Genomic DNA, 72,089 nt, shown 5'->3' with positions numbered 1-72,089 from the left:
GAGACTCTATCCTTATGGAAGATCATATAAGGCACTTTGATAGATAGAGCTTGAAGTTCTGACACTCTCCTAGCAGAAGTGATGGCTACCAAAAAGGCAGTCTTCCAGGATAGGTATTGTAACTCAACTGTAGCTCCAGGTTCAAAAGGGGAAGAGACTAGAGCCTGTAGAACCAGAGTAAGGTCCCACAAAGGTGCTGGATCTTTCACTGGAGGATGTAGCAGAAAGGTACCCTTAAGAAAAGTCTTGCAGAGTTTAGAAGACTCTAATGAAATCATAGGTAGGTACTAGGCTATCTGGCCAAAGGCATTTATAAGCCTAGCTGGAATGTGTTGGCTTTTGCCACCCCCTTAGATTAGTTCTGTGCCTCTGTCCAGCAGAGCCACTGAATTGATCCCTGGAGTAAACTTTCTGTTTCCCATCCACTCACCAAGGTTTTTCTTGAAGAGGGTTAGTGAGGAGCTCTGCCTAATGTAGATTGGAATCTTGTTCCAAAGCATGGGAAGTCTCTGGGACAGGAATCTATCCCTCCAGCACATCCTATTTATTGTTGTGTTGAGGTTTAGATCCCTGGACCGTGTGGCTCGAGGGGATATGGTTTTCTTTAGGTGGAGCATGTAAATCAATTCTGGGTTGGACATTGCCTTGTATGTCAGGCAGAGATCACCTCTGAGTAGGCGGTATGCAATCGAGTACAGCTGGAGTTTCTTCAGTTGAGCTGCATAGGGAATCTGCTTTAGGTCAGTGATCCTCTTGGTGAGGTACTTCTGTAGTATTTCCAGATGTTGCAGGTGTCATGTAAGGTACATCTCAAGTGGGGCATTGTACTCTATGATGGATCTGATGAGTGATGCGTAGAGGGGCCCAATGACCTCTTTCGATCTGGATGCAAACCCTTTTGTGATTAGGTGGGCCACATAGAAGGATTTTCTAACCACTTTGGAAATGTGATTATCAAAGGAGAGGTTACTATCTACTTGGGTTCCCAGATCCCTTATTACGTCTTCCGTATTTAGGAGGCTACCACCTATGTGGTAGTTTGTGGGTACTTTGTTTTTTCCAAAGGGGATGACTATGCACTTTTTGGCATTTAGCTTGAGCCATGGTTTTGACACCAGGTATCTGTCTCAGTGAGACCCTTTTGGAGGATGTCTGTGTCAGCCGGAGAGTCAATTATAGCCCCTAGTTTGCAGTCGGCTGCGGACTTGGTCAGCCATAGTCCTCCTGTGCTTGCCTGTACCTCTGAAGTATGTGCCAAACAGGAGGGGTCCTAGGACTGAGCCCTGGGGAATGCCACTGGTAACCGGTTTAGAGTCAGACCTAGCTCCCGCAACTCTTACCATGTGGGTTTTGTCAATGAGCAGTTGGCAACCCATCTCATGATGTAGGGGTTTATGTTCAGGCTGGTGAGCTTGTCTATAATACCTGAGTGGGGAATGGTGTCGTAGGCCTTTGCAAGGTTTAGGTAGGCTGTGTGGACCACCTTTCCCTTGTCTATAGCCTTGGTAACTGTCTCAAAGAAGTCCACCAGGTTTAGGAGGCATGATCTGACCTTAACAAAGCCGAACTGGGTAGGGTCCAGTGTTTGGAGGTTCCCAATGTCTCTGTTAATGATCCATGATGATGCACTCCATAGCTTTGCAGACCAAGCTAGTCAGGCTTATAGGGTGATAGTTCCCACGGTCCATTGTGGATTCACCTTTGTGGAGCAGAATAACCGTTGCTGTCCACCACTCTGTGTGCATGTAGCCTGTGGAGAGGCTGAGTTTAAACAGTGTGTTTAGGTGAGGTGTTAGTTCATCTTTGAGCTCGTGTAGGGTGCAGCCTGGGACACTGTCTAGTCCCATTGATATTGTGTTTTTGGCTTTGGAGAGGGCTGTTTTAACCTGAGTGTCTGTGATTTCAGGGGCACTACATTCTTCTGGTATAGTTATAGACCCTTTTGGAGGTGAAGTTTGCACTGAACCTGTCTTCCAGTATGTTGGCTATATCAGTCGGTTCAGTGTATTTTATGCCATTCTGCACTAACTCCGAGCAGATCTGAGAATTGCAACTTAGTTTCTTGACATAGCTAAAGAATGCCTTTTGATTATCTTTGAAGTCCATGGCAATTTTTCTTTCGAAGCTAGCCTTGGATGATTTTATGAGGAATGTAGTTTCTTGCTGATACTGATCAGGGATGTCTTCCCTTCTTGGGATTTTACTCTTTTCTGTACTAGTTTCCTCCTTCTATTGTATAGCTTTTTTATGGCAGGGGTCCACCAGACTGGTTTCCTTTTCTTGGAGGAGTGAATCTTGGTTTTGTTTGGGATAGCATGATCCATGCATTCTTGTAGGTGCCCGTAGAGTGCATTAGTAAAGGATTTTGCAGCTTGGACAATGTTATCCTTTAGCATGGGGGTTTTGAAACTTCCCACCTTGGTCTTAAGTAACATGAAGTTTGATTTTGAAAGGTTTTTCACTGTGGTTTCTTTGACCGGGGGTGGTGGCAGAATGTGGATATCCAGAGTGATTAATTTATGTTCAGATCTAACCAGTGAGGGGTGGACCTCCGGTGTGGAACACCGATCGCCCACGTTGGCGATGACCAGGTCCAATATGTTGTCACCTCTGGTGGGGGGTGTTGACCAGCTGATCCAGGGCATTTGAGTTTATAAATTCTAGGAAATGTTGGCCAAGGGAGTTTGTATTTGAGTAGTTCTCCCAATTAATATTTGGGTAATTGAAATCACCCAATATCAGGGTGTTTGGGGGGACCTTTATGTTTCCCAGTGTTTCCAGGAATGCGGAGTGGCGGTCCTGGGACATGGTGGGTGATGTGTAGCAAGCTATAATTTGAATAGCAGTTTTGCCCATTGTTAGTTGCACGTGGATGATCTCTGAAGCATCATGCTGTGCTACTAACCTGGAGATGTGGGTATCCTTGATGAATATGGATACTCCCCCGCCTTTTGTATTTTGGTCCAGGTTTTGTGGCTGAAATGTATGGTATGAGTTGTAGCCTGGTAGTGCTGGGGTGCACTCTGGAGCCTTAAACTAGGTTTCTGTTACTGCACATATATCAATTTTCTCCATACTGACAAGTGCCTCAAGTGTGTGCATTTTGAAGTTTAGACTTCTGGCATTGAGTAGCATTACCCTCAGTTTTTTGTTACTTGTGCTATTTACGGCGGTGGGTTTGTCTTTTGTGCCTTGCCTAAAAAGGCACTATGGGGGTGGCAAGAGCCTTGGCCAGTACTCAAAAGCCTAAGGGTGACAGGTGCAAGCCATCTCTAGAGAAGCAGCGTGGCTTGTCGAGCATGTCATCCCAGGCTGACAGACACTGGATCCCCTTTGAATGACACCAGAAGCTTAGCCAATTGTTGAAATTGATAATTTTTTCTCTATACCATGGTATTATTCTTGGTGAGGGCAGGATGCTACTCAGGGTCAGGGTCATACCGGCCTGGGCTACGTGATCACAGAGCTCCTCCATATCTCTTTTCATGTAGTCCAGGGAGGTACAGCTCAGGTCATTCACACCAACATGGACAATAACAGAGTCATATTTGTACTTGTTCTGAAGTGACCTGAGTGCTTGTGTTATGTGGTGGATCCTGGCACCCGACAGGCAGCTAACAGTAACCTTCTCCTTGTTCAGCCTAGTGAGTGGGACGTCAGTGTGCCTGACTATAGAGTTACCTATTACTAGTGTGTTGGGTATGTTTTTTTGTCTTAGGGTTGTGATTGTGTGGCACACTGGTTTTTGTGAAGTATGTGTTTCATGGTTTGTGTTGGTGGGTGGAGGTTGCTTGGATGTCTGCTTTGGAGGTCTCTGTTGCTTTTGCAGATTTTTATTTAGAGCCTCCAAATATGTTTTCATGCATTTATGTGTGTTTTTTGCTGGTGCTGGTTTCATAGGTCTATGTGAGACTGGTAGTGTGATGCAAGTGATTTCTTTCTCCTCTTGACTGCCTGGTCCAGTCTTGGGTTGAGAGAGCTTAGCCCCCAGTTTGGCTGTATAATTGCATCTGTCGCATGTATTAGTGTTTGGTGGAAGGAGGAGAGGGTTGTCTGTGTACATGAGGCAATTGTAACATTGCCTCAAAATACAGACACATTGTCACCAATATGGAAATTAGAAATAGCGGCAAGTTGTACTTTTATACTGGATGAAATGGCATCCTGCTGGAAAAGATCTACTAAAAAAATCTAGAACAGCAGAAGATGGAGCTGTAAAGGGGTCTAAGGCCCATTGTGAGGCCCAGATAGAAAAAGCTTCCATTTACTATGGTAAACACTTCTGCTGGATGACTTGTGAGCCACAACCAAAATCTCCTTAACGGAGGAAAATAAACCAGGAGTCCTGACAATCATGGGAACTGGAGCAGCCAGACCGTGAGCTGCAGACTGACCAGATCTGGATGAGGTATCCCAGATGGATGTGAAATAAGATCCAGAACTGGATCCAGAGTCCAAGGTGGAACTATTGTTTGAGACCATAGGGATGGGAACCAGACTTGGCGAGGCCAGAATGGTGCAATGAGGATGACAGTGCTCCGCAGTCTGCAAGCTTTCTGAAGAAACTTGGAGATCAAGGGCAGGGTAGGATAGGCATAGAGTAGGCTTGGTGGCCAAGCATGAGCCAGAGCATCTCTGGGGGCTTCCCCCTGAGGGGGTTCAGAGAGAAAAACTCACTGCACTTTGCGCTGGAAGGAGATGCAAAGAGATTGCACTAAGGATGATCCCACCCAAGGAAGATCCACTCTGCCACTTAAGGGTTCAGAGACCACTCATAAGGCAGAAGGATAAACCTGCTGAGCCTGTCGTGAGAATACTCGACCGACCCAGAATGTGAGTTGCTACCAGAAAATGACCAATGGAGATCGCCCACTCCCACACTCTCCTGGCTTTGCAATACAGGGGGTAGGATTTGGTTCCCCTGTTTGTTGATGCACCAGACTACTAACATATTGTCTGTCTGAATGGCAATCATCCCTAGAGGAAGATGGGCCTGAAGGGCTTGCAATGCTAGAAGCACCACCCTCATCTCCAGAATGTTGATATGCAAACTAATCTTGGGTAGGAACCATGTGCCTTGGACCATCCATCCTGAACAATGCCCTCCCAACCAAGCTGGGAGGCGTCCATATTCACCATGGCTTTGGGCTAGGGTGGAAAAAAAGGATGGACCCTTTGTAAGGTATTGAGACTGAATCTACCACTGAAGGGAGTCCCTGCACATCCAAGATATTCTGACAGGGTAAGACAAGGGTTGATCCAGAAGAGACCACTGGACGTCCAGGGTTCATTAAAGAATCCGCATGTGAAGGCATGCTAAGGGCAATAATTGGATCATAGCTGCCCTAGACCCTGAGGACTGCTTCCACCGTTGGAACCTCTGCATGAAGAACCTGTAACATATGCAGCTTTAGAATGTGTATTCTCTCCAGAGTGAGAAAATCCTGCATTTGTATCGTATCCAACCTGGCTCCGATGAAGTCCAGGCTCTGAACCGGAGTCAGTGCTGATTTGAAAAGATTGATGGTAATGCCTAGATAGTTGACTAAAAGCAGAAAAGAGTCCCAGGCATGGCATAGTAGATGCCTGGTCGGGACAACAAAGAGCCAATCCTCCAGGTATGGGAAAACCTGGATACCCTGAAGCCTCAGATGAGCCACTACTACTGACATCACATTGGTAAACACCCAGGGGGCAGTGGTGGGACCAAAGGGGAGAGCTTTGAACTAAAAATGACTGGCTCCTAGCCGGAAGTGGAGGAACCTCCGGGAGCATCTGTCCATTTTGATATGGTAGTAAGTGTCTTGGAGTTCGATCGAGCACATCCAGTCATTTGTCTGCAGACAGGGCAGGATAGAAAGGAGAGTGACCATCTGAAATTTCATCTTGATAACTATCAGGTTCAGGCTGGAAGGATCCAGGATGGGTCTTAGGTCCCCAGTCTTCTTTGGCACAGAAAAGAACCTGGAATGGAACCCCAATCCAGAATGGTCTTAGGAGACCCTTTGGATGACTCTCTTTCTTAGCAACGTTTCTATTTCCAAGGCTGCTGCCTCTTTTTGAGTGGGTGGGACATGTGGGATGTGTCTGGGAAGAAGGGGTGGCTGGGCAAAGGGAATGGAATAGCCTCTGGATATGATTTGCAGCACCCAGCGATCATTTGTAACAGACGCCCATGCTGCTGGGTGCAGCAAAAGATGACCCCCAACTGCCTCCAGAGAGGAGCAGTCAGGCAATCCTTTAGGGCTGCTACCTAGGTCTGTCTGAGAAAGGTTCTCAAGACCCAGTATTTTTTGGGCCCCCTCTCCCTCTGGGCTGGCACCGATTGTAACCCCCTCTGCCTCTGGGGGACGAGTTATCCTGAGTGTCCCGGGAAAATGCCTGAGATTTCCAGAACCACATCTTCTTCATCCCGTGCTGATTTCTGGAGCAGGATCTTTGAGGGGTGGGGGGGAGACAGGAGTCTTCCCGTCCTTCTCATTCTGGACCACTGCCTCCTTCAATGACTTCCCAAAGAGGGAGGTACCATCATATGGAGTGTTGGAAAACTGACACAGCCAGAGCCAGGAATGATGCCTAATGGTGATTCCTGAACTGGCCACCCTAGCAGCTCTCTCCATAGCATGGGAGAGAAGGCACATGGACATATTGTAGATAGCCTTCAGATTGGCCATGCAGGTGGAGAACGTTTTCTTGTCCTCAGCCGACATGGACTCCAAGGTTGATTCAGTGACCTCCTTTACCAGGTCACACTGCAATCAAGTCAGGTGTGCCATGTAGTTCAGCACCCTAACAGTAAAGATTGCTGAAGCATACACCTGCTTCCCGAAATGGTCCAGTGTACATGATTCTTGGTCAGGCGGGTGGACCATAGAGCTCTCCTGCATGAGCTCTTTCTTGGTGGCCGCTGCCACAACCATAGCATCCACTGGGCACCCTTTAAACCAATGCATTCTATCCGATGGAGGGCTAAGGACTTTGTAGGGTCACTTCACGATGGGCTCCACCATGTCTAGTTCCTTCCACACCCGAGATGTTATAAGATTTACCAAGGGATCTATGGGAGGAGACACCCAGGAAGTAGATGGGCCCATGCCAAATGCCTCCAGAAACATTGCTTCATCCAGGGTTGGCTTTTGGGCAGACCCCTCCCCCCTTCTCACGAAGGATTTCCATGATGTCTCCAAATGAGACATCCTCGGGGGGGGGGTCAGGGGGAACCTTCCCCTTCCTCCAAATCAGTGTCTGAAATGAGGGACTCTGACAGAGAGTCCAAATGCCTTCCTCTTGCATGTTCATTTGTGTGGAGCCTCCTCAGTGGGACTCTGTGGAGAGGACCCGTCCAACTTCCTTCTGCTCTCCAAGTGGAGCTTACCGAGGCAAAACTGGCACAGGCTGTCCCTGAGAGGACAAAATGGTTGGGACTATACCCAATCCAGAGGGGGTCAGGGCTGAGTCCAAGGAGGAGATGGTCAAGGGTCTTGAAGGAATCAAGAGGACCCTCTCCACCACATTGAATGCAGAAAGGAAATGAACCTCCTTGGCAAATCCCAATGGAGCTGTAGCCCTCTGATCTGACAGGGGAGTCAGAGCCGAGATACCGTGGGAGATACTGTGCTCTGACCTGCTCGGAGCCAACATCACCCCCTTGGATCTGACCCCGAGACAACTACAGCTCCGAGAGCTAGGGTCTGATTTGGTTGGATCTGGCCCACTCAAAGCAACAGCTGGCATCGAGGAAAAGAAAACTACCACTGGTGCCGACCCCTCGACTCTGAGGGACCTGGGATCCAAAGGCTCTGAAACCACTGGTCGGATCAGAGAAGGAGCTATTGGAGATAAAAAAGGTTGTGAGGCACCCCTTCTGGAGGGAGAGGGTGCTGACAAGACCCCCATGCAGATTTGGGTGCAGATAAACTTTCGCATCATCTTTTCCATCTCTGCTTTGCTAAGATTCCGGGTGGAGCGGGATGAAGACACCACAGAAACAGGCCTAAATACACACTGGGGGTGATAGATGACCTTACCCTAATGACCTCCGGCTTTGGGGAAAATCTTGGGGAGCGGAGGTGGGGGAACTAGGCCTGGAAACAGAAGCCATTTTCGGTGGAGGACCGGGTGGCATAGAGCGGTCAGGAGACCGCTTACAAGGTCTATATTTCCTGGCCTTCTCCACTTCCACAAACCTCTTGGTGGAAGTTTGAGTCCCTGAGGCCTGGGAAGGGGAAGACCCTGCAGCCGCTGCGTTAAAAGTGGGAATGGCCATTACCAACGCAGGCAAAAGGCCCTTGACAATTAGTTTGTTCCTCCTGTCCTGAAGTGCTCTAGGGTTAAACCCAGCGCAGATAGGACTGGAGGTATCAAGATGTGCGTCTCCCAGGCATGCCACGCACAGAGTATGACCATCAGCCAGAGAGAGCTTATGGCCACACTCTGAACAACGTCTGAAACCAGGTTTGGGAGACAGGTCCAAACACTCACTCGCACTAGAAAGGAAAGGAAGAAGAAGGAAAGTTTTTTTCTTTTTTTAAACCGATGACTGTCGCTCGGGGAGGATAGGTAAAAAGGAAGGAGAAGGTAAGATTATAGTAAAGAAATCACAATTACAAACCCTCAAAAAATTTGAAAATGAATTGCCTCACTGCTAAGGGCACTGATCACGCTGCTTGCTATATCAGTGGCAAACGAGAGCTGAAGGGAGGAAGGAAACAGGGGGCATTATGGGTAGAGGGGAGGAGCTGAGAGCTCAGATCAAAGATGCTAGCTATGCGGTCCTGTCAGATCGGAAGCCAGAAGGTTGAAGACCAAATGAAGTAAACCACTTCAGATTATGTGTCAAAACAGACCATTTTCAAATGGTTGTCTAACATGACTACTATTATCTTTTGTAATACTCACCATAACAAAACTACTCCAGGCAAAGTCAAGGTCCACTTTAATAAGCCCTTGGCTTCATCTATGGCTTTCTGGAAAGGGCTGAATTCTAAAAGTATTTTAAAAGCTGCTACTTGCATCCTCTATACATACTTTTGCAAAGCACTATAAGCTTGATTCCTTCTCTAGGTTTAATTCAGGCTTTGCAAGGACCATTCTTCAGGGGTTGCTGGACTCTTCTCCTTCCACCTCTCAATTACAGTAAGCTAGGGTAATCTACCCACCTAGGTGAGGCTACTGTAGCACTGACCAATATGATGATCATAGTGCAACTGTGTAAGTAAACTTACCATAACAGAAGATGTTTGAATGATCACTTCTGCAGTAGCCACTCCCTTCCTCAACTCCCCTTGTTTTTATGCCAGGGTGTGGACATTTATTTTTTGTTGTTCCTTCCACTGACCATTCAGGATTCAGCCTCCCTCTCTCTCCATTCATAGGAAAGCTCTGAAGGGTTTGGTGCCCAAACCTGTATTTTAGTCAGCTCAGCTCAAGCTGCCTAATGGTTTAGGTGCATGGAAGGTGTCCTGAAGCTTTGAAAACTGGCCTACTGTTATATCCTTAGCAGGATACAACCCATATAGCAAAGGCTACTCCAGAAGTGATTATTCAAACATGTACCATTATGGAAAGTTTATTTACGCAATTGTAATTTAAAGGACTGTGGTGAAATTGTGTTAGTTGAATGCTGCTGAGGCTCTTTTGTTGTGATTCTTGGAGGATTTCAAGTGGCGGTTTCACAACCTCAGCATATATTCATCTAGTGGAGGTATGAGTGACTTTATATGATGCTTACTGACCATGTGTGTTGGTGAGAGAGTGGCCTTCAGCTTATAAACATAATTACTCTTCTCACAAATCATATCATGTTGATCTGGTAGGGACTGGTTTTCAATGAGTATTAGGCAGTTCCTACAATGTCTGAGAACACAAGTGCAATAAAACTGATAATATAAGACATGGGGTAGAATGTACTTCTGTGTTTATCAGGAGTGTCAAATTATCGACAATAGGAAAGTACAGTTGTGAACACTTATCATAAATGTAGATGTTCGAGTGTATTCACTGTTGCAGTCATCACACTTGGGTTATTTGCCTGCATGTAGCCCTCAGTTGGCCTGAATACCAGTGTCTTGGGATTTCTGCATCGGTTGCTGTCACCTCTTCCATGACGTCAGGTCATCAGGGGTATAAAACATGCAGCCGATGCCATTACATCAGTTTTTCTTACCCCAGGTGTCAGCAGCCCCCAAAATAGGAAGCTATTACTTGGTGTGGAACACCTCCAGTAAAAAGTAAATACCCCTGCCATAAAAGATGGCCATAAAGAGGATAGGTAGAAAGGATATAGAAAGCCAGGGGGCTGGTGGGAAGGAAACTAGGACTGCAACAGTGAATACACTCGAACATCTACATTTATATTAAGCGTACACAACTGTACTATGTTCTTCGTGTTTCACTGTTGCAGTCATCACACTTGGGTTGATTTCCAAAGCTGAGGAAGGGTGGAGGCAGTCAAGAAGTGTTAGGGCTGGCTAGCAGGCCTTGTAAGACTGCTGTAGCAAATCCAGCTCTGGGTTTTGAAAAAATAAGTAAGTGGCAATGCTTGGTGAAGGTGTGTACAGAACTCCAGGTTGCAGCTTCCAGGACATCCCTGATAGGGACTCCACTGAGAAATGCTGTGGAGGTTGAAGTAGCTCTACTGGAATGAGTTCTGATCTCTAGAGGGGTATGTTTTCCATGGTGCTTGTAGCAGAAATAGATGCAGTGTGCATTTGGCAATGGTTTGCTTTGAAATGGCCTTGTCCTCTGCCCCTGTAGCAAACCTGACTAGCAGCTGGACAGATTTTAATCCTGTCAAGGTAGAACCTGAGCTGTCTGTGCACATACAAAGAGTGCAGGATCCTTTCCCCTTTATTCTGAGGATTAGGGAAAAAGGTTGGCAAATGGATGGATTGGTTTAAAGCCACACTGGATACCACCCTGGGTATAAAGGATGGGTTAGTCCTGAGGGAAACCCTGTCAGCATGAAAAATAATGAAGGGCTCCACCACCATTAGTGCCTGTAACTCAGACAGTCTTCTTACTGAAATAATAGCTAGAAGTAAGGCTGTTTTCCAAGAGAGGAATTTTAACTCTGCTGAAGCAGCAGGTTCAAATTGGGGAAGTGTGAGCTTCTCCAGTACAAAGTTAAGGTCCCAGGTCGGGGTGGGAGCTCCCCTAGGGGGCCTTAAATTGTTAGCTCCTCTCAGAAACTGTTCAATGAGAGGGTGAGAAGAGAGAGGAACAGTATTATAATGAGCTGAGATGGCAGAGGCATCAATCTTAATGGATGAGAAGGATGGGCCTCTGTGGAGCAGCTCTGCTAGGTAATCAGGGATTTGAGGTATGTTTGGCACAGCTGTGTCCTTTCCTTGAGACTGACTCCAAGAACAATATTTTTTCACTTTTCAGCATAGGATTTCCTAGTACTAGGCCTTCTGGGCTCAAGGATGAAGTCCAGCACCTGTTTGCTGAGGGATGCTGGTGGTGCATTTAGGGAATAAGCCAGGCTGCAAGGTTTAGGGTTTGCAGCTGTGGATGCAAAATCTGTCCCTCCTGCTGAGACTGCAGTGAAGGTGTGTGATGTAGGTGCCAGGTTGGCACTGCTGTCAGACTGTGTAGGAGTGGGTACCAGTGTTGGCGTGGCCAGTCTGGTGCAATAAGGATTGCCCTTGGCCTGTCCTGTTTGATCTTGAGTAGTACTTTTGACAGGAGGGGCAGAGGAGGAAATGCATAAATTGAGAGGTTTTCCCATGTAAAGGATAGGGTGTCCATCTTCCAGGCTCTGTTGTGAGGGTTCCTAGTGTAAAATTTGCTCAATTGGTGGTTTTGGGGGAGGCAAAAAGGTTCACCTCTGGGTTGAAAGTTTGAATGAGTTGGGTTACAGTTTCCACTTGTGATGATCCAGTAAATTTCTGCTGAAGTCTTATGCCAGTGAATTTTGTTTGCCTGGCAGGAATTGAGCTTGTAGGTGCATATGGATGCTCAAGGCTGTGTTCCACAGAGCCATGGCTAACCTGCAGAGTGGGTAAGGATGAGTTCTACCCTGCTTGTTTATCCACCACATAACTGTAGTGTTGTCTGTCTTCATCAGGAGCTGTCCTAAAAGACTGTCAGAGCATTCTGGGCTCCATTTGCCTTGAATGCATTTGCCTGCCATGTGAGCCCCCCATGCATAGTCTAATGCATCTGTTGTCAGGATTTGGGCAGTGAGGGTTTGAGTGAAAGGAAGTCCCTTGTTGTGGTTGCATGCTTCTGCCCACCAAAGGAACTCTGCCCTTAGACAAGGTATGATAGGAATCACTGTTTCTAGGTCCAGAGAATGTTGACACCAGAGTCTTTTTAAGTACCACTGAAGTTTCCTCATATGCAGTCTTGCATATGGAATTAGCAGAATTCATGAGGCCATGAATCCAAGGGCTTGCAGTATTTTCCTTGCAGATAGCTGGGTTTTGTTGGCCAATAGTTTGAAATAGTTTGTCAAATGGACCTGCTTTTCTGGAGTGAGGAATGCCATCTGGGAAGTTGTGTTCAAGCTTGCTCCCAGGAATACAATTTGTTGGCTGGGCACCGGTTGTGATTTCTTTGGTGCATCCCAGTGAAGTTAGAAGTCCTTTTACAATTACCAGCTGCTGAAGCAGCAATTCCTGACTGTCCACCTGAATCAGGCAATCGTCCAAGTATGGGTACATTTGAATATTTCTCCACCTGCAGTATGCAATGGCTGGAGCCAGGCATTTTGTGGATACTCTGGGCGCATTATATAAGCCAAAGGGAAGTGCAGCCCTGAAACGTAGATATTTCCTGCAAGACTCCCTTATGGGGATATGCAGATAAGCTTCTTTTAAGTCTAGGGTGACTAACCAGGCATCCTTGGCTAGCATAGTTAGAAGCTGTTGCAGTGTAAGCATTTTCAATTTTGGGACCCCCCAGAAAGGTGTGGAGAATTGATAGATCCAGGATAGGGAGCCAAGAGCCCTCTTTTCTGGGCACCAGGAACAGTCTGGAGTAGAAAGCCTGTCCCCTTTGTTCTACTGGAACAGGTTGAATAGCCCTGATATGGGGAGGGGAAGGGAAGGTTCTTGCTTTTGAGCCTCTGCCCACTGGTTTGGTGGAAGGTCTGGTAACCCACTTGGAGTTGGCAGTGAGTGTAAGCAGAATCTGTATCCCTGGGATACAATGTTTAGAACCCATCGGTCCTGAGTAATGGACATCCTTTTTTTGTAAGAAGGGTGAGTTTTCCTCCAAGGGGATCAAGTACTTGGGTATGGCTGGGAAGGATAATTGGACAGTCATTATGAACTTTTTCTATATGGGGGTGGCTTACCACTCCCTGGTTTTGAGGTGGAAACACTCCATTGTTTAGATCTCTGCATACCCTGATACTGTAGTCTTGGTTGTCTTTTTCCCCTGGGTTTGGACTGAGAAGGCCTGAGAGGGACTGGACCAGTTTTTTGAAGGCCAATGCCTACTGAATCTAAGTGGCTGCACCTGTAAGAAATCTTTGACAGTTTGCATAGATTTAGCTTTTTATTCCATCTTTTTAAGAACTTCTTCTGCTTTTCTGCCAAACAAATGCTCCTGATTTACTGGAGCATCTAGTAATTTTGCTTTGACATGATCAGGCAAGGCTTGTTGCTTTAGCCAAGCATGCCTTCTCAGTACAGACCCAGTGACAGCAGCCCTGCAAGATGCTTCTAAGGCATCAAAGCCACACTGCAAAGTATGTTTACTAACTTGGTTTGCAGAATGCATTAACTCTTGTAAATCTTTATTTTCTGCACAATCTGGAAGTAACACCATTTTTTGTTTAATTAATTCCATAATATGTTGCTGGTATTTCAACATGTGAAACTGGTAATTCAAAGCCCTGATGTCAAGTGCTGCAGAGGTATATACCTTCTTACCCCATCTGTCTAAAGCTCTAGAATCCCTGTCTGAAGGCGTAGGATTTTTGGCTGTAATAGCCTTAATGCCTTTAGGTCCCAGGGAAAAGGTCTCTGGATCTGCAGTAGGATACTTAAAGAGAAATTTGTGAGAGTCTGGTACTCTGTAGTACCGGTAAGGTTTTCTAGGAGCTGGTGGTAAGGTGTCAGGAGTAAGACTGGACTCCAAGAAGGCATCATCTACAATATCCAGGACAGGGGGTATAGCTACAGGCCTGTGTTGAGGCAAATCTAAAAATTCCCAGAGTCTCTTTTTGGACTGAAGGTAGTCCTGGCATTCTCAGGGGAAATGCTCTCTTAAGGTATGCAAGGTTTCACCAAAAGAAAAATCCTCTGGAGGGGAGTCAGAGGGAATGGATTCCTCTGCATCTGAGTCCTCATAGGTAGATAAGGGTATGTCCTGGTAACCAGAAGGATCAGAATCATCAGACTCCTGATCTGTAGAATCAGAATGAAATTAAATTCTTTGTCTTTTGGAAGGGGAAGGCTGGCTTCCCCTAATTAGAGTAATAAGATCTTCAGTCATTCTAAGCATTTGTTTTTGTGGCCTGAGAGTTTGATCATGTGCTTTGAACGTCGGTTTTCTAGGTGTAGTGCGAACTCTGGGCCTGAGAAACTCGGTAGTTTTAGTTGGAAATGAAGTTGTCGGTTTAATATGAATATCGGTAGGTTGCAGTGGCGGCTGGTGACTTCAAATTAAAGGGGGGCTGCAGGAGACAGCTGAATGGGTGGGGCCAGTGGGAAGAGATGTGGCCAACTAGAAAGGGGTGGAGCTATGCTCAAAAACACAACTGGAAATTTAATTAAATACGCTGCCCTGTGTGCCAAACCATCACTACGAGAGTCCAATCAAGACAAAATGAAGTGTAGAAGAAAAAATATTTCAATGCATTGGCTACATGACAGCTTACTTAATATCTAGATGGAAAGAAAAAGGTTGTGAGGCATGAAAAATAAATTACTTTTTAAATACATTACTGGAATACTAGTCAAAATCAAGTATAAATAAAAACAAGCTTCTCCTTGCACTGCAGTTGTAATTATAACTTATATTCAGCTTTATGAAAGTGCCAAGTAACATGCTGAAAATAGAAATCTCTGTGATACCCCCACTTGTAAAAATGTTTCTTATCCAAAAAAGACCTGCTGCCTGACAACTATCTACCTGTTTCAAGGGGAAAACATGATCAAAGTAAAAAATGAACAGCAAACAAGAAACAAGCTCAAGATAAATTGCTTAAAGGATTACTACGCAGGTTATGGAGCACACATGATAGATTGGCATTTTGTTTAGTTTACGAGTAAAGCCTGCAAAGTTGACTGCAAATCTCCAACAAATGTAATGAGCTTTTGAAAATACTGTAATCCTGTCCTTTATTACAAATATTGTCATATGCATTTCAATACCTAAGGCTTGTACATTATCTAGTTATGTAAATATTCTCTGCATGGCAACAACAAAAAGGCTTTCGGTGTTGGTAATTATTTAACACTATGCTTATTAAAGGTTACTTGCAACTTACAATCTCAGACAAGCTTACCCGATGGTCATTAAAACATTGCCACTTAAACACAAAGCAACAGGGCACTGCGGCAGCATGCATTTTCTGAATAAGAAGAAGCATAAATCAACAGTATAAAAATATGACAGAAAACCAAAACTTTCTGCAAAATCAAGGACAGACGAAAAGCCACTGTCGTACTTGTGTCTACCTTGGATGGGGGAATACTCTGCACACTTACACTGCCATAACTACTCCTTGCCTTGCTTGGACATATCCAGAGTCACTACATGGGGGAGTGGGGTGCAACAAGTATGTCACAATTTGAAATGTCTCTGGCTGATGGTGATGGCTCTGACACTCATACCTCTCAACCTCAGAGCAATAAATCCGGACAAAGCCATACATAGAAGTGGGACACAGGCCCAAAAATAAGGACAATTTTTAAATATTGCCTTATAAACTTAGAAAGCTAATAGAATAGTAGTAAGTCTTCCATTAGTATGAAATTTCTGAAGGGTATGAAATCTGAAACTCAAATGTCTGCCATAATTTTCTAACTTCAATCTTTAATGATTTGCCACTAATTTGGCAGAAAGCCACAATTTTATGAAAAACAAAACAAAAATGTGATGCAAAAATATAAAATTGCCACACAATACAGCTTGGAACCTGTCAAAGAAGAAACACCTTTTTAATATTAGTACTGCTAACTTGAGCAGCTGACAAAATAAGAGCATCTACGTGCATTTCTGAAATAAAAGTAATCTATAACTCTGATCATTACAGTTATTTATAATTGTAAACCCTCCACGTTTTCTTCTAAAATTGCCATTTTGCGGAGGAATTATTAGGGGGAGAGCAACATTTTGAGCCAAAATTGGGGACAGTTGAGAGGTTTGGATATTCCTACTTCTATAAAGCAATTTATTTGCATGTATCTCTCAGTCTCTTAATGCAGGAAATCTGGACAAGGCCAAATAAATATATTGGGGGAACATACAAACAGTACTAAAATTGCTCTTGTATAAACTTAAGACAGTTGATAGAATAACAGGTCTTGCTTTAGCATGCACTTTTCTGAAGGTTATAATGTCTGAAACTCAATGTCTGTCATTATTTAGTGATTTCATTCCTAAATGATTTGCCAGAAAACCACAAATTTTATGAGGAACAAACCAAAAATAAGAAGCAAAAATATATTCATTCTGCAAAAATCTGAGCAATTGAGAGGTATAGTTCAGCCAGGGCTGTCTGAGTTTGCTGCCCTTCCCCCCTCACAAAATGATGGTCGAATGGAGCCTCCCCCCTGCAGCCATTCCAATGTCCCATTCCTTGGTTATTTCGCCCCATTTACTATAAACACTGTAATGTGCATATTGGTTTACTTCTGCGATGATTTGGATTTCATTTGAAAGTTTTATTTTGCATTTTACAGCACAGACCCTAATAGATATCTGCTAAACAAAGCAATGCAGTCTGACAATGAAAATAGACTTAGCATTAAAACTTCTCTGCCCTTAAAACTCACATTCATTGAAACCCACATTCAAAGAAAATACATTTTGCCAGTGGCAGATAAAGATTAACTTTGGGCTGTTTTCAAATCACAGACCCCTTGAACACGAAACATACACATGCTCTTTGATACACCTTCCTGACTATATTAAATTATATTCCTTGTCCAATACAGTACAGTTGTTAGAGGGCATTTTAAATGTATTGTTTTGAACATTTTTCCAGTAAACAATGAAACAAAATGCATGCACCAATAATGACAAAACTGCCCAATTCAGAACATTTCCATCATAAAAGTCTATTCAAACTTACATTTCCATCATAAAATTCTACTCAGATTTCTGCAGTCCACCAGTATCAGTAAATATGCACAATCTCTGAAGATAAAAGTCATCTAAATTCCACATTAAAGAAATCTGTAACTAATGAAGAGGTTGCTGCTAGCAAACAACTTTATATGTCATTGTTTCATTTACAAATAAAGTGGCTGTTGCCCTTGAGGAATAAATTGCCCATGTTGCATTAAAAAAATGATAAGCTTGTAATATCGCAGTAGGGAATGGATGGCAAACTGACAGGTTCATAGTTCCTAGGTACCTTCGCCAAAAAGGACTGCAGCATTCACCTCATTTACAACACAGTACAGTATCAGCAATGCATCTATACCTATTGTGGGAGTAGAACCCACAGCCTTCTGCATCAAAAGCAAGTACACTACCTGTTGTGCTATTAACAATGCAAATATTTTTTTGTTTGTTTTCTTTCTATGGTGGGGGGACTGTTTTTAATTTTTATTCTTTTCCTTTTATTTTTCTACAGGTGGGGGGGGGCTGCAGTCCTATAGCACAAGCCACTTCTGGTAGGTCGGAATACACCCTCAGAAGCCGAAGCCTGAACAGTGGCTCCAGAGCCATCCAAAGTAGAGACATCCGCAGGTTCCATAGTCGAAGAAGCATCTCGCGGCATACCGGACTCCGAATGGGTCTCAGCAGAGACCTGCGAATCTATAGAAGTGGGCATCAGGGGCAGCAAAGGTGCCTCACTGAGTACTGGCAGACTGGAGACTAGTTTAGCGGAAGTGTTGTCGGCAGTTTTTGACCTATGCGGTCTGTCTCTGTCTTTGTCTTTGCGCTTTTTTGGAAGATCGGTAGTTGGATGGCTTACCGAAGCCATTTCAGAATACAGAAATGAAAATGAAAGAATTTAGTTACAAAATTATCCCTATGACAAATGGTTTGGGTGTTAAACAAGGCACAAAACTGACAGCGAGGGATGTCTTGGTCTGGGCCTAAACAGGTGATGCAGTAAGAATTTAGCGACAAAGCCCGATGATGAATGGTTCGGACGTTAAGGCACAAAACCGACAGCGAGGGACGTCGTGGTCTAGGCCTAAACAGGTGATGCCATAAGAATGAAAATCTCTGTGAGGTATTTGCTTTCCATAGGCAAGACAATTGTTAATTTTTTCTGACATCGGTTAGAGCAAGAAAAAAGAATCCCCAACAGGGTACTTAGCTTTGGAAGACTTCAGGTCTGAAACTCGAAAAAATGAAAATTTCAGGTAGTGGCCGACCGGCACTTGCGAACTGCTTCTGCTTTGGGCTCCTTCTCGGCAAGAAAGACTGCTATAATGTGTCGGCTGCATGCTTTATACCCCTGACGACCTGATGTCATAGAAGAGGCAACAGCAACCGATGCAGAAATCCCAAGACTCTGGTATTTGGGTCAACTGAGGGCTACCTGCAGGCAGATAACCCAAGTGTGATGATTGCAACAGTGAAACACAAAGAACATCAATATATTGAACCAACTTAGCCAGTAGGTAGAAAAGATATGTTGGCTAGGTAAGTCATGCTGCAGAAGAGATGTAGTAGGTGAGGCAAAGATGCACTAACACTGATGCAACAGTTGCTTAAACCTACAGCTACAGAAATTAAGTTAAACCTACAGAAATTAAGTTGTGAAAACTTTTTCAGATTATATAAGAATGTAATCTGATCTTGATAAATGTGCAAAAGCAACCTTTAAAGCAGGAAAACTGCAGCACCAAGAAAACATAAGTTTGGGACAAGAGTGTGATATAAAAGAACTTGAACAAGAGGGAGTGTATAAGTATTTGGGAATTGATGAAGAATCAACAATAAAACATGAACAAATGCAAATAAAACTTAGCAATGAGTACTTTAGAAGACTTAAATTAATCCTGAAAATAGCACTGGCATCTAGGAACAAAATCCAAACTATAAACCAGTTTGCTCTTCCTGTCCTAACTTACAGTTCTGGAGTGACTGACAGGCCCCAAAACGTGTTGGATAGATTTGATAGGAAAACAAGAAGGATGCTTCATTCTCACCAAATGATTTATAAAAATCAGTGCATACCAAGATTATATATTCTCTGTTCCAAAGGAGGGATGGGCCTCCTTGAAATTGATTACATGTACAGATCTGCAATCATGGGACTCCACACATCTCCTGAATTCACAAGACCCAAATGTAGTGAAAGTTTTGAAACATGAGGGGAATAAATCTAAGATGACTTCCCTGCTTAATCTAGCAGAAGCATATCGGCATCAAGCAGGAATGGAAATCAAACCACAAGTGGATAAAAATCAGGCAGAAACTGAATGTGCCAAAAAAACAAAAGAAAGAATATAAGGTGAAGGACCAGATGAGTAGCCAAGAAATGTGGAAAAAGCATAAATATTGTTGCAAATATAGAAAACATCTGGAAGAACCTCATGTTGACCAGGAACAAATGCAGAAATGGTTAAGGAGAGGAGAATTCATACCAAGAAATGACAGTTTAATATTTGTGGCACAAGATAGTGGGCTATGCACATCTGGTTTACAAAGTCCATTGAACATGTGGGAGAAACAGACAAATGTAGGTTTTGTAAAACAGTTGCACACCTTGTTGCTGGTTGTGACATACTAATGGCAGGTGGACTGTATACTGAAAGGCATAACAACATGGCAAGACTGCTGCACTGGAGACTGTGCAAACATTATGGTACTGAATTGGCTGAGAAACACTGGCAACATGAGCCACAAAGCATCATAGAAAATGATGAAATTTATATAATATGGGATCATCCATAACCAACAGTTGAAAAGATAGATGCTAGAAAACAGGATATAATGGTCCAAGAAAAGAAGACAAAAGTAGCACTGATCAATGAAATCACCACACCCAGTGACTATGGTGTCTGCGTACAGAAAGTCATAAAATATTAGGATTTGCAAGCAGAAATGAGAGCAATGTGGAAGAAAGATACCCAGACAGTTCCAATAGTAGTAGGAGCAACAGATCTTATAAAAAAAAGAATCTACAATTGTATATAGATATGTTACCAATCCATGTAACCCTGTATGAATTGCAGAAGGAGAAGGAGAGGTTGACTCGGATGTCACAAAACACATACTTCAAAAAGCTAATGGACTTGGGTGACACACAATGGCTGGCAAAATTTATCAGATTCAGTTGCCAAACACTTGGATGAAGCCAAATATGGCTAGTGTCTAAGTAACCTGTATACAAAGCAAAATATAGTAATAGATGTTGATGCTGAATATGACCTGATCTTGGAACAACAAGGAGCTAGTATAACAATTTCAGTAACTGACCTGTGGGCAACATCTTTTTTTTTTGATAAACAAACAGCAGCAGAGCACAATGCAGTGTAGCCAAGCTGGGACCAATAATGAGTTCCTATGAATAAACAGTAGCAGCAAGTAACTCCGCTTTCAGGAATATTCAGATAATGGACTAATACGTTTTGGGGTTGGCTCCTAACATCTCCCAGATTTTCCTCCAATCAGCTCCACTAGAGCCTCCCAACTTTGTCAGCAATGGTCTAAACAATTGATCTATTGAATGTAATGTATTAGGACAAGAACAGTTGTCCATCTACATACTTGACCAAATAAACTACTTTCAACACGGGGTCTTTATTCCTCCCACTGAAAGGGGAATCAGAGACAGAGAGAGAGAGAGACACACACAGTCTCTCCTAGATCTGCTAGCTAAAGTGATTTTATCTGAACTAATCCTTTACATACAAATATTTCAAGCACAGGCATTAATGCCCTTCTAGCCTGACAATATACCAAAACACTTGCTTCCATAATAAGTGTCCAGGCGGTTCTTAAAAATATCGAAACTAGTACTTGCTTTAATGTAATTTGGTAGTCTGTTCCATGCATCAGCTACCCTGTTTGAGAACCAATTAGTACACTTTTCATTCCTACAGAATCTTCTACATAGGTTGTCTGATAATTCTCTAGTACTTTTTGATAACCTCAAACATTCCCAGAGGTAGTTGTCTCTAAATGCCCAATATACCTGAATAAGATCTCCCCTTAGATATCTGTAAGAGACACTGTACAAGTTCAGATATTTTTGTCTTTCATAATAACTTAAGTTTTCACATCCATGGATGCCCTTGGTATATTTACACTGTACTATTTCCAGTTTACTCATGTTTGACTTCTTACAGGGTTTCCATATTGTTATTCCATACTTAAGTTTGGGTCTAATGTAACTGTGATGCCCCACCACTGGCCCAGTAATCAAGGAGCCTCAATCCTCACCACTGGGAACAGTGGGGGACATACACACTGGGAGGATGACAAGTACACACACAGTAAAGTGCAATTATCCTTAAGAGCACACAGAGACCACGGTCAGTCTGGGGCTGGTTCTTCCCTCTTTCTCCAGATCCCCAATAAGACACCCCACAGGCACAGCTATAGAGTTGAAATCTCAGCTGAATGGCCAAGCCAAGACCTCCAGCACCCTCTCTGTCCAACCAGTGCTTCATGTCTCTGCCCAAGTAGCTGACACACACACTTTGAGGTTTGATTTACACACACACACCCTGGAAAAGGCTGGCACAGGTTTACTATCTACGCCCTCTTCTGCCCAGACTATAAGATAGTTTTCACTGTCACCAGCCACTACTTATCAGCTACTTTAAGGCTCTTAGCAAAGGGTGTCCAATCTTAATGTGTAATGTTGCTATTAATCCAAATAGTAGTTTAACCAAGAGCAAGGCTATTAGGAATGGCCTGCACAGTGTCACCAAATAGATATGCAAGTGCGCTAAGAGCTTAAATATCTCTAGACAGACCAGCCACAATTGAAAGGTTTAAATATATTTAATAATAAATAATAAAAGAACAAGAAAATACTCAGTAAACAATCACAGTTACGTCAGAGTTCCAAATCACAGGAAATATTTAAAACAACATTGCAGGACAGTCTCAAATAAATAAAGAAGACATCTAAGCTATGCTTCACTATATTCCTAACTGCATCTAAGAGACATTACTGTACCCTATACTTACTCATTCATATCAAGGCAAGACAGATGTGGTGAGTGGGTTTTTCAGCTGATGTTGTCAGGTCAAAGACAAAATACAAAATGCACAGTCTCTCTCTTAGAGAGTTCTTAAATTAACATCCCAAATATTACTTCTGGGATACTTGCAGCATGACATCCCTTCTTGTCATCTGACTATCCCAGGTGAAAACCCCCATTGCTAGAAACTGCCAGCATTTAGCATCTCCCTGTGAAAAATACATAGCCCTTAGATCTTTTGGCAAATGGTGGAAGTCATAAAATAATTTACATTCCTCAACATTTTAAAAACAATACAAAAAACTTCTAGTTCTAGACATTATGTCTGCTACTGCACTGAAACTGAAAGATAACATCTCTTTTCTTTATGGCCCAGCCATAAAGTAACTCAGCCTCAACCATTCTTCTGAGGTTTCAGTCTCCCCTGTTAAAATACATACATTCAAACAGTTACAATAGTGTATAAAAATATCTTTTCAGCACATGTCTATACAATATGACATACAGTTCTAATACACTGGCAACACAGGCATGTGAATCATGTTGCTATTCACAAATGACACGCAACCACTTACAAAATTCCAGACAGCTGTGCTGGCAGCATCTCCCTCTGTCACACCCCTATATAAATCATATTAACATTTATGAGTGACATATAATTATTTACAAAATTCCAGATAGCAAGGCTGGCAATATTTCCTTCTGTGACAATAATTAACAAACAATGACTTCTTCATTTTTGATTCCCTAGACTTTATAAATCTTTTTATACAACCTATAGTTTTATAACTATCATTAACCAGTTGGTTGATATGATTTGAAAAAACTCACAGCTGGTCTACATACCCAGGTCCTTAAATGAGTCTACAGTTTCAATCACTGTGTGCTGCATTAAATATATACATTTCATTTTATGTCTCCCAAATCTCATATGATTAGTTTTTGATGTATTTATCAGCATATTATTCTCCTGTGCCCAAATGATCAATTTAGTCAAATTCCCTTGCAGACATGCCTTATCTCCAACACATGTAATCAGTTTACCCAATTTCAGGTCACCTGCATATAGACTGTAAAACACCTCAGATGAAAAAGTTAGGTCTGGAAGATACAATCTAAACAAGTAAGGGCCTAGGACTGTGGGACAACCTGACTGTAACCAAAGATTTCACTTGCCCAGTTGCTATATGATACTTGCCATGTCCTATTTGTAAGCCATGCAACTATCCATATTATCAAGAGTACATCAATACCTAGTTTTACTAATTTATTGATCAGTGTTTTGTGTATGACCCTGTGAAATGCTGAAGTTAAATCTATATAAATTACATCACAACACAATTTTTCATTCATAGCTATTATATTGCTATAGAACATCATGTTACAAGTGATAACAGATCTATTTTCAACATACGCATGCTGATATATGGTCTCAAATTCTAGGCTATCCAATACTGACAATAACTTATCTAATATTGCCTTAAGGGTCTATAGGATTCCCTTAAAGACAGGCTTAATAAGTGCATGTCTCCAATCTTGAGGAATCTCCCCATATTTATATGAACTAGTGAATAATAGATATAATGGTACTGTAAGTTCTTGCTGAAGTGTTCTAAGGTCATTGTTACTAATTCCGTATCCTCACTGTGCTATGTTTTGAACCAGTTTGCGTAGTTCTTTTTCAATATAATCTAATTTGATTCCACTATTTGGGGTTACCTGGATGTCAGTAGGACAACTTATCACCCCTTTTGTGGAGCCAAACTGTTTTGCATAAGATTTTGCAAATATATCTATAATCTGTTGTGTCCGAGAATACATTTTAGAATCTGCACATTTGTATGTCTTTAATCCTTCGACATTTTATGTATCTATAAAAAGGTTTCCTATTATGCTCAGTATCTTTATATAAATGGTCTTCAAACTTTTCTTGATCTTGTCTCACACTATGCTTAATCTGTTTGTCCAGCTTGTATATTTCAGTTTTCAAAGTTGTAGTTCGACCTGTGTTCCACTTCTTATATTTTAGTCTCTCACTTTAATCAGATATCTTGTTCTTATGGAAATATATCCCCCTGATGTTGTATGCAAAGATCCTGATGTTAAACATTTTTTGTACTCAAACAATTTCTCTTAAACTTTCCACATTTCCATCTGCAGTTTTTCCACTGAGTACCTCATTCCAGTTAGTTTTACATAGTGACTGTTCCATATAATCTATAATTAATCTTCTGTGCATTGGTTTAGCAGCAAATTAACCTTTATAACCCCATGATCACTGCACATCAACGGTGGTTAAAACCTTTGTACTCTGTTTCTTGTTAGTCCTGTCACCCTCTGGATCACAGGTGCAATCCCAGACTTCACTCGAGCCCTCTAAATTACCTCTGTTCTCAGCCATAAGTATATCACAGCTAGAACGGATATAAAAAGTGTACACACCCCTGTTAAAATGCCAGGTTTTTGTGATATAAAAAAATGAAACCACAATAAATCATTTCAAAACTTTTCCCACCTTTAATGTGACCTATATCCTGTACAATTCAATTGAAAAACAAATCTGTCAGGGGAAAACATATAAAAAATAAAAAACATACAATAAACTGGTTGCATAAGTGTGCACACCCTTAAACTAATACTTTGTTGAAGCACTTCTTGCTTTAATTACAACATTCAGTCTTCTTGGGTACACACCTGCCATCAATTAGAGAGACTCTGATTAACCCCAAATAAAGTTCAGCTGTCCTACTACGATTTTCCTGATATTTACTCAGTTGCCTGCTACAGCAAAAGCCATGGTTCATAGAGATCTTACAAAGCATCAATGGGATCTCATTGTTGAAAGATATCAGTGAGGAGAAGGGAACAAAAATATGTCCACAGCATTGGATATTCCATAGAAAACAGCTTTAACAATTGGCTTAATGTCTGGTGTCATTCAAAGGGGATCCAGTGTCTGTCTGCCTGGGATGACATGCACCTGTCACCCCTGGGATTCCGGATATTGGCTAAGGCTCTTGCCACCCCCATAGTGCCTTTTTTAGGCAAGGCTCAAATTCTAAACCTACCACCCTAGAAAACAAAAATGGGAAGAAATTGAGGGTAATGCTGCTCAATGCCAGAAGTCTAAATCTCAAAATGCACGCTCAGTATGGAGAACATCGATGTCTGTGCTGTAACTGAAACCTGGTTCAAGGCTCCTGAGAGCACCCCACTATTAGGGACCACTCCACAAAAGGAGGGGTGTATCCATATTCATAAAGGATACTCACACCTCCAGGTTGGTGAAACCATCCAGGTGCAACTAACAATAGGCAAAACTGCTCTACAAATTGTAGCATGCTACAGGCCACCCTCTCAAACTCAGGAACCCCACACAGCCTTCCTGAAGACACTGGAGGGTATAAATGTATCTCCAAACACCATCATATTGGGTGACTTCAACTACCGAATATAGACTGGGAACATTACTCAAGCCCTAACTTTCTAGTTCCTGGAGTTCATAAATTCAAATGCCATGGAACAGCTAGTCACTGTTCCCACGAGAGGAGAAAATATACTAGATCTCATTGTCACAAACATGGGGACAAAATGCTCCACACCGGAAGTATATCCCTCATTGGTGAGATCTGATCATAAACTAATCTCACTGGAAATCCACATCCCGCCCCCCACCCAAACAAAAAAGACCATAGTGAAGAACTTCTCTAAAGCAAACTTCACACTACTCAAGACTGGTGTGGTATCCTTCAAGGCCCCTGAGTCAGAGGAAACCACAATACAAATGCCTTCTATGAACACCTCCAGGACTGCATGGATCAGGCAATCCCAAATAAAACCAAGACTCTTTCCACAAAGGGCAAACGTCCAGTCTGGTGGACCCCAGCCATTAACAAACTTTACAATAAGAGGAGAAAGCTATTACATGATAGAACAAAATCCATAAAAGGGAAGTCACCCTGATCATTATTAGTAAAAAATACGAGCACTCATAAAATCAACTAAGGCCAATTTTGAGAGAAAAATTGCCATGGATTCAAAGGACAATCATAAGGCCTTTTTCAGCTATGTTAGGAACCTGGGTGGAAACTCACAGATATGCTCAGAATTAGTCCAAAATGATACAAAAATCACTGAACCCACAGACATTGCCAACATACTGGCAGACAGGTTCAGTGCAAACCCCTAAAGGAGAGATAACTATCCCAGCCGAGTGTAGCCTCCCGGACATCTCAAATAAAAACACAGCATCAATGGGACCGGATGGTGTAATGAGGAATTAAACCCGCACATAAGGCAGCTGTTTAATCTCAGCCTTACCACAGGATAACAAGTCTAGTCTGCAAAGCTATGGAGAGGATCATAATGGAGCTCATAAACAAAGATATAGGGGACTTGCAGACATTGGACCCGACCCAGTTTGGCTTTGTCAAGGGAAGATCATGCCTTTGAACAAATAGTCACCAAGGCCATTGATGAGGGAAAGGCAGTCCATACAGCCTACCTTGACCTTGCATTGTAGAAAAACTTACCAGCTTAAATGTAAACCCATATGTCACAAGATGGGTTGCAAACTGGCTTAAGGACAGAACCCACAGGGTTAGAGTTGCTGGCGCTGTGTCAGACTCCATGCCGGTCACAAGTGGTGTCCCACAGGGCTCGGTCCTTGGCCCCTATTGTTTGGCATCTACTTCAGAAGTACAGGCCAACATGGGAGGACTTTTGACAAAGTTTGCAGATGACTGCAAACTGCCATAGTGGAAAGTGCATCGGACACTGATATCCTTCAGAAGGGACTCACGGAAACAGATAGCTGGTGCCAGAGCCATGGCCTGAAGTTAAACGCCAAAAATGTATAGTCATACCCTTCAAAACAAGGTAACCTCAAGCTACCATATAGGTGGCAATCCACTAAGCACAGAAGAGGTTATCAGGACCTGGGGACCCAGGTTGACAGTGGCCTTTCTTTTGACACTCACATTGCTAAAGTGGTTAGAAAGACCTTCTACATTGCCCACCTGATCATGAAGGGATTCACATCCAGATCTAGTGAGGTCATTGTTCTCTTCACTTATCAGACCAATGATGATGTATCTCACCCGACATCTGCAGCAATTGGAGAGACCCCAAAGTTCCTCACCAAAAGGATAAAGGGACTCAAAATCTGTCATATGCTGCCAGATTGAAGAAACTCCAGCTCTATTCAGTCGCATACCGCCTGCTCAGAGGTGACATGTGCCTGACATACAAGGCCATGTCCAACCCGAATTAATGGACATGCTCCACCTCAAAATCAAATCCACCAAAACCACTAGAGCAAGCGACTTAAACCTTAGACTCCCTATGCTGTGGAATAAAATCCGGTCCATGTGAGGCAGAGCACCTCGCTGACTCTGTTCAAGAGAAATCTAGACCTGTGGATGGGAGATCGGAATCATCTCTGGGTCACTGCTGGACAGAGGCACAACAAACTAATGGGCACAGTATTTTTCGGCAGATAGCCTAGTATAAACCTATGAACCTATGAACCTATGAACACAGTGAAGACAGTCATCAAAAAGTGAAAAAAATATGGGACAACAGTGACGTTGCAAATAACTGGAAGTCCCTCCAAAATTGATGAAAAGACGAGACGAAAACTGGTCAGGGAGGCTGCCAAGAGACTTACAGCAACATAGAAGGAGCTGCAGGAATTTCTGGCAAGTACTGGTTGTGTGCTACATGTGACAATAATCTCCCGTATTCTCCATATGTCTGGCTTATGGGGTAAGGTTGCAAGATGGAAGCGTTTTCTTATACAGAAATACATCCAGTCTGGGTGAAAATTTGCATAACAATACATCAAGTCTCCCAAAAGCACGTGGGAAAATGTGTTGTGGTCTGATGAGACCAAGGCTGAACATTTTGGCCACAATTGTAGCAACCAGATGGGTAACTGTTTCTAGTTCTGTACTACAGAATCTCCATTTGTCTGTATCTCCCACATTTTCTATAGAGTTTGTGAACCAACTTGTATGTGGGTCTATTGTTTTCAGAGAACATTAGCCTTTTATCTTTTGGTTTAAAGTCATCTCTCCTTTCCCATTTCTAGTGGTATAGAGTGATGAAGCCATCTACAGCCCAGGCAGGGCAACACAGCAGCACAACAGTAAGATTAATATCTTACAAGTTATCTTCTAGTTTACTGGTTTGGGTGTGGAGTTTGCATGTCCTCCCAGTGTTTTTGTAAGTTTCCTCCAGTTACTCAGATTCTTTCTATATCTTAAAGAGATGTGGTAGATAGATTATTGACTTACTGACTCTATGTTTTCAGTGTGTGTGTGTGTGTGTGTGTGTGAGAGATGTAGAAGGCTGCTCCAACAATCTTTTCATGTTCCCTACTTGCTTAGTAAACTCCCTAAATACTGACGGCTGTTCATTGGGTCATTATAGGAGTTGGATGCGACTCAATAGCATTCAATAGCTGGGCGGATGATCCAAGTGACCTGGGTTAGATTAATGGCTTGGATGTCTGACAGAGCTAACAGGAAAGATGGGTATGCCCCTGCAGGGGAAGAAGGTTAGAGTGCAGCCAGCTGGGTACTGCCACAATCCCTTGAAGGAGGGGTGGCAGTGCAAATGCACAGTCTGAGGTATGGACATTAGGCTCACCAAGCCACATCTTGGTGGTGGTAGTCTTCAACATTTGCATTTGTATTGTGAGGGACTGTGGGCCTTCACAGTAACTCAGATTGTATAACCCCATGTACGAGGGTGGGATTAAACCATTACTAAAGCTCCCATTGCCAGGATGCTAGTGAGGCCAGAAAGCACCCTTACGGCTGCCTGAATGATGTTCCCCCTCTGTAGAACTCTTACCACAGCAATGAGAAGAAACTCTAGTGAAGAGAAATACATTGTCTGTGTCCATTGGAGGGGGGCTTGACTGCTGGCAGACATGGAGTCAAAAAGCACAAAAAAATTCACCATTCATGCATGAAATCCTGATCAACATGTAGATGTTCCAGGAGTTCTCTACAATTACAGGCATTTTACTTTTCTTTCTCTCTCTCTTTTTTTTTCCAATTTTATTTTAACCAGGTAAACCTACTGGACATAAAAGTCCCTTTTCAGGGATGTTGGGAGCACAGTCTGGTTAAGATTCATACAACCGGCAAATTGAGATGAAAGGCATCAAACTCTGCACTTGTAACTAGATGAAGTACCTTGCTTCTTCCAATCACAATCTGTATATTCTTTCAGTCTTTCCTTCCTTTTTAGTACTTTTGTTTCCTGTTTTTGTACTCTTCTGGGTTGACTTCCACACCCATTCCTTTATATAAAGCTTGTGCTAGTTTGAACAAGGATGTCATCTTGAAATTATTTTTTCCATAATTTAGAACTTTCTTTATGTTTAAGACAAACACAAGAATCAAGTCTCAGCCACTGATAAAGGTAACCGCCTAATCTTCGGCATAAAAATTGGCAGGAACACCACAGCTTCACGCAGTAAAAGTATTTATTTGTAAAAATGGACCAGATAAGCGCTTTCAGGTTGTAAAGCCAACGCTTCTTCAGATCATGAAGCTGTGGTGTTCCTGCCAATTTTTATGCCTTGAACTTTCCTTATGTTTGTATCTGATGATACCAACAAATGTGTAAGCCCACAATTGCAGATCTGTATATACATACAGACAATTTCAAGGAGGCATGTCTCCCTCAGACTAAGGGATATACAGTCTTGCCACATACTATTTTTTATATATCATTTGATATGCATGAAGCATTTATCTTGTTTCCTATCCAAATGATTCAGCACGTTTTAGAGACCATCATTCATACCAAAGCTGTAGGTTACAACAAGGAAGGAGAGGTAATGTATAAAGTGAACTTTATTCCTACAAGTTAAGGTAGTTTTTAGTTTTCTAAAATATTCCTTACTAAGATTTGTTCTCTCTTGCTTAACTGGCCTTTGATATATTCCCAGTTACTTCTATTTTTTATAACACATTCATTGGTTATATCACAGCAGTTTCTCGCCTTTATTTTTTTTAATTTCTCCAAATGTTTTGGGCTTCTAATACCATGACAGGAATGGACCCCATTCTTGAGTCAAGTCATGCTTCAGTCTTTTGCCAAGAGTGTTCTTCCCAACACACACACTATGTACCCAAAATATTCTCCAGCAGTTCATATGGAGTTACATGTATTAGTGTCATATTTAAGTATGCTGGAAAATTCTTTTTTTTTTTTTTTTAATTATCCCTGCTGTTCCTACTACTACTGGAACTGTATGGACTTCTGTATAGCACATTTTACTAGTTTCTGCTTTCATATTCTGGTAATTAATGACTTAGTGTCTCTCAGTACATGGGACACTATAATTGTTTGGTGTAGCCAGTTCAAGGATTAATGATTCATGAGTTCATAGGAGATTATTAGGCTAACAGCTTAAGAGCCCTTACAACCCTAGCTAATATAACCCGATTTTATCCAATATATGGCCCCTAGGGGCAACAGGATGGCAAGGATTTGTGCCTATCCCTTCAGTATCTTAAAGACTGAAGTTCCTCATCCATTGATCCAAACTACATTTGAAAAGGGCCAGGGAAAGGCTCTGCTTAACGTGAATAGGAAGCCTGTTCCAAAGAAGGGGCAATCTTTGAAAAAAACATATGTCTCTCCAGTGTATTTTGTTTGAGTTGCTAAGTTTAGATCCCTAATTAGGGTGACCCTCATGCTGTTTGATTTGCAGATGTGTAGCAGCTCCATCAGGGCTGGATCTGTGAGTGCCTTGTAGGTCAGGCATAGGCAACCCCTTAATAGTTGGTAGGACATTTTGTTAGGAACCTCTGAGGTTGCTACAGCTGCTGTAATTGCCTAGTCAAGTACATGCCAAATGGTGCATTGTACTCCATTACTGGTCTAATGAGGGCCAAGTATAGCAGGACTATAATTTCCTTATATTTGGATGCCATACCTTTACTTACAAGTTGTGACACATACAAGGACTTCCTCACCACTGTGGACACATAGATAATAACCTGAACCTTGATTGCTGTGTACCTAGATCTGTCACCTGTGAGTCTAATCTTAGGTGTGTGCTACTGATGTATTTTGCAGGTGTATTTGTCTTCCCAAAGGGTATGATAATGCATTTTTTGCATTGAGTTTTAGACCATGGTTCTGACACCAATCATTTGAATGATCTAGACCCTCCTGAAGGATATCTGCATCACAGGGAGATTCACTGATTGCCTCTAGCTTGCAGCCACTGGCAAACTTTGTCATCCAGAGGCCTTCCACATTAGCCTTGACTTCAGAGAAGTATATTCTAAACAGAAATGGTCCCAGCACCGAGCCCTATGGCACACAATTGGTAGATGTCCTCTTGCTGGATCTGGATTCATCCACTTTAACAAAGTGTCCTATCCATGAGCCAACTGGCTATCCATGAGCCCTTTTTTGCTTTGACTACTCTCTATCTCTTTTTTCTTCTACCTTCTTAACTGTTGATATTTGATGGTCCTATCTGATCAGTTGTTCTTTTTCAGTAATGCTTTTTGGTTCATGTTTCCAATGCTCGCAACTACTTTTACATTGCAGTATTTGCACAATCTCCAATGCAACGGTCTTGCCACATAATTGTGCCCTTAGGCATACAGACTTGTAATCAGCAATGAAATGTACAACTGTTCCCAGTTCTGTACTGCAGAACCTGTCTCTCTGCATCTCCCACTTTTTCTATAGACTTTGTAAACCAATATGTTTGTAGCTCACTACAGTGAGCCAAAATTATTAGCCTTTCATCTACTGGTTTAACTTCACCTCTCCTTAACCTGTCATTTGTCAAATCTTGACCAATATGTGGTTTCTCTCTCTTTTTTTTTAATTTCTCCAAGTATTTTGGGTTTCTAATAACATAACGGGAATGGATCCCACTCCTAAGTCAAAGTACGATTTAAAGTTAATGACATTAGTATTGTTTCAGTCTTTGATGTCAGCCAGAAGTGCTCTTCACAGCACCTGCAATGTGCTCAGTAATGACTCCTCCTGCAAATTCATACAGAGTTACATGTATTGGTGACATATAGTCTTTTTTATAAGACCTGTTACTCCTACTACTATTGAAACCATCTGGGTATCTTTCTTCCACACTGCTCTCAGTTCTGCCTGCAAATCCTGATATTTTATGACTTTGTCACTCTCTGTACGCAAGACACTGTAGTCAATGGGTGTAACGATTTCAATGATCAATGCTACTTTTGTCTTCTTTTCATGGGCCACTATATCTGGTTTTCTTACATCTATCTTTTGAACTGTTGGTAATGGGTAGTCCCATGCGATGTAGATTTCATCATTTTCTAAGATGACTTGTGGCTCATGTTTACAATGTTTTTCAGCTACTTCAGTACAATAATGTTTACACAATCCCCAGTGCAACAGCCTTGCCACATTATTATGCCTTTCAGTATATACTCATTCTGCCATTAGTATATCACAACTTGCAACAAGGTGTGTGACTGTTTCCAATTCTGTTTTACAAAACCTACATTTGTCTGTTTTGCACAGATGTTCAATGGCTCTGTAAACCAATGTGTATGTAGCCCACTATGTTGGGCTGCCAATATTAACCTTTCATCTTTCAGTTTGAATCCGCTTCTCCTTAACCATTCCTGCATTTGATCCTGATCAACATGAGATTCTTCCAGGAGTTTTCTATACTTGCAACTGTTTTTATGCATTTTCCACATTTCTTGCCTTCTCATCTGATCCTTCACCTTATGTTCTTTCTTTTGTTTATTTGGCACAATCAGTTGCTGCCTGATTTTTATCTACTTTTGGTTTGATTTCCATTCCTGCATGATGCTGATATGTTTCTTCTAGTCTAAGCAGAGAAATAGAAGTTATGTCTTACCATAATGTTCCATCTGTGTTGTACAGCTTCATTCATTCATTACTGTTAGGACTTCGGTTCTGTCCTCGGAACCAACATGGCCATTACCAAGCTCACGCCAGCCAAAAACTCTCAGCTAAGTCCTACCCACAATGCCCCTCTCAAGTCTCTTCAGATCGAGTTTGCCTGCCTTTATACTATTAAGGAGGTTAATAATAATAACAGAAGGAGGCTATGTCTGAGCAGATACCCTAAGTAATAAGGTAATCCAAAGTCCACCAGGAGTCTAGGCAGGGGGAAGGAGGGCAGAAAGTAATGAATGAATGATGATTTACAACACAGATGGAATGTTATGGTAAGACATAACTTCTTTATCTGATGTTGTAAATCTTTATTCATTCCTTACTGTTAGGATCGAGTCCCCAGCTACTGCTAGTCCTGCGTGGCCCTAAGGAAGGATATTCCTGAGCACCACAGAACCAAAGGATGCTCCTCTCCTGGAGACCAAATCCAATTTGTAATGAGTGATAAAGGTATGTGAACTTGCCCACATGGCTGCTGCACAGATATTGTCCATACAGGCTCTGGAATGAAAAGCCACCAAGGTTGATATCGATCTAGTTGAATGAGCCTTTACTTTAGAAGGCAAGGACATTTTGTTTTGTTGGTAGATGAAAGTAATGGTGTTTCTGGGCCAAGACAATAAGGGAATTTTGGAAACAGGCTTACCCAGCCTGGGTCCTGCAAATGCTACAAACAATTGATACATCTTCCTAAGAGATTTTGTTCTGTCCAAGTAAAAACGAAGTTGCCTATGAACATCAAGGGTATGTGGAAGGTACTCCCCTTTATTTGAATGATGGGGAAAGAAAACGGGTAGGTCAATAGATTGGCTGATGGAGAAACCAGAAATCACCTTGAGCAAAAAGAGGGATTAGTATGGAAAGAAACTCTATTCTTGTGGAAAATCAAATACGGTCTCTTGACACTCAAGGCCTGCAACTCAGAAACTCTTCTCGTTGAGGTAAGGGCTACTAAAAGCAGGGTTTTCCAGGACAAAAATTTCATATTGCACGAATCAGAAGGCTCAAAAGGAAGAACTGATAATGACTGAAGTACCAACGTCAGGTCCCAAGGTTCTGTAGGGGCTTGACAGGAGGTTTAATATGTAATACTTCTTTCATGAAGGTTTTGCACAGTCGGTGTGACATAGCTAATGAATTGTCTATTCCATTGTGAAAATTTGTGACAGCTGCTAGATGCACTGTAATCGTCGATGCTAAATCTCCAGCGTGTAACAGGGTAGTGAGATATTCTAGGATCTTTTGAATAGGCATAGAGAAAGAATCCATGTTTTGTTCTTTGGCCCATATAGAGAACCTAGTCCATTTGCTGAAATAAATTTTTCTGGTGGATGATTTGAGTGAAGCCAAGAGGATCTCGCGAACAGGGGATGAAATATCAGGTAGTCTGGCCGTGGAGAAACCAATCTGTGAGCTTGAGGCTGTGGAGATTGGGGTGAATCAATCCCTGAGGGTGAGTCAGAAGTTCTTGAGATTGATACAGGATCCATGGGCTGTGGATCAGTTGAGGCCATAGGAAAGGGAACCAGACTTGATGGGGCCAATAAGGGGCAATCAGGATCACTTTGCTTCTCAACCTTTCAGCTTTTCTGTAGAAATTTTGGGATAAGGGGAAATGGGGGAAAGGCATACAGTAGACCCGGGGGCCAATCGTGCATCAGAACATCCCTCGGTGACTCCCCCTGAGGGGGGATCAGGGCCAAGTAGCTTCTGCATTTGTTGTTTAAGGGTGAAGCAAACAGGTCACAGCAAGGCCTGTCCCAGCAATGGAAGATTTGAGCCGCTATAAACGGGATGAGGGACCACTCGTGAGGCATCAATATGTTCCTACTCAGATTGTCTGCAATGAGATTGGAGCTCCCAGGTATGTGCGTTGCTATGAGAAAGCAGTTGGAAGCCATCACCCAATGCCATATTCTTATGGTTCCCGACACAGGGGGTAAGACCTGGTTCTACCTTGTTTGTTGATGTACCAGACGACTGACATGTTGCCTAATTGAATTGCAATGGTCCCGGAAGAAAGGGATGTGTGGAATGCTTGCAACGCTAAGAGCACTGCCCTCAATTCCAGGACATTTATGTGCAAATTGGCCTCTATGGGGGACCAAGCGCCTCGGACCGTCCTTCCCTGGAAATGCCCCCCACCCTAGCAGGGAAGTGTCCTTGGTCACCGTGGCCCTGGGGTGGGGGAGACAGAATGGTTGATTTGTTTCTGGCTTCATCCACCATAGCATTTCTCTCTTGCAAAGGTTTGTAAGACGTATCATGTGGTCGAGTGGGTGGGTTAAGATAGACTATTGTGACGGAAGAAGCCACTGTAATAGTCTCATGTGCAACTTCGCCAGGGGTACTAGGGTAATGGCTGCTGCCATAGAGCCTAATAGTTGTAGTACAAGGCATGATGGTACAAAAGTCTGTGGGAGGAGGACTTGAATTTGGTTTCTTACTTTTGATAGCCTGTGAGGAGGAAGGGAAGCTTGGCAGGACATTGTGTCGAAGATCGCTCCAATGAATTCCAGTGTTCTTGTTGGGGGCATCTTTGATTTCTCCATATTGATTGTGATACCTAGACAAAGAGTAAGGCCTTGAGTGTAATGGAGACTGAGAAAGAGTAGGTTCCTGGTTGTGGCGGTGAGGAGCCAATCGTCTAAATATGGAAGCACCTGGAATCCTTGTAGTTGGAGATGAGCTACCACGACTGCCATACATTTGGTAAACACTCTGGGGGCTGTCAAGAGACCAAAGGGCAGTACTCCAAACTGGTAGTGATTGGCTCCCAGCTGGAAGCAAAGAAATCTCTGGGAGCATGTGTCCATCTTTATGTGGTAATACGCATCCTGAAGGTCTATAGAGCACATCCAGTTGTCCTTCCCTAGAAAGGGGCGAATGACCATCCAAAATTTTTGAGGTTTGATGAATTTGTTTAGTATGTTGAGATCCAGTATCTGTCTCCAGTCCCCTGTGTTTTTTGGCACTAAAAAGAACCTCGAGTAAAACACGGATCCTATTTGGTCTGGTGGGACGGGTTGGGACGACTCTTTTTCTTAGCAGCTTTTTGATTTCCAAGGCTGCAGCATCCCTCTGACTGGGTGGAATGTCAGGGATTTGTTTGACGGGTCTGGGAGTGAGATCAAATAGGATAGGACAGCCTCTGGATATTATTCTCTGCACCCATATGAGTTGCCAGGGTTGTTGGTGCAGAGAAAATCATCCCCCGTCTGCTTCCAGAGGAAAGCAATCGGGCCGCTACTCAGGAGCACTGGAAGGGTCTGCCCAAGAATGAGTCCTGGGCACCCTGGTTGTGCGGACCCCCTCTGCCCCAAAAGAGACATCTTCCAGATGAGTTGTCCCCTATGCCCCAGGGGGAAACGCTCATCACAAGTGTCACAGAAAGATCCCTGAGACTTTCTGAACCACAGTTTTCCTCCCCTCTGATTCCTGGAGTAGGATTTCTAGGGGGTGGAAAAACGTATGCCCACGACAGACTAGGTCTTTCCATCTTTCTCACTGCATGATAGTGTGTCTCTTACTTTTGTGCCAAAGAGGGAAAATTCGTCAACAGGCGCGTTGACAAAGCAAGATTTGAAAGGGTCTGCAAAGTCACACAAACGTATCCAAGCATGCTGTCTCATGATGATGCCTGATGTAGCTGCTCAAGCTGCTCCCTCAGTGGAGTGAGAAATCAAGTGCACTGAGGAGTTCGAGATGGATTCTAGGGTAGCTACCTGTGAGGCAACAGTATCACGTACCTGCTCAGCCTGTACCCCCTGCCAAAGAGGCAGACATTTCTGAAGTTAGGTCTCTTTGGAGGCGAGTAAAGTGTGCCAGGTAATTCAGCGACCGAATGGCAAAGGTCACTGAAGCAAAGGTCTGCTTCCCCAGTCTGTCCATAGCCAGAGACTCCTTGTTCGAGGGATGAACAGTGGAACTATCTTCTGCCAGATCCCACTTAGTGGCTGCCACCACGACCATGGAATCTACTACCAGCTGCTTGGACCAGTTGGGTTGGTCTTCAGGTGTGGGCAAAATTTTATCAGGCCTCTGGGGGACTGGTTCTATGTTGTCCAGGGCCTTCCAGGCACCCTGCATGATAAGCCTAATGAGCTCATCTGCAGGTGGGGTCACCCAGGAAGTAGATGGTCAGGCACGGAAAGCCTGCAAGACCACCGATTCCTCCGAAGGGTTGGAGGATTTCCAATCTCCCCTCTGTTTGAGGATTTTGAGAATGTCTACAAATGAGACATCTTCCGGGAAGACCATGGGGACCCCTCTCCCTCATTGTAATCAGTGTCTTCAGTGATGGATTCCTCAGGGGAATCAAGATGCTTCCTCTTGCAAAGTTTCTTCAGGGGTTGCTCCCCAGTGGGGTCTTCTGAGGAGGACTCCTGTGTCTGAGATCCCAGAGTAACAGGTTGAGACAACTGCATGCTAGAGAGGGGTTCTGGTTCTGATGCCAATGGTGCCAACTGAGAGCCTGTAGAAGCAAGGACCCTCTCCATCACTTGGAAAGCAGGCCCGCCAGAAGAGGGATGGGAGCCCGGAACAGAGAAGGACAACCTCGGAACTGGGGCCACACCCCACCCTGATGAGCCCATCTCCAAGCAAGGAGGACCGAGAGGACCAGTAGCTGCTGGAGCTGGAACTGTAGATGGCACCATAGAAAAAAATGGCACCAAACTAGGAGTTATGGTATCGACAGCCCAATCACTGCTCCGAGGGTGCAGCAGTTCCGAATTAGACATGGCACCAAGAGTAATCAGAACCAACAGGGAAGCCTCCACTATCGGCACCAAGACAGAGTGCTCCGGAATGGACATCAGTACCAAAATCTCTGAACCCTGGGAGGAGGATACACAGGTGAATATGCTGGGAGAGCTTCCATTCCAAGAGGGAGGGAAGACCTAGTTGGAGTCAGTACGCCTCTAGCTGCCAAAAGCTAATCCACAACCCTCACTACATCCTGTTCCGAGAGAGTCCTGGTGGATCTGATGGACGCTGCCAATGGAGATTCAGGTTTTTCGATAAAAGGGCTAAACTGCTGCCCCAAAAAAGGATCATAAGATGGTGAATACCTTGTCTTGGCAAGGTGCTCAATCTTTGGGACCACAGATGTCATCGTAGGAGGAGCCGAGAAAGACATCAGTACAGTGGCCGGGGATGGCACCGATGCTGGTATGGGAGCAGTAGCCTGTGATAAGATCAAGGTTGGCACTGAGGGAGAATGCAGAGATGTCAGTGCCGAAGTAGTCTGCACCGAGGGTGCCAAAGTAGTCTGGTGTCGACTCGGTTCCGAAGAGGACGGATAGGTCAGTACCGACTGACTACGTTTTTCTTTATGTTTTTCCTTATGTTTCTTAATATCCTTAGGATTAGGAGGTGGTGAGACCTCAATCCCAGAAAGTACCTCAGGGAAGGGTGTTTTCAACATACCCTTCAAAATGAGTTTGTTCTTGCTCTCAGCTAACATACGGTTGCTGAAGCCAGAACAGATATCACAAGACACATTAATATGGTCAATGCCCACACAATAAACACATCGGGGTAACCGTCTGAGTTGGGCATCTTACGCCCGCACTTATCACATTGCTTAAAACCCAATTTAATCAGACATCATGAAAAAACATGCAAAAAACTAAATTACCAAAATCACCACTTAACAAAATCAACAGTAGAGTTATAGTAAGTAAAAGAGGATTTTTTTTTTAAACAGATGGAAAAAAAAAGAGTACCAACAATGGTACTAAGAAAAACCACAAGTGGTAAAAGTAAGGGCCTACCAAAGGTAGGAGAGAGTACCAACAATGGTACGAAAGAACTACCAAAGGTAGAGGGTATGTTTTTGGTAAGAAAGTGTAAGGAAGTAAAGACAAGGAGAAAGGCTTAAGAGAAAAAAAACTGACTAATGGGTAATTATGTAGGTAAACCACAAAAATAGTACACATAGCTTGAGAGAAAGGCTTGGCAAGTCTGATGCGGAACACGGCAAATGAGATCTGTACAGACTATGAGAGGGGTATTGTGGTAGGACTTAGCTGAGAGTTTTTGGCTGGTGCAAGCTTGGTGGCGGAACCGAAGTCCTAACAGTAAGGAATGAAGATTTACATCAGATGTCATCTTAGATTTATTCTCATCGTGTTTCAAAACTTTCACTATGTTTGGGTCTTGTGAGGTCAGCAGATATGTGCGCAGTCCCATGATTGCAGATCTATACAAATAATCAATGTAATATGTGATTTCACCCTTTTACTAATTTCTCCAAATTTTTTGGGCTTCTAATACCATGACAGGAATGGACTCCATTCCTAAGTCAAAGTATGCTTAAAGTTCATGAAATTAGTATTTTTTCAATCTTTGATATCATTCAAAAGTGCTCTTTGCAGCACCCGCAATGTGCCCAGTAATGACGACTTCTGCAATTCGTATGGGGTTACATGGATTGGTAACATATCTAAATACGACTGTAGATTCTTTTTTTTTATAAGACCTGTTGCTCCTACTACTATTGAAACTGTCTGGGTATCTTTCTTCCACATTGCTCTGATTTCTGCCTGCAGATCCTGGTATTACTTTGTGCCTCTCTGTACACAAGACACTGTAGTCACTGGGTGTGGCGATTTCTAAGATCAATGCTACTCTTTTCTTCTCTTCTTGGACGACTTTATCTGGTTTTCTAGCATCTATATTTTGAACTGTTAGTAATGGGTGATCCTATGTGATATAAACTTCATTTTCTATGATGCTTTGTGGCTCATGTTTCCAGTGTTTTTCAGCCACTTCAATACCATAATGTTTACACAATCTCCACAATTGCAATAGTCTCGCCACATTATTATGCCTTTCAGTATACAGTCCTTCTGCCATTAGTGTGTCACAACCAGCAACAAGGTGTGTGACTCTTTCCAGTTTGGTTTTACAAAACCTACATTTGTTTGTTTCTTTCTCCCACATGTTCAGTGGACTTTGTAAACCAGCGTGTATGTAGCCCACTATCTTGGGCTGCCAATATTAACCTTTCATTGCTTGGTTTGCTTTCGCCTCTCCTTAATTCCTGCATTCGTTCCTGATCAGCATGAGGTTCTTCCAGAAGTTTTCTATACTTGCAACTATATTATGCTTTTTCCACATTTCTTACCTTCTCATCTGGTCCTTTACCTTATATTCTTTGTTTTTTGGCACATTCTCAGTTGCTGCCTGGTTTTTATCTACTTCTGGTTTGATTTCCATTCCTGCTTTATGTCGATATGCTTTTGCTAAATTAAGCAGAGAAGTCATCTTAGATTTATTCTCCTCATGTTTCAAAACTTTCACTACATTTGGATCTTGTGAGGTCAATAGATATGTGTGGAGTCCCACAACTGCAGATCTACACATGTAATCAATTTCAAGGAGGTTCATCCCTCCTTCAGAACGAGGAATATATAATCTTGGTATACAGTGAGTTTTATAAATCATTTGGCAAGCATGAAGCATCCTTCGTTTTAATATCTAATCTATCCAACACTTTTTGGGGCCAGTCAATCACTCCAAAACTTTAAGTTAGGACAGGAAGAGCAAACTGGTTTGTAGCTTGGAGCTTGTTCCTAGATGTCAATGCTGTTTTCACGATTCATTTAAGTCTTCTAAAGTATTCCTTACTGAGTTTTATTGCATTTGTTCATGTTTTATTGCTGATCCTTCATCAATTCCCAAGTATTTATACACTCCCTCTTGCTCAAGTTCTTTTATATCACATTCTTGTCCCAAACTGATGTTTTCCTGCTTTAAAGGTTGCTTTTGCACATTTATCAAGACCAAATGACATTCTAATATCATCTGAAAAGGTTTTGACAACCTGCAGCTGTGCTTTCAGTTCCTCATCTGATGAGCTAGATAGTTTTAAATCATTGACAAAGAGAAGATGAGAAATCATTAAACGTTTTCTAGGAGCCAAACTATAGCCATGGTCTAAGGTGTTAAGTAAACAGCTTAATGGGTTAATGGCAAGGCAGAATAGCAACGGTGACAGAGAGTCACCCTGAAATATCCCACTTTAAATTTTTAACCCTGAGATAATAATCTGTCCTTTATCATGGCTTAATTGCAAAGTGGTCTGCCATTGTTTCATGGTTAGTGTAATGTAGTCAATCAATGTAAGATGTATCTTGTACTTTTTTAAGAACTCTTTTATCCATGAATGTGGGATACTATCAAATACTTTTTTGTAGTCAATCCATGACATACTTAGATTCTTACCCTTTTTACAGTTCTCCACTATAACTTTATTTAACAACAAATGATCCTTTGTTCCATATGACTTTCTTTTATTGCCCTTTTGTTCTACTGCCATAATTGAGTTTTCTTCTAAATGTCTATAAACTCTGTCGGCATCAATTCCCTTGTATAGTTTATACGTCGTTGGAAGGCAAGTTCTTGGCCTATAATTTTTAGGGTAGCTTGCAGGTTCACTCTTAAGTAAGAGCATTGTTTTGCCTGTTGTTATCCAGTGTGGTGTCTGTTTGGGGTGCACATATAAATAGCGCTTGCTCATGGTTAGATCCTCATGCAAAGATGTTAATACATTCAACCAAAAGTTAGGTAGTGCATCTGGATCTGGGGTTTTCTAATTATGAACTTTTATTAACTTTGTTTCAATCTCTCTGGCTGTTATTTCATCCCATTTCATATCCTGTACCTTTAAACTTCTTATTCTTTCTTTTACTCCTTCTACCCAGTTAGCATCTTTGTTATGTTCCACAGGATCTTCGTAGATACTTCTCCAAAATGTATCTACTTCTTTTTTTGGCAGTCTTTCAATTCCTTTTACCTTATTTCCCAATTCTCTATAAAACTTTTTTGGGTCATCAATAAATTGCTTATTTTGTACTTTTCCCTTATATTTATCTGTGTATCTTCTAACTTCTAAGTGGTTCAGTACGAAGGAGACAATGGCTATTAAGGATCAGGAAAAATACTGATGTGATAGTCAATAAGTGAGGACCACTGAGAAGCCTATGTTAAGACAATGAATAAGGGGCATGGTGGCGAACTGAGGGAGAGTGAATGACCTATGGGAATGGATCAGGGATGGAGTACTTAGTGCTATGGACAAGGAACAGATAAAAAGGCCAATGGGAAAAAGAGAACGCCAATGTGGTTACAGAGGAATTGGAGTCTGGCAGCTAGTGCAAAAGATGTTATATGAGAGGTGGAAAGAGGAGCTGGGAGGTGATGAGGCATAGTACACATATTAAAGCTGAAGGGCAATAAATCGGCAAATTGTGTGGGGAGGTAATCCTGAGCAGGGCATGGGACAGATGAGGAAAGTGTGAGTGGGAAAAGGAGGGAATGAAGCAAGCTGAATGTTAAATATACTTAAAGGGTAGAAAGAGAGGTATAAAAGGGGGTCAGAAAGGGGAACAGATGTTATATATATAGCAGAAAGGAGGAAAAAAGGGACAGACCGAATGAGACTGAGCAAGGATTGGAGGGAAATCATGGAAGATGGGAAAAGTGAAGATACTAAATGAGGGTTTCTCATAGTTTTCATGAAGGCAAGGCAGGGCAGGGGTGTCATGCTGTAGTAGAGAAAATGCTGAGTGGGGGGAGCAGTGTTCAGACACCAAGACAGAGAGAAGAGTTGGAGCTGGAAGTGGAACTGGTTGCTCTAAGGAAGTATAATGGGTAGGTAACAGATGGGCGGCTCCCATGTCCACTAAGAATCTGTTCAGTTTTAGGCGGCTCCCATGTCCATTAAGAATCTGTTCAGTTTTAGGCACATCTTCTTTGTGTAGATATTTATTTATTTATTTTACATGTGTTGACCAAGCTAGTCTAACTGGATATATGTCCATTTTCAGTAGAGGCCCGGGGAGAAAAGCTCCACTACAGCATTATGTAAATTGAAAACAAAAATAGTACGTAAGAATGTTGTTGTTGTCTTTTGGCTGTTCCTGGTTAGGGGTCGCCACAGTGGAACTCTGGTCCACTAATGATTGGCAGTAGATTTTCACGAACGCCGAGGTGCCAGCTTGACATTCAACCTTCAACTAAGGCACGCCCATTTACGCATGTCTTTCGAATGCACACCCATCCACGGGGAGGACATGCAGACTCCACACAGAAGGCACTCCCCACACTTCAGCTGAGAATCGAACGGGAAAACCTCTTGCTGTGAGGCAACGCTACCATTGCACCACCGCGGTAAGACAAAAATAGTATGTCTATGTCTAATTATTATTTTTTTAAATATGTATTCTTACGTAAAAATAGTACGCAAGAATACATATTTAAAAAAAATTAATTAGACATAGAGACCAATAAAAGTGAATATACATTACATAAGAGAATACAAAAATGAAATGTTTATAACAGGATTAATATGTGAAAAGCTTAGGCAATATTAGAGAGTAAAGACACAAACTTAATATAAAAAGACAAGACGGAGTGTGCTTTTTTTTTTTTTTTTTTTTAATCGAGGGATGCATATTTTGTGCATGTGAAGATGGTAGATTGAGGAGGAAAAATTGGTCAGGATTTGTACATGGGCAAAGCCATTGTAAAGATAGGTAGATTCTTAGTTGCTTTTTGAAAAGTGATGTGGATTCAAGGGATGTTAGTTTGTTAGGAAGCTTGTTCCAAGAATTACCAATGGTATTATTGAATAGACAGTCTCCATATTTGTTGTTAGATTTAACAGTGGCAACTAGTGACTTATTTGCTGAGCGTAGGGTTGTTAGATTTTTATATGGGCTAATAAGGGTAGAGAGTATGGGTGTATTTGTAGGATAATACAGGATCTTATGGGTAGCAGTTAGTTGTTGAAGAAGAAGTTGGTTTTGCAGTTCCAGCCATCCTAATTTTTTCAGATTTTGGCAATGGTGCGTCCGGAATGGGGAACCAGTTGCAAATCTGGCAATATTATTATAGGAGGCGGCCAGTTTGTTTAAGTTACTTTTGGATAGGTTAGTATAGATAGGTGAGGCATATAGAAGAGTGGAAATTAGGTGTGTTTGGGCAATTGTGGTCCTGGCAGAGGGAGTAAGGAAGGTTTTTAGCCTATAAAGGGAACCAAGTTTTCTATTAAGTGATTTAATGGTTAAGTTTATGTGTGGGTCAAAACTAAGATTATTAATAATTGTTACACCTAAAAGTTTAGTTGTGGTATCAGGTACTATTACAGTGCCATTATTTGATGCTACTGAGAAGTAGAAAGGGGGAGACTTTTGGGTAGGGGTAAAAAGTAGAAGTTTGGTTTTCTTAGGGTTTAGGAGGAGACAGTGTTTGGAGAACCAGTCTTCTGCTAAGTTGAATACTTTTTGGCCTGAGATGCTGCAGTACAGACTAATGTAGAGACTTCAGCATATTGTATGCAGGTGGTTTGAGGGAGAGATGAATTCAGATCATTAATAAATATAGAAAAGAGGAGGGGTCCAAGAATAGAACCTTGTGGGACTCCTAGGGAGATAGGGAGCTAAGTTGATAGATGGGTTATTGTCCCAGAGGACTGATTGTTGTCTGTTTTTTAGATATGACTTAAACCATTTGATTGTTAAAGTGTCTACTATAATGGATTGAAGGGTATCTAACATTAAGTGGTGATTCACCATATCGAAAGCTTTGGAGAGGTCTAAAAAGAGAGCTGAGAAGAGCAAGTTGTTATTGCGATTCTTATTAATACAGTCTGAAAAGGATAGTAGTGCGGTAGTGGTACTATGAAATGGCCTGAAGCCATGTTGGCAGTCAGCTAAGAGATTATTTAGTAGGAGATGATCAAGTGGTTGCCGATGAATGCATCTTTCCATGATTTTAGCTAATGGACAGAGTAGTGCTATGGGATGGAAATTGGAGAGTTCAGTTGAGTTGCCTCCTTTGTTTAATGGGATAATATGTGAGACTTTCCAGAGAGATGGGATAGAACCTTCTGTAATAGTTATATTTATTAAGATGGAGATAGTGTAAGCAAGTACACCAGCTGCCATTTGTAGAAATTCAGCTGGGAGGAGGTCAGCAGAAGGAGTACAAGGTTTTAGTTTGTGAAGTAGGGTGTGGATGAGAGTTGTTGGAACAGGCTGCAGTTTTAAGGCTGGAGGTAAATTGGTTAGTGAGCATGTCTTAGAGATGCTAGTGGAAGATAGGGTATTTGCTAAGGATTGAGCTGTTTCAGAGAAAAATTTGTTAAAAGTATTAGGTATTTGGCTAGGAGTATTCAGAGTCAGATTGGAAGGGGTAGGTGTTTTGGAGTGTCCTGGGTGGAGTAGGCTGTTTATACCTGTCCAGAATTTTTGTGGGTTTTGATGCTGAGCTTGCTGGAGTTTCTGGTAGTAGTTTTTTTATCGTGGAGTACTGATTTCTTTGTAGTATTTCTGAGCTGTCTAAAGGTTTCCTGATCAGTTGGGTTTTTGGTATTTCTCCATTTGGACCAAATTCTATTTCTCTGAATCATTTTTTGTCTTGTTTCTTTTGTTAGCCAAGGTGCTGGTTTGTTCCTAGTCCTAACTGTGTGAGAGGGGGCATGGTGTTCTAGGATTTGTAGGAATTTAGTGTTAAAATAAGAGACAGCTTCGTCAAGAGGTAGGTATTTTAGAGGTGACCAATTGCATGCTTTAAGTTCTGCTTTGAAGCTAGCTGGTTTGAAGTTTTTTTTGTTGTGGGTAGTTCTAAGGGTTGCTTGGTTGGATATAATTTTTTTGTCTAGTTAGGAAGGTAAGGGAATGATCACTAATATCATCAGGGAGTATACCTATTTTATAAGAGAGGGGGTTGTTGTTTACCAGTATCCAGTCTAAGGTGGCTTGCTTATTGCTGGGTTTATGGGTTCTAGTAGGGGAGGTGATAATTTGATTAAAGCTATAAAGGTTTATGTGGGTAGTTGGTTTGCCAGAGGTACAACAGTTCCAGTCTATGTTGAAGTCTCCAAGGAGTACAGCTTCTTGTGGGAAGGAAGTTGATAGCCAACTAAGGATATTTTCAAGAGTATTAATTTATTACCTGGAGGGATATAGGTGCAAATTATGTTTAATGATTTATTGATGTTAATCTGGAGCTTACAGATTAACATTTCAGCATTACTGGGTGGGGGAGGTTTTACATCTATTGATAGTACCTGTAGTTTAGATTTATACAGTACAGCAACCCCACCACCTTTTTTATTTAGGCGGTCGAAACGTAGGATGTTGTAACCTGGTGGGATTACATCATTGTCCTTAGTAACAGGTTTGAGCCACGTTTCAGTTAGACATAGGATGTCAAAGGAGTGTAAGTCTAGCAGGGCATGTAGTTGGGTAATTTTATTATTTATGCTGCATACATTGAGGTGACCTATGAGAAGAGAGTTATGGGAATTAGTGAGATTGTAGGAGGTGTTGGGATAGGATGAATTGGGATCAATTAGATACTTAAATAGTATTTAATTAGATAATTAAATAGATGGGATAGGATGAATTAGATACTTGAAGACTGGAAGAGTTATACCTTGTAAAAGGGGCAGCAGGGAAAATCTGAGGAACTACATGCCAGTAAAGTTAACAGCAGTCACAAGGACACTCATGCAAATTTCTCATGAGATAATTTTCAGGCCAAGTAATATGGACTTGTGACTTAAAGCAGGGAGAGTAATGGAGCTTTCCTAAAGAACAACATTCCTCATGAATAAATACAGGGAGAGTCATGGAGATTTCCTGAAGGACAGCATTCTTCAGGTTAGCACTCAGCATGTGGCCATGACCACTGGGGCTATTAGTTAAACCTGATCATCTATCCATCTGGATTACAGGGATGCTTTGATTCAGTGTGGCTGATTGCTCCATGGCTGAAAGGTAGGATACAGGGTGCTGTGATGAGGGCAATGATGCCGTGAATAAGGAAAATGACTGCAGGAGTACTGCAGGTGTCTGTCCTAGGTTTAGTATTTGTTCTTCCCTTTGTTTGTTTCAAACTTTATATGAGGTAACAGAGCACAGAATCATACACAGAATCATCATGTTTGTTGATGACACAGAGATAAGACCAGCAGTGATGGAAGACAGGGTTGGCGAACTGGGCAGAAGCATGGCAATAATGCTTAGTGCCGCCAACATACCGCTAAACTTGGAAACATCACAAATCTGGACAAAAGCCCATGAAAAATAGGCATAATTAGCCAAAAATCTGGACGTTGATTAACATAAAAATTGAATACATAATTATGTAACCCCACCCACTCCAATGGAACTGTGGGATGCCAATATTCAAACACAAATTGAAGAACAGACAAAATATTAAACACAAAATATAACCATAACAGCAGCATTTTATTTATATTCATAGGTTAGTACTTTTAAGCCTATCCAGTTATCCCTTGTGAGACTCAAACCTTGCACCTTGTGCTTGTAAGGCAAACTTGTTGAAGAACAGACAAAATATTAAACACAAAATATAACCATAACAACAGCATTTTATTTATATTCATAGGTTCATAGGTTCATAGATTAGTACTAAGCTAACTGCCCTTGTGAGCCATTTTAAGCCTAGCCAGTTATCCCTTGTGAGACTCAAACCTTGCACCTTGTGCTTGTAAGGCAAACACCTTAACCATTAGGCCACCCTCCCAACCACCCCTCCCCAATATTAACATTTGAACTTGCATAAAACTAAAATGCAATTTTCTTATAAAAATAAAATTATTTGCTGCACTAATATTAAATAACAAAATATAACCAGAACAATACTGTTTTATTTATATTAACATTTAAACTTGTAAAAAAATTGAGTTTGTATAAAACTAAAGCATGTTCTACACAGCTATGTTCCCAGTTAGTCATTGTGATTCAGTGACCAAAAACTCCTTTTTGTCTATAAACCTGGCAAATCTGCTGGGCATTGTCTGTACTCGTACAAGGATGCTAACCCCTAGAACTCCTTACCTGTATCCATCAGGTCTATACCCTCCCATCTTTCAAAACTGCTCTGAAAGACTTCCTAGCTAACATCTGGCTAAGTTCTTACTCAAAACCAGAATAACTGTATATCCCTAAATGTGAACAAGTACCACCTTTTCATTCCTTATACTTCCTTACTTTCCCATCTTTACTTACTTCTTTACCGCTCTCAAAGTCTCTTCCCTGACCATCTCTCTAAACATAGCATAATCCTGTTTCTCCCTCACTTCCTATTATAATTCCTGTTTGTATTAGACTAGCTTACCTTTCATTTCTCTACAAACTGTCTAAAATTTCTCTGAATATAAATGATTGTCATATAACTTGTACCGATTGTTAACCAATGCTTTTATATTATGTCTAATTAGTTAGAATTATTTAAACTGCTGTTTTTGTCTTATTTTTGAAGACTGTAAAATTATTGTTCTATTACATCCAAGTGACGCCTCCAGGTGCATCTGCAGTTACCTCCTACTGCTCCTCTAGGCGTCAAATATTGCTTGTGCATACTTGCATTAATAATTCCAAAACAATGCTACATACAAGGTTTCAGAATATTTTATCTTGAAGCATACATGATGGCAAACACAATTGTACTGATATCTGACCTCTGTCAATGAGTATTTGTTAGAATTGTAAGGTGATAACTTCACTTTAAGGCTCAGGCCACACCCACTAGAAGTTAAAGGTACACACTCAAAACAGTTGTATTGGAGTGAATGAGAATGTTTTGTAATACTTTGGAGCTTTTCTCCCTGGAGCTCCACTGAAAATTGGCTTCTACTCAGTTGGACTTTCGCGGTAATCAAATGTCAACAAATAAATAAATATCCTTCAGAAAAAGCAAGCTAACACAAAACTTGTTATTCTAACAACATTCTAAAGTTTATCTTCTTCTTTTGGCTGCTCCCATAAGGGGTCGCCACAGTGGATCATCTGTTTCCATTTCTTCGTGTCCTCTGCCTCTTGCTCTGTTGCACCAGCCACCTGCATGCTGTCTCTCACCACATCCATAAACCTTATCTTAGGTCTTCCTCTTTTCCTGTTACTTGGCAGCTACATCCTTAGCATCTTTTTCCCAATATACTCTGCATCCCTCCTCAGCACATGTCCAAACCAGCGTAATCTTGCCTCTCTTGCTTTGTCTCCAAACCTTCCAACCTGGGCAGACCCTCTAATATACTTATTCCTAATCCTGTCCACCCTCGTCACACCCAGTGCAAATCTTAACATCTTTAACTCTGCCACATCAAGCCCTGACTCCTGCCTTTTTGTCAATGCCACTGTCTCCAACCCATATAACATAGCTTGTCTCACTACCCTCTTGTAGACCTTCCCTTTCACTCTTACTGGTACTAGTCTGTCAAAAATCACTCCTGACACTCTTCTCCACCCACTCCATCCTGCCCGTACTCTCTTCTTCACCTCTCTTCCACACTCACCATTACTCTGAACTGTTGATCCCAAGTACTTAAACTCATCCACCTTCGCCACCTCTACTCCCTGCATCCTCACCATTCCTCTATCCTCCCTCTCATTCACACACATATATTCTGTCTTAGTCCTACTGACCTTCATTCCTCTTCTCTCTAGAGCATATCTCCACCTGTCCAGGATCTCCTCCACCTGTTCCCTACTCTCACTACAGATCACAACGTCATCTGCAAACATCACAGTCCACGGGGACTCCTGTCTGATCTCGTCTGTCAATCTGTCCATCACCATTGCAAATAAGAAAGGGCTTAAAGCTGATCCTTGATGTAATCCCACCTCCACCTTAAATGCATCCATCACTCCCACCGCAGTCCTCACCGCTGTAACACTACCCTCGTACATATCCTGTACCACTCTTACATGCTTCTTTGATACTCCCGACTTCCTCATACAATACCACAACTTCTCTCTAGGCACCCTGTCATATACTTTCTCTTAAGTCCACAAAGACACAATGCAGCTCCTTCTGACCTTCTCTGTAAAGTTTATAAGAACAAAATTTAAAATCTGTGCCTAGTCTTGGGTCTTTGTACCCCAATTATTTAAGGCTTTATCCAGATTTCTTGTGTTAGGAAGCTGAGAGGTATGGCTCCTTGCGTCTTGCTTATGTGCCAAGTTGCCTTCTTGCCAGCACCAAATGCTGTCTGGTAGACTCAGTACTAGGCCTATTCAGCTTCAACCTCCCCACCGGATTTATGCCAGAGGAATGGAGAATTATGGTAGTCCTCCTGCTCCGTGAAGGGGGATCCACTACTGATCAGGAAACTATAGACATATAAACCTTACCAACCTTATCTGCAAAGTAATGAAACACACCATTACAGAATTTAGTAACAAGGACATAGGTGGTCCAAAGCAGTGGTCCCAAGCCAGTCTGGATTTGTTAAAGGCAGATCCTGTCTCATGAACGTGGTGGGTTTTTTTGGGCATGCCTGAGATGCATTAGACTCAGAAAAATCAATTCACACTGCTTAGCTGGACCTAGCCAAAGCCTTTGATAACATCCTGCATTCTAGCATTATCAATATGGTAATCAAACTAAATGCAACCACCTGTGTTACCTGCTGGATAGTAAACTGGCTAAAGGTCAGAACTCGGTCTTTTAGTGTGGAAGACTTGCTCTCTTTGTAAAAAGTGGTTACCCCTGGTATCCCCCAAGGATCAGTGCTAGAACCGCTTCGCTTTTGTATTTACTTCTCTGACATCAAGGCTGATATCAAGGGCCTATGGCTGACCAAGTCTGCAGATGACTGTGAACTTAAAGCTGTCATTAACTCACCATATTGATTTCCATATTGTTCTGGAGTGACTAACACACCCCAATAAGTTGTGCCTGAACCATGGACTAAAACTAAAAGCCAACAAAAGCAGCATTAAGTACTTTGACAAAACTGGACAGCTATGTACCAACCACATTAGGTGACATCCCTTTGAAAGTGGACTCAGTCATTAGGGACCGGAGTACTTTTATTGATACTGAACTATCCTTTGATCACCATGTATCCACTGCTGTTAGAAAATCCTTTTGCTTAGCCAAACTAATCATTAGGGATATTTCTTCCAGGTCTAAGGACATTATCATCCCTCTCTACACCTCCTTCATTAAGCCCATAATAGAGTATAATGGCCCCTTTGGTATGTACTTGTCTAAACATATGACCCACCTTGACACATCTCAGTATTTTCTCTCTAAGATAACCATGGTATGTCTTTCTTGAACTACCCAGACTGCTCTAAAGTGTATTTTTTCTCTCTCTTCTTCTTCTGTTTTCTACAGACTCTTAAGAGATCTCTGTCTAGCCTACACAGCCTCAAAGACTCCAGTCCTGTGTAACCTCCTGCACATCAGCACCCCTCACAAACTAGTAACACCCTAAACACCTGCTCAAGAGATCTTAACTTCCACTGAAATAGGACCTACTGGTGAGACAGATATATTTCACAAATAATCCCTCTTTTATGAGATAGACTTCCTTTCAATATTAAGTAAAGTAGCTCCCTGACCTTAAGCCTAACCTGGATGAATGGATGGGCAATCATACATACTTCCTTGGTCTAGCCACTCAATTCCTCACTGAAAGGGGTCTAAACTAGATATAAATTAGTCATGTCAATGTGTACCTGTGATTCAGGATATTGTGGCTAGGTTGCTAATGATCCTCTGGATCAATAACCAGGTGTTAACCTACAGACCTATGACTACAACCAAGATTTTAGGTGGCTTTCATTTTTTTTAATTAACCAGCTGTTGTGTAATACATTAAAATGTCAAACCAACATTGACTTCCAGTTGCTGGCTGTTTTTCTTCTTAAAGTCTTAATATAGTTTTCCTTTTTAGTTGACTATGATACTTATTAAATCCCCTTTTCAATTTGATTTTAACTCCACACAGTTGGCACCAGTCCTTCCACTGAAGGAGAGCAGAACAAAAATTTGAAACAAAATAAATAATTTATACCACATTACTACAAACATCCTTAATGATAACATACTGAGAAGCAACAACAAGATCCTCAAACCACCGTGCATGAGCACACCCACACACAAATAAACTGAATAAACCTACAGTTTAATCAAAGGTGCAGTTAGGCATACTTCGCACTCAACAAATTCAGTTCATGTCTCTAAAAGCTTTACTACTGAAAGAGTACAGGATGTTAAGAACTGTCTAAATTAATATTTTAAAGTACATAGTTATGCAAGTCTTCCTTATGTGAAAGGAATGTACCTCTAAAATAACCATTTTATACATTTAAGTGGCAACCACTGAAAATAATGGGCCCCTTTCTTATTTCTACAAGGGCAGAATTTTGTGAGTTGAATATTTTTTAAATGATAAATACAAAATGGAGGGGGCATCACCATTAAGTCTGAGTAGTACAAAAGGTTTGGCTGCAACCAAGTTTAATATATGTAATTAACGACCATCCTCTTCACAAAGCTGAAAATGTATTTTCAGTAAAATGGTTTCTTCTTCAACCTAAACATACAATCCTCAAAAAAAAAAATCAGCAATTACGTATACATACAAAGGAGTTAACAAGCAGCATTGCTGCTTTGCATACTACCCATCCTCAGTGCACATTTTAAACAGCACCACTCACAAAACTATAAAAATAAATAAACAAACAGAAAAGAGCACGTATCAAACTACTTGAAAAAATGTTTTTTTTTCAATAGAGTATCAATTAAGAAGCATTACCTTTAGTTAGTCGAATAACAAAAAGTTCAGTTTTGTGGCACAATGCTACCTTTTGTAGCACAGTAATACCTTTCAGGAAGGTTTTTACCTTCCACGAATGAATAAATGGAAGGCTGGTGTAAGTATACACTAAACTTTACAAGGGTTAAGTTTAACTTGTATTGACACTCCTTGGCTCACTGGACGCACTTACTGTTCCCCAGTACTACTCACCATGTTGAGTGTTAGTGCACACTCACACACAATTAGCCAAGCCAAACACTCAAATTGCTGTAATGAAGTTGTCAATTCCTCAGTGAGAAGAAGCCATAGCAAAGGAAACTGAGTGACAAAGCTAACTAAAAAAGAACCTCCTGGCATGCTCTTGGATGTTCTTAATTTCATCTGGGTGGTGCAGTGGTACAGCAGTTAACGTTGTCACCTCACAGCAAGAGGTTCTCCAGTTCGATTCTCGGCTGGGGTGCCTTCTGTGTGGAGTCTGCATGTCCTCCCTGAGTTTGTGTAGGTTTCCTCCCACATTCAAAAGACATCCAGCAAAACAAAACCAAAATGACCACCAAGGCTAAGGCTTCCAATTTTAATATAACAAAAGCAGCAATATAAAAAGCATACAGAAAGATAAGCGCTTTCACGTAGTTGACTAGGCTTCATCAGATCCTAAATAACATAGCTCAAAAAACATTTTTATACCCTCACAATGCAAAAATAAACAAAACTTTGCAACTTATTAAACAATCAAGTATTAACAATTAAAACCAATAAAACAATCAGGACTTCTTAATTTTTCTACTGCCCCTAGCTACTAATCCAGGTTTTATACAGACAGCAACATTAAGTCCTGGATATAAATGAGCTTGCATTCTCAAAATCCATCTAAGTTCAGTTCTCTCTAAGATATTATTCCTATTACCCCCTCTAGTAGTGATTTTTAATGGCTGCAGCACTCTAAACTAAAAGTGTGCATATTATGCTCAATGACATGTTTAGCCAATGCATTTTGTGCATTCCTGTTTTTATTGTCATATAGGTGACCATAAATCATGTCCTTTAAGTGCTTCACTGTCTTACCTACATAGAAACAGTTGCACTCATTACAGTTAGCTAAATATACTAAATTTACAGTTTCACAATTAGCATGAAACCTAGGTGAAAATTCTAAGTCCAGGTTAGGATGTTTAAAAACCTGGGACTTACTAACAGTATTGCACATCTTACAGTTCATGCATGGAAAAGTGCCAAAGGGCAAACTTTCCACTAATTTTTCATGGCCATCTCTACAAAGTAATTGTTTCAAATTTTTGTTATTTTTATATACAAAGGCAGGTATGTCACCTATGAAGTCAACAGTGGCCCTATCAACCATTAACAGATGCCAATTGCGTTCAAGTACCTTACGGATAAGTAAATTATCATTGGCATACTTTGTCATGAAGCAGACCTTCTCATTTCTGTCTCTTCTTTTTTATTTGTATTAATATTCAGATTCCCATAGGTGGATTGACTAAGAGTATAAGTTACAAGCACCTCATCTCTAATGTCCCTAGTCATTGTAGCAGCATAACCCCCGTCACTAAACAGGGATTCTAATGAATCTGCCTCAGCATTCAAATCACCCTCATTCCTACATATCCTTTTTATCCTATTGAATTGTCCCTTAACAATCATAGGAAAAACATGTCGTGGATGCATACTGCTATAATCAAGCAGGCTGTTCTTCCAACAGGATTTGCGAAAAAGCGAAGTCCGAAAGCTACCTGTGTCGTCTTTCTGAATGGTGACATCTAAAAACATCTACCCTGTCCATAGAGGCTACCATAGTAAACTTTAAAAAGTCAGTCGTGGATTCTAAATATGTGATAAATTCTTATAAAAGGGGGACCCCCCCCATCCCACATCAGGAAGACATCATCCACGAAATGTCTGTAAAACCTGATGGGAGAATTATAGATGCTGTTGAACATATGTTGTACTTCCCAATAATAAACAACCATGTTGGCATAAGAATTTGCACACGGGGTGCCCATAGCGACACCCTATTGTTGCAAAAACAAATCCTTAGTGTGGTGGTGGTGCTGTGGTAGCGTTGTTGCCTCACAGTTAGACGTTGCCCGTTCGATTCTCAGTTAGAGCGTCTTCTTTGTGGTGGCATGCGTGAAATGGCATTCCTTTGCTGAAGGTTGTGCATTAGGCCCGGCAAGCCAGTACGTAAAAAAAATTTACTGCCAATCATTAGTGGATCGGAGTTCCACTGTGGCGACCCCTAACCGGGAAAAGCCAAAAGAAGACTGACAGTGTACAAAAAAACATTGCTAGTTAATATCAGATTAAGCAGTGTACAAACCAGTACCACTTGATCATTCTCTATATGATGTACACTGTTCAAAACATGTCTAACTGCTTCAATACCATACTCATTAGGGATGGATGTAAATAAACTTTGCACATCCAAAGTTACCAGTAAATACTCATTTCCTTCAGTGTTAGTACTGAATGTGTCTAAATCATTCAAAAACTGAACAGTATCTGTTAAGACAGTGGAGATATGTTGTACCAGAGGTCCCAGTACACTTTCTACATAAATAGACAAATTCTCAGTAGCCCATCCCCCACCTGAGACAATGGGGGGGGGTCAATGTAAAGATTTGTGCACTTTAGGAAGACCCTTGATATAAGGAATAACCAGATAATCTACAGTCAAATATTGATACACAGTCTCATCTATCTGTCTACACATAAGAAGATCATACAAAGTATCTCTGATATTGAAAGTTATAGCTTCATACTGTGAAATGTCAATCAACTTATAAGTGGTACTATCATTCAGCATATCACGCATAGCTATATCATAATCACTACTATTTAATAAAACAACGGCACCACCCTTATCAGCTGGTCTAATGGTAAGGTGCACGTTGTTTTGCAAAGACTTCAAAGCACATCTCTCATCATGACTCAAATTAAAAAAATCATGTTTATGTTATAGAAATCCCTCTCACACACTTTCATAAATGTGTCTACATGAGCTGGTAATACAGGAGTGAATGAACTATTTCTTTTAAAAACATTAACATCTTTGGATAACCTGTCCTTAAACATAAGTTTAAGGGCCACATTATGTGCAAATAATCGTAAATAAGTTAATAAATCACATAAATTAGTTCCAACAGATGGAATAAAAGTCAAACCTTTGTTGAGCAGAGATAATTCAGATTCTGAAAGTTCATAGTCCGACAAATTGATAACCAAGCCCCTATTACTTATTTTCTCATTCTCCTGTTTGAGTTGAACCTTTCTCCCGAGTATTTTCTCTTCCGTCTCCCTCTGCTCACTGAGCGTGTTTGTTGTTGAACTCATTGCTTCACTGGTAATGGTAAAAAACATTCCATAGATTGAGGAACCAAACGCTTAGGTATAGCTCCCGTCAGAGCCAAATTCAGCCTCTTGGTTTGTCTAAAGACATGCATCTGGAGCGTTTCTCCAAGGGCCTTTTCTGAAAATAGACTCTGTTCTAGTCGAACTTTCCCGGTTGGCAAATGTTAAATAAATAAATCTTAAACATTATTCTGGAAGTGTGACAACTATAGTAAACTTTTTGTGTGACTGGTAATAAGATCTTAAAACTGTACATGATTTGGGGCCTTTGACCATACCTCCCAACTATCTAGATTTTCACAGAATGTCCAGATCGTAATTTTTGTTCTGCTCTTTATAAAATGTGTGGTTTTCTGGCAAATCACCATGGATTGAAGTCATTAAATAATGGCAGTCCTTTGTTTCTGACTTAACATCCTTCAGAAAAATGCTTGCTATTGCAAAACATGCAAGAGCAATATTCAAAATTTCTCCCTATTTTTGGGCCTTTGTCCTTTCCCTCCCCCATAATTTTTGGCTCCATCCAGATTTCTTGTGCTAAAAGGTTGGGAGGTATACCTTTGGCCCTTATCCTTTCTGTCAACTGTTCTCTGTTACAAAACCAAAACACTTATCACTGCATCCCATTTAAAGTGATTAAACAGAGCATCCCCTTGTGTTGTTTAAATAGTCTTGTTCCTTTTTTGACCACAAACTACACACTGCTGTTTTTGGTACGTTAACAGTAAATTAGAAATATATTAAAAACATCATTATAGTTTGAAACATCCTGGCAGTTTGGATGATGGCCAATCCACCTAAGGCACTCCCTTGGGAGGTGTGCAAAAGCTGAAGTACAAGGTGAAAATACAGGCAGACAAGGGGAGGGTGCATACTCTCTGCACAGGAAGGATTTACATACTCTGTTCTTCTGAGAACTGGAGAACTAAGTGCTCCGAGTCTGAGGCCACATATTAAATATAAACACACACACATACACACTCCACTACCTCTTCTCTGCTCTCACACAGCCACACACTCTCATATACACACATCTAGCTTCTCACACAGTAACACACATACTTTCTCTCTCATAAGAACGTCTGGTTTAAATTCCATACACACACACATTCTCTCTCATACACAGAAATGAACCACCAGTTTAACTAATACATACTTAAACATTTGTACACTCAGACTCACTCACACTTACCTCGGCATCACTAGTTTAAATTCTGCCTCTTAAAAGTAGGAGGGTGCTTGCTCTACCCCATGGTTCCGGCACTGTTGTCTGCATGCTAAAATTGGGATTTAAAGGGACCAATTGGGAATTCATGGCACCCTATTATTTTGAGCTTAAAACTGGGAAATACTGAAAAGTTCAGTACAGTTGAGAGGTATGGCGGCCAAATGTAAAGCACTGCACTTTAGTCAACATATCACTGGTGTGACATTATCAGCTGTGGTAAGTGAGCAAATGGCAGAAGAGCAGGAAAGAAATATGGGGGTGTTGACCATACCTACCTCTGCAGCAGAGTTAGAGTGGCAGCAGTATACAGAATGTTGGTCCACATCCTTGGGAAGAACAGACTCCCGAAGCAATGAAGTAATGCTTCTGCTCTAGCAGACCATGTGTAGGAAACACTTTCAGTATTGCCTACAGTTGCAGAAGGTCATATGAATGTGGCCCATGTGGCTGATTTAAAGTCTCCAGGGGGAAGTCACCAGAAGGATGTGTGGGATGGATGGGAAGAACTATGACTAAAAAAGTACAGTTTTGTACCTACCATAAATGTAGATGTTCGAGTGTATACACTGCTACAGTCATTACACTTGGGTTATCCTGCCGTCAGGTGGTCCCTCAGTCCAAAGTCTTGGTCCGGCGTCAGTTGCTGTCACTTCTTCCCTGACGTCAGTGTGCCAGGGGTATACAAGATGCAGCTGACACCATTTTCTTCAGTTTTTCTTGCCCCAGATGTCAGGTGCCCCCAAAAAGGTAGGCAATGTAAATCGCTAAGAAAACATACATAAGAAAAGCAATCAAAAACTTTCAGTTAGCAGCAAATACTCCCCATAGGTAGCAAAGGGTAGAAGGCCTAGGTGAGTACCAGCAAGGAAGAGGGGAAGGAGGGAGGGTAACCTAGACTTCAGCAGTGTATACACTCGAACATCTACATTTATGGTAGGTACAAAACTGTACTATGTTCTATGTTCATCGTGTTACACTGCTGCAGTCATTACACTTGGGAAAAATCCCAAAGCTGAGGTAGGGTGGCTGGTTCTATAAGGCATTTGGGGTGGCTATAAGGCCCTGCAGCACTGCAGTGTCAAAGCCAGCTCTGGATTTAGAATAAAGAGGCAGATGGTAATGCTTAGTGAAGGTATGTACAGAACTCCAAGTTGCTGCTTCCAAAATGTCCTTGGTAGGTACTCCTCTGAGGTAGGCAGTTGAAGTGGCTGTTGCCCTGTTGGAATGAGACCTAATGCTATTAGGTACAGTTTTTCCCATGGTGTGTATAGCAGAAACATATACAGTGCCCTATCCATTTTGAAATGGTCTGTTTTGAAATGGCTTTTCCCTGTGCTCCTGCAGCATATGCTACAAACAATTGCTCAGTTTTCCTGAAAGCTTTCATTTTGTCCAAGTAGAAGTGTAACTGCCTTTGTATGTCCAAGGAATGCAGAAGTCTCTCCCCTTTATTCTGTGGATTTGGATAAAAAGTTGGCAATTGAATAGTTTGGTTTAGAGCCACACTTGATACCACATTTGGCATAAAAGTAGGGTTTGTTCTTAAAGACACCCTGTCTTGGTGGAAAATGATGAAAGGTTCCACTGCCATTAGTGCCTGTAATTCTGGAACTCTTCGTGCTGAGGTTATTGCTAGGAGCAGTGCAGTTTTCCAAGAGACATACTTTAAGTCTGCTGAGTTAGCTGGCTCAAAAGGAGGTAAAGTTAATTTTTCCAAGACGAAGTTGAGGTCCCAAGTTGGAGTTGGTGCTCTACGGGGCTTATGTTTTTAGCCCCTCTGAGGTACTGTTTTAGCAAAGGATTAGAAAAAAATTGGTGGGTCTGTGTTGTAATGAGCAGAGATGGCAGAGGCGTGGATCTTAATGGATGAAAAGGAGAGGCCTTTGTCCAGCATCTCAGTTAAGTATTGTAGTATCGGATGAATATTTGGGTCAAGGCTGTGAGCCTGGTTCCAGGCACAGAATCTCTTCCATTTATCCGAATAGGCTTTCCTGGTGCTAGGCCTTCTGGCCTCCAGAATGACATCCATAACAGCTTTGGAGAGAGGCATTGCTTGCTTGACTAAGGAATCTTCCATGCAGCTAGGTTTAAAGTCTTGAGCTGGCTGTGAAGTATCTGATTGTTTTGCTGAGTCAGAAGATGTGGGATTTGAGGCAAAATCCATGGTGGACCTTGTGCGAAGTTCTTTAAGATTGGGTACCAGTGCTGGCGTGGCCAGTCTGGGACAATCAGGATCATCTTTGGCTTTTCTTGTCTGGCTTTTAGGAGTACCTTTGAAAGGAGAGGTAGTGGCGGGAAAGCATATACTTGTAGGTTTTTCCAGCTGAATGAGAGGGCATCCACTTTCCATGCTTGTGGGTGGTAAGTCCTTGTGCAGAATTTCTGTAGCTGGCAATTCATTGGGGATGCAAACAGATCTATGTCCGGGCTCCACCATTTTTGTGTTATCATTCTGAATATTTGTGGATGTAATTTCCACATGTGCGGATCCATGATGTTTCTGCTTAAGTCGTCTGCCAGTGTGTTTTTCTCTCCTGGTAGGAATTATGCTTGCAGATGAACTTGATAGGTTAGAGCTGTGTTCCACAAGGTCATGGCTTGTCTGCAGAGGGGATATGAATGAGTGCCCCCTTGCTTGTTTATGTAACACATAACTGTGGTGTTGTCTGTCTTTAGTAGTAGTTGTCCTGGATGCAGAAGGTCCTTGAAAGCTGTAAGGGCATTTTGTACAGCTAGCATCTCTTTTTGATTGATGTGAAGATGCCTTTGTTCTGCGGGCCACTTGCCCTGAATACATTTTCCTGCCATGTGTGCTGCCCAGGCGTAATCTGAAGCATCTGTTGTCAGTGTTTGCCTGCCTGTGGGTTGAGTGAAAGGCTGTCCCTTGTTGAGGTGACAGGCTTGAGCCCACCATCGAAACTCTTGTTGAAGGCAAGGAATAAGTGGTATTACTGTTTCCAAACTGTGACAGTGTTGAGACCAGACACTCTTTAGGTACCATTGTAGTTTCCTCATATGCAGTCTGGCATATGGAATTAGTAGTATGCAAGATGCCATGTACCCCAAGGCCTGCAGAATTTTTCTTGCAGGGAGTTGGGTTTTTGTTGCCATCAATTGGAAATATTGAGTCAGTTGTCCTTGCTTGTCTGGCGTGAGATAAGCCATCTGGGCCGTTGTATTAAGCTGGCACCCAGGAATATTATCTCTTCTGAGGGCACTAGTTTTGACTTATTTTCGTTTACTGTGTACCCTAGGTAAATTAGCAATCTTTTTACAAATGCCAGATGCTTTAGAAGAATGTCTTTGCTCTCTGCTTGAATAAGGCAGTCGTCCAAGTATGGGTACATTTGAATTCCTTTTTGTATTACTGGTGCCAGGCATTTTGTAAAGACCCTGGGTGCAGTAGATAAGCCAAAGGGCAGTGCAGAGAATTGGTAATGCATTGAACCAGCTAAGAATCTGAGGTATCATCTTCAATTTTGTCTGATAGGGACATGCAGGTATGCCTCCTTGAGGTCCAAAGTTACGAGCCAACCTTTCTTGCCCAGCATGGGAAGAAGCTGCTGTAGTGTCAACATTTTGAATTTTGGAACATCCAGGTAAGTATTTAGAGAAGAAAGATCCAGAATGGGCCTCCAGGCTTTGCCCTTTCTGGGAACCAGAAAGAGTCTTGAGTAAAATCCTTGTCCTTGCTCCTGTGTTGGTACCTTTTGAACAGCTCTCATATCCATGAGTGCTGTAATTTGTCTTTGAGCCTCTGCCCATTGATTTGGTGGCAGATTTGGCATTCCTTTTAATGTTAGCAGAGTGTGAAAGTGGAACCTGTAACCCTGAGATACAATATTGAGAACCCATTTGTCTTTGGTGATCAAATGCCAATTGTGACAGAAAAGTGCCAGTTTAACCCCCAAGGGGGCTGCCAAGAGCGAAGTGCTTGGTAGCTGTAGTGGGAAGTCATTGGGGCTGTTTTTTATAATGTTGAGACCTGTCTTCCCCTTCTTTCTGGGTTGAAGCACCCCATTGTCGAGGCCTGTAAGAACCTTGTGGTTGACCTCCGCCTCTTGGACGTCTGTATCTGCCCCCTGGAGGTCTGTCTGAAACTGGAAAGGACCAATTTTTCATTGGCCAATTTCTGTTAAATCAAGGAGGCTGAACCTGTAAGAAATCCTTCACCGTTTGCATAGATTTTGTCTTCTCCTCCATTTTCTTTAATACCTCTTCTGCCTTAACTCCAAATAAAACATTCTATTGCAAAGGTGCATCCAATAATTTTGCTTTAACATGATCTGGTAAAGTCTGCTCTTTTAACCAAGCATGTCTTCTAATGACAGACCCTGTAACTGCTGCTCTACAGGAGGCCTCTAATGAATCAAAACCACATTGCAAAGTATGTTTTCCCACTTGTTCAGCTGCATGCAATAAATCCTGCATTTCCTTATAGTTAGGAAGATCTGAATTTGGAAGCATTTTTTGTTTCAACTGAGACATCAAAAATTGCTGATATTTAAGCATGCGAAACTGGCAATTTAAGGCCCTCATTGCTAAAGTTGCAGATGTATATACTTTCTCCCCCCATCTGTCTAATGCTCTGGAATCTCTGTCAGAGGGGACTGGATTTTTTGCTGTAGAGGCCTTTACCCCTTTGGGACCCTGGGAAATAGTTTCAGGGTCAGCAACAGGGCTTTTATAAAGGAATTTGTGAGAGTCAGGGACTCTGTAGTATATGTCTGGCTTAACTGGAGCAGGAGGTAAAGAATCAGGATTTAAACTGGATTCAGAATACACATCATCCACAATATCTAACACTGGCGGTGTAGCAAGGAGTCTGTGTTGAGGTAATAAAAGAAAATCTCTGAGCCTTTTCTTGGATTCTGAATAATCCTGGCCCTCCCAATGGAAATGCTCCCTCATGGTATGTAAGGTTTCCCCAAAGGAGTAGTCCTCTGGTGGAGAGGGTGAAGGAATTGATTCCTCAGCATCAGAATCCTCATAAGGGGGTAAAGATTATCCTTGATCTGAGGATGAATCTGAAGAGATGAACACCTGGTCGGATGAGTCATAGTCTGCATCCTGTCTAGGCCTTTTATCAGGAGGAGGGTGGGATCCCCTGATCAGAGAAATTAAGTCTTTGGCCATTTTGAGCATCTGTTTCTTAGGCATGGAGGCCTGTCCTGGTGAATGCTGAAGTTGTTTCTTTGTTTTTAAAGGGGTTTTAGACTTAGCAGAAGATTTAATGGTTAACTGAGTATGTCTGAAAACACCCTCTGAAGCTGCGGGTTGTTCAGGTACTCTGGATCCCTCTGAAGGGTTAGTCTCAGTAGGCCGTAAATCTGGTGTATCCGAAGGCCCAGCCATCTCCACGTGGGAATCAGAGGTGGCCTGTGGTTCCAAAGAAGTGATCGTCAGGGGCTGCGAAGGCGCCTCGCCGAAACCCGGAGAACTGGCGACTGGCCTAGAAGAGGCTTCATCATCAGTTTTGGGCCTCGGATGCCTGTCCTTGTCTTTGCGCTTTTTGTGAATCCCGGTTGCCGGTTGTTCCGACGGCATGGTGTAATTGAATTTTCTGCCAAAATAATGTCTGGCAAAATCAAACCGACGTTTAATAGTGCGCTTGTTAAACCTAGCACAAAACCGACAACCTGTGACATCGTGGTCTGGGCCTAGACATGGGATACAATAAGAATGGAAATCCTTATGAGGTATTTGCTTCCCACAAGAAATACAATTATTAACTTTTACTGACATCAGTCTAAGGCAAGAAAAAATTTTCCCCAACGGGGTACTTAGCTTTGTAGAAGACTTTGGTTCTGGATTCGGAATGAAAATCTCAGGAGTCAGCCGACCGGCACTTGCGAACTGCTTTTGCTTCGGGCACCGCGCGGCAAGAAAGACTGAAGAAAATGGCGTTGACTGCATCTTATATACCCCTGGCGCACTGACGTCAGGGAAGAAGCAACAGCAACTGACGCCGGACCAAGACTTTGGAACTCGGGCCGACTGAGGGATTGCCTGATGGCAGGATAACCCAAGTGTAATGACTGCAGCAGTGTAACATGATGAACATCTACAGGAACTTCGCTGTAAACAAGATCACGGTTCCACAAATATCATGAAACTGTCAGCTACAATAGAAAAGTCTTTATTCCACAGAAGTAGTAAGAACTGGTTAAACGCTTTCATCTACAGGTAGTAGACTTCCTCAGAACATTCTACAATTAAAAACGCTGGGTTTAAATACATAAATTCCTCCAATCAGATTACATAATTAATTGTAGTCAATTGTCATTTAAAGTGCTCAGTGCAGTAATAACTTATATATACATTTCTCCTTATACAATACTGCTAAAATCCAATAAAATCACTTACTCATAAAATATGCATCTAATGTAAATACTTTTTCACTAATTTATTTTTGCTTCTAATACTGGTTTAATGGAAATGCTTTCATTAATACCAGGATAAACAGTTGCATTTAACAATATCTGCCATTTTATCTCCTTCTCACCTAGTTTTACGTTTATGATTCCACCCGTAGGGTTTGATTTTACTTGCTCTAAAATGGCAAACTTAAAACTATCACAACTTGGGCTTCCAACTAAATGTCTATACAATGCATTTATTGTGTCTTTCTTACTTATGCAATAAAAGTGGTCACAAATCCGATTTCTTAAACATCTGTCGGTTTTTCCCACATAGTAACAAGGACATCTGACGCATTTAGCCAGATATATCACGTTGGGTCCGACAGTTACCCTTCTTAAATCGAATCTCAGTTTGGTTGACATCCCCCCCAATGTTAAGCTCCTGTCTTCCAGTATAACAAAGCATTGGTTACATTTTCCACACTTACTAGTACCTGCTACCACACCCTTCTCATTGTTGACTATAAGCCCACCTTCAAATTTGCTTTTTAAATTGCAACCTGTCTTAAATACAAATAATGGCTTTTCCCCTAGTGTTTTCAAAAGGGATGAAGTACGTCCCAAATACTAAGGTCAACTTAGTGGACTGTATAGTGGAATTTAAACTATATTTACGGAAACTAAATTTAGCTTTATAGTTTCAGAATGAAAGGGGGAATTTTACTGAATGTGAAACTAGGAAAAGAAGCGCATTTATACCCCCTACGAACAACACCTTAGCAGCTTATGAGAAAGTAGTCATTGATGAATTATATAAATACTTTGCAAATCACAAAAATATCAATATAAAATATAATTTGAATAAGGAAGAATATGCCGCTTTGAAAGAACTTTGTAATGATAACAATGTTCGTATTATGAAACCCGATAAAGGGGGTGGCATTATTTTATATGATAGCAATGACTATATGAATAAGATATAAGATATATTGCATAATTCCGGTAATTATGAAACATCCTCAATGAATTAAACATTAGTTACTGTCGTATTGATTTATTTCTAGAAGAATTTTTATTAGACAAGTGAATTGGTACAGATTTGTATAAGGTTTTAAAAACTGAATTTCCTACACTAGCTACAATAGTAGGTATTCCTAAAGTCAACAAGAATGTACTTGATCCACCTTTTCGCCCCATAAGTTCTGGGAGTAAATCCAAAACGTTTCTGTATGGTAAGATTATTGACAACTGGTTGAAATTAATATGAAAAAGGATACCTCATATAATTATTGACTCTTGGGACTTTTTAAGTTGATTAAAACCAGAATTATGGAAGGAAGATATTTTTTTTTTAACCATAGATGTCATAGATCTTTTTTCTTGTATTCCTAAGGAAGATGGTATTATTAGGTTCAGTAATAGTATTCAGAAACATGCACAATTTGTTTGGGATAAAGTAGCACTTAAACTATGTCCATAAATTCTGTAATAAGTCATAATTACATTTATTTCCAAGGAGAATATTATAAACAAACTAGGGGCGTAGCTATGGGGGCAGCTTGTGCCCCAATATACTCTAACCTTGTTCTTCTAGATTGGGAAGAGGAGTATTTATTTAAGCACGTACTGTTTAAGTATGTTAGTTGCTATGTAAGATATTTGGATGACATTTTTATTTTATGGAATGGCACTATAGAGGAGATGGACATTTTTATTAATGACTTAAACATGGCTAGTGAGTATCTTAAGTTTACCCATAGCTTTAGTAAAGTAGGAATTCCATATTTGGATACTTACATTTATTCAACCCCAGCAGGGTTTAAATCTAAGATCTACAGAAAAGATACTTTTAGTAATGCCTATCTAGACTATTCAAGATGCCATCCCATGGGGCAGAATCGGAGCATTTTTAAAGGACAGTGCATCCGTGCAGCACATATGACATCTGACTATCATGAAATGGTGCAGGAGTTAAAAAACATCAGTGAGATGTTTAGAAGATGGGGTTACCCCTCTAGACTCATAGGTGATATCACTAGTTATGTCCAGAAAGAATGGGGCAAAAAATATGTACCCTTATTAGGTGTTACAAATTTTAATGCCCCCTAGTGGATTGATTACGAGTGAACCCATTAAGAATTACAAAAGAGCGTGTATAGTAAAGTATAGTAAACACAGTAAAGACGTACAAGAAATTATAGGTAAGAATTGGAATATTTTGAGAAGTGACGCTATGGTAGCGGAGAAACTAGGGGAAAAGCCATTATTTGTATTTAAGACAGGTTGGAATTTAAAAAGCAAATTTGAAGGTGGGCTTATAGTCAACAATGAGAAGGGTGTGGTAGGAGGTACTAGTAAGTGTGGAAAATGTAACCAATGCTTTGGTATACTGGAAGACAGGAGTTTAACATTGGGGGATGTCAACCAAACTGAGATTAGATTTAAGAAGGGTAACTGTCGGACCCAACATGTGATATATCTGGCTAAATGCATCATATGTCCTTGTTACTATGTGGGAAAAACCGACAGATGTTTAAGAAATCGGATTTATGACCACATTTATTGCGTAAGTAAGAAAGACACAAAAAATGCACTGTATAGACATTTAGTCGGAAGCCCAAGTTGTGATAGTTTTAAGTTTGCCATTTTAGAGCAAGTAAAATCAAACCCCTAGGGGTGGAAACATAAAGGTAAAACTGGGTGAGAAGGAGATAAAATGGCAGATATTGTTAAATGCAACTATTTATCCTGGTATTAATGAAAGCATTTCCATTAAACCAGTATTAGAAGCAAAAATAAATTAGTGAAAAAGTATTTACATTAGATGCATATTTTATGAGTAAGTGATTTTATTGGATTTTAGCAGTATTGTATAAGGAGAAATGTATATATAAGTTATTACTGCACTGAGCACTTTAAATGACAATTGACTACAATTAATTATGTAATCTGATTGGAGGAATGTATGTATTTAAACCCAGCTTTTTTAATTGTAGAATGTTCTGAGGAAGTCTACTACCTGTAGATGAAAGCACTTAACCAGTTCTTACTACTTCTGTCGAATAAAGGCTTTTTTATCGTAGCCGATAGTTTCATGATATTTGTGGAACCGTGATCTTTTTTACAGTGAAGTTCGTGTTTTTACTGTGGTTTTACAAGTGGCATTTCGCTGTGTCTTGTGGTTTTGTAGAAACTACAGGAGCTGGAGCTCTACACCAAAGAGACCAGAAGACACAGAGGAGACATAATACAGGTGCAGAAGATACTGTCAGGAGAATGCAAAGAGGTCACTCTGAACAGGAAACAAGAGTAAAGGATGGGGTATAAAAAACAGACTGTAGTTGCTAACTAACCTCTGGATCTGTGAAAGTACTTTTTCAGAGAGAGGGTTGTGGACCCATGAAATGGATTACCAAATTGCAGTGTGGGGAGGTAATCCATAGAGGTATTCAGCAGGACATGGGACAGATGAGGAAAGGGTGAGTGAGGAAAGGAAGGACTGAAACAAGATGGATGTTAAATATACTTAAAAGGTAAAGTACAACAAAAAAACAGGCTTAAATAGTGGGAAGTATACTTGCTGTGTTCAGTTCAAGTCAGTCACAGAAGGTAACCAAATGTTCCACAAATGGAAACGAAGCTGTAGACTATAAACTGCTTTACTTTGCGAATTCTTAATCCAATAAACAAAAGTCAAAATCACCATAGAGTGTTCATTCGAACCTACTCATCCACTGGGCAATAGCTTGTAGAAAAAACACGCAGCCAGCATGTAAAAATAAATCCAAGCGTCCAGTAGAAACCACGTTTATTAGAATAATTAAAACACAGGGCTAGCGCTTTCAACGAATCTTCATCAGGCCACTAACAAACAAACATACTAGCATCCCTTTTATAGCAAAATGCTAAAGTCAACTACTGATGTCACATCCTGTTTGGACATACTGAAGTCAACTCTGATGTCACATCCTGTTATACATAAAATATTTAAAGTGACATCACTTTTGTAGTAAAACACTACAAACAACTCTGATGCCACATCCTACTACATATAAAATATTATAAAATATTTTAAAAAGTTTTAAATTATTTAAAATATTTAAAATATGTATGCAGACATTTTGTAGACATATTCTGAAATAACATTTTACCCTGCTTTAACTGCTGCTGCATTTAACATTCAAAATGTTTTAAAATATTTTGAATATCTATGTAACCATCTCATAGACAATCTGCAGCAAATAAAGTCTTTCAAAATTACATACTATTTTCCTATAAATACTGCTACTTATATGCATACTAGTAACAAAAATGGCACGCATATTTAATGAACGATACAATCCCATTTGAGACACTTGTATGTATAAATACATGCTTAAAATAGGGATCAAATTAATAAAAATATTAATATCTACACATGAGCTATTTAGCATAATTATAAATGCACAAAAATAATCATTCAAAAAGCTACATCTAAAACTTGTACAGCGTGTGCTTCTAAATATCATAATATCTATAACAGCATAAATCATTCAGATCAGACATGTGCACATGCAGAGATGTTAATACAGCTGGTATTATAAACATAAAAATATAAAAAATATATATGAGACTGAATGTGCAAAATCAGGTGAAATGTGTGTGCTGGATGGAAAAGGAACACATGGTATATCAGTATAAAATGACTAGAAAATGTCAAAAATGCAATTATTGCAAATTCATTAAAGAAACTGATAAATTCAATCATCCTACTACAGGACAAGAATTTCATTTCACAGTTTCTGCCACTTGTGAGACCTGCCATGTGGTGTACCTGGCAACCTGTGTACACTGCCCTGCGTTTTATGTAGGGAAAACGGACAGAAAGTTTAAAGACAGAATTAGGGAACACCTATATAAAATCAAAGTGACATGTTCTTCAAATGCTCTGTCTAGGCATGTACTTAATACATCCACCCAACATAGCTTTTTGTTTCAAGTAATTCAAAACAATGTTCCATCTCGTAGAAGAGGAGATATTTTTAACACCACGGAACAGATAGAGGCCAAATGGATCATCAGGCTTAGGGCTGATTTGCATCCAGGCCTCAATGACAGAGTCTCCATCAAACCTATACTCAAAGCTAGGAAATTTCATTGAAGCTTTTCACCCCTTTGCCACCCTGTATTAACTTCTGGCTGGTTTTACTTCCACTTTTATAACATTTTTATACATCACACTTTTCCATTTTTCTCTCCATCGTTGTCTCTGTTATTTTACTCTGCAGGCTTATTAGGGGCCAATTGTTGTGAAAGATGCTGATATACCATGTGTTCCTTTTTCATCCAGCACACACATTTCACCTGATTTTGCACATTCAGTCTCATATATATTTTTATGTTTATAATACCAGCTGTATTAGCATCTCTGCGTGTGCACATGTCTGATCTGAATGATTTATGCTGTTACAGATATTATGATATTTAGAAGCACACGCTGTACAAGTTTTAGATGTAGCTTTTTGAATGATTATTTTTGTGCATTTATAATTATGCTAAATAGCTCATGTGTAGATATTAATATTTTTATTAATTTGATCCCTATTTTAAGCATGTATTTATACATACAAGTGTCTCAAATGGGATTGTATCGCTCATTAAATATGTGCCATTTTGTTACTAGTATGCATATAAGTAGCAGTATTTATAGGAAAATAGTATGTAATTTTGAAAGACTTTATTTGCTGCAGATTGTCTATGAGATGGTTACATAGATATTCAAAATATTTTAAAACATTTTGAATGTTAAATGCAGCAGCAGTTAAAGCAGGGTAAAATGTTATTTCAGAATATGTCTACAAAATGTCTGCATACATATTTTAAATATTTTAAATAATTTAAAACTTTTTAAAAATATTTTATAATATTATATATGTAGTAGGATGTGGCATCAGAGTTGTTTGTAGCGTTTTACTACAAAAGTGATGTCACTTTAAATATTTTATGTATAACAGGATGTGACATCAGAGTTGACTTCAGTATGTCCAAACAGGATGTGACATCAGTAGTTGACTTTAGCATTTTGCTATAAAAGGGATGCTAGTATGTTTGTTTGTTAGTGGCCTGATGAAGATTCGTTGAAAGCGCTAGCCCTGTGTTTTAATTATTCTAATAAACGTGGTTTCTACTGGACGCTTGGATTTATTTTTACATGCTGGCTGCGTGTTTTTTCTACAAGCTATTGCCCAGTGGATGAGTAGGTTCAAATGAACACTCTATGGTGATTTTGACTTTTGTTTATTGGATTAAGAATTCACAAAGTAAAGCAGTTTATAGTCTACAGCTTCGTTTCTATTTGTGGAACATTTGGTTACCTTCTGTGACTGACTTGAACTGAACACAGCAAGTATACTTCCCACTATTTAAGCCTGTTTTTTTGTTGTACTTTACCAGTTTTGTTTATTATCAGGCGAACAGAGTGTAGTGAGCACTATTCTTTGTTTTTAATATACTTAAAAGGTAGACTAGGTAAGCGGTCTCCTTCTGCCATCAGGAACATATTATAAAATGTGCGTCTGGGTAGTGGCAACGAACACAAAAACAGGGAGGAAACAGTAGTAGTGAGGAAGAGCTGGGGGAGGGGGGGTGACAAACTGTGTCCACAATAGCTCGGTCATAATCCTGGTCCTATTTAATGTATTCTTATTTCTTTTTCCAATTTTTTTTCTATTTTTTCATAAAATTAACACAATAATTCAATATATTTTGGTAATAAGTAACATAATAAATTCTCAGAACAAGAAGATAAACTATCTACGTTATTTACAAAGGCCTGAAAAACAGAATAGAAAACATTTTATAACAAACATATTTCTAGTGAAAAAAGAAACAAATAATAAACATTAAAGTTATATGTATAGCAATTCTTAAAAATTATTGAAAGGAGTCAGAATTTGACTGGTAGATGTCAATGGGAGAAATCACTTTACTCCAAGGATTATTAGTAAATAATTTAAGTTGAATCATATACTCCTTGATTTTTGTTTCTTTATAAGTAGTTTCCTTCAAGGATAAAAAGTCTCTGAAATTTGGTACATTAGAAGATTTCCACTTCTTGGTGATACTTTTCCTTAAAATCAAAAGAATAGCCTATAACAAGGAAATATTAACATTATTCAAAGTAAAACCATCATTAATATTGAATAAAAATTAAAGATTTTAATGATCAAAATGAGTCAGTCAACAAAGCTTGTAAAAAGTCATTTAGTTCACACTAGAATTGTTCTAGTACAGAACATGAATAAAACATATGTACCCAGTCAGCATTACATTTCTGCAGACATCTCCAACAAATAATATTTTATTCTTTCCAAAATTAGCTAACTTATTTGGGATTAGAAATGCTCTATGTATAAATTTCCATGTAAATATATGCCAATATTGTGACCAGGATATATTTTTAACAGAAGAAAAAAATGTGCTTTACCTTCTAAGGATAAATGAGGGATATAACCCACAGTGATATGGTTCTAATATTTTAATAAGATTAGATAATTTATTCATATTTCCACATACGGTGCAGAGAAAACTCAACTACTCTGTTTACAGATGACAGCAAGTCTGGGGGTAGCATCTGAAAAGTGGATGTACAATTCTGGTACTGGTACTAAGAAGTCTAAAGACATTGTGATGAACCTGGAAAATTGATACCCCAAGGATTTAGCATGCATCTGTTGGAGTGGAGTCCAACTTAAATACCAGGAATAAGAGAAGGACACAGGGTTATTAATAGAGAGTATAAACTACTGTGATTGGTGCAAGAGTATATTACAAAAGGCAGATCACATTTTAAGATGTTGAATCAGGGAAATGCAAGGATGGGAAGGTCATGATACCCTTTAAATACCACATCTGGAAAATTGCATGCAATTCTAGAGGGCTTGCAGGAACAAAAAGAGCAGTCTGCTGAAAGGGGGTACAGTGAAGATCTACTAGGACTGCATGATGGATGTAATGACTGTAGCAAAGGCAAGAGTAAGGAACTTGACTTATTTTCACTAGGTAAGAACTCAAACTGACAAGAAAATATAATACGGGTACCCAAGCCACTAAAGGAGACGTATGAGGGGATTAGGTTTTATATGGGAAGAAAATGTGGTTATTAGGAGGCCTGATATATCAAACTAACAAGTTCATCTTAGGCATCAGGAATAAATTCTTCAAGGGGGGATTGCTTGAATTGGTAGCAAAGGCTAAACTAGTTGGTACATTAAGAAACGAATATTAAAATAAAT

This window comes from Protopterus annectens, chromosome 16.part0, assembly GCF_019279795.1.
Source record: "Protopterus annectens isolate FY-2018-M chromosome 16.part0, PAN1.0, whole genome shotgun sequence".
NCBI classification, from domain to species: domain Eukaryota; kingdom Metazoa; phylum Chordata; order Ceratodontiformes; family Protopteridae; genus Protopterus; species Protopterus annectens.
This window is presented reverse-complemented; position numbering follows the sequence as displayed.